The sequence below is a fragment of the Cololabis saira genome, chromosome 6 (assembly GCF_033807715.1).
Source record: "Cololabis saira isolate AMF1-May2022 chromosome 6, fColSai1.1, whole genome shotgun sequence".
Taxonomy (NCBI): Eukaryota; Metazoa; Chordata; class Actinopteri; order Beloniformes; family Belonidae; genus Cololabis; species Cololabis saira.
The window spans coordinates 43,643,826-43,715,914 of record NC_084592.1 but is presented as its reverse complement, the minus strand read 5'-3'; the positions used below and the strand labels follow the sequence as shown (position 1 = coordinate 43,715,914).

The following is a 72,089-nucleotide window of genomic DNA, read 5'->3' as shown; positions in this document are numbered from 1 at the left end:
TTCCATATGAATGAGCCTGCTGAGCATGCGCAGCGGCTTCCTGCAGCCTGTTTGGCGTCAGAATGAATGAAGACGCATGATGAAACCTGTCCAGCCACCGTGCCACTGAATTTCACGGAGACTGAGATGGAGATGTTGTGGATGAGGCAGGAAAACCACATTATTTGGTGGTCACAGTAAAAGTAGAAAAAGTATATAAATAGTATAAAATAAAGCGTGTGAGTGGCAGCACGTCGTTGCTGCGCTAAACGACGTGAGTGCCACTGGGGACAGGGGGGACATGTCCCTCCCACTTTTCAAAATCATGTTTCTATCCCCCCCACTTTTTACAGTTTAAAAACTAACGGTAGGCTCAGCCTGTAATTGCAAATCATCAAGACACTCTGTGCGAAAGCAGCCCCGCTTCCCCTCCTCTCCTCCCCTCTCCCCTCAGTGCTGCTCAAGGCTGATTTATGGTTCCGCATCACACCAACGCAGAGCCTACGCCGTAGGTGCGCGTCGCCGCGTACCCTACGGCGTAGGCTCTGCGTCGTTTTAACGCGGAACCATAATTTAGGCTTACACCCGCGCGTAAAGGTTTCACGCGCACGTAAAACTCATTATATATATAAAAAAAAAATCTGAGTCCCTTTAGGGGCTCCGTAGAGTGGCCGACACTCATTTGTTCTGTCCTCAGTCACTCTACGGTGTGAAGAGGAGGTTCCCGGCGTGTCCTGCACCGCGGCTGCAGCAGCACCAGAGTCCTGACTGACGCTGAGCTTCACACACAGAGGGACACGATCAGCGCTATTATATTATAAGTCTGATATGTGATGACAGTAAGAGTATGACATGAATCTGGCTTCATTTCACCACCTCACCGCCTGCGTCGCCAGTTCCCCATGTCTTAAGTAAGTTCCTACAGGGTTGCCGTAGGGATACGCAGATTTTTCGGTTAGTTTTTTCTTTTTAAATCCCAACCTTTGCGTAGAAGGTGGCTGCTCATCTTTCAAGCCCTGTTTTGTGCGCAAGCAAGCTTTATAAATGAGGCCCCAGGTCCTGATCCCGGTTTCTTCTCTCCTAAAGGAGAGTTTTTCTTGACCCTGTTTGACTCTAAGGTTTTTCTCCCACTAGGGGAGTTTTTACTTGCTGTTGTTGATGGAATAATTGATCGGGGGTCATGTTCTGGGCCTCTGGAAAGATGCTAGCGATAACTTGTGTTTTAATAGACGCTATTTAAATAAGATTGAGCTGAATTGAATCATTTGGTTTCTGATTTGATTGTTGTTGAACCACAATCGAAAAACAACGTTTGGTTTTCATCAGTCAACATTCATTAAATTATTATTTATTATCACATTTATCAGTTTCCTGTCATTTTAGTGGCGAATTGCAGGTTTAAGGATACCACTTATACACTTATAAAAGCCTTTACCTCCAACATGATGCACAGACTTGACTTGACTTGAGAGAGTCATTCCTTTTCTTCAGGTGTAGTTCGTATTTGCTTCATACCAAGTTGCAGGCTTGAGTTTATTCAATCAAACGTGAGACAGACTCTCAGACCGGGACAGAAATCAAATCATGATGGCTCTGTTGAAGTCCGTCTTTAAAGGCCACACGAGGAGGCTGAAAGACGACACTAATGGAGGGTGGCGACAATCGTCGTTATCAACATGATGGATGTCTGGCTGAAGCCAGATGAAGGCACTAATGTTTCCCCCACAGAATCACGCTGATGTCTCAACCCTGTAACGGCCCTGTAACCAGTACTGGAGTTGAGGGGGGATGAGATAAAAACGCCTGAAATAAAAAGGGTCAAAATCCCCTGAAATAAAAAGGGTCCAAATCATCCCCCTGTAAAACTGCCATCCCCCCTTTCCATCCCTTATGTCATTTCATCAATGAATGTGGTTTTACTGTTATTTCAACATTTAGAGTCATCACCAGAAAAATAACTTATTTGACAATTTTCACCTGTTTCAAGTAAATTTTCACTTGAAATAAGTAGAAAAATCTGCCAGTGGGACAAGATTTATCTTCTCATTACAAGCAAAAAAATCTTGTTCCACTGGCGGATTTTTCTACTTATTTTAAGTGAAAATCTACTTGAAACAGGTGAAAATTGTTGATTTTCCAGTGACGAGTCTTGTTTTAAGTGTAATGAGATTTCTTTAATAAAATGAGACATTTTAACTAGAAATAAGACAAATATTTTCGTTAAGATTTTGAGTTTTTGCAGTGATCCATTTTACTTATCCTGTGAAATCCATTATTCCTTCAGTTAAATTTGTTGAAATTTCATGAATTAGTAGACTAAAGTATTCTGCAAATTATGTTTAAAGCTCATAAAAAAACTTTACCAATCAACATTCAGAAAAGATTTGAAAAAAGAAAAAGCAAGTATAACTTAAAAGGAACAGAGATTTTAAAAAAACCAAGATTCAGGACTAATTTGATGGAACGTTGTGTTTCTGTGAAAGGAATCAATTTATGGAACAATCTGAATAAAGAAAACAAAGAATCCAAATCAAACATTACATTCAAAAGAACAATTAAAGCCTGTACGTTAACGAAAAATGTTGAGTTTGATTGACATACCCCTAGGCGGTGGTAATTTTATTTTAATGTTATTTTAATTGTATTTTATTTTAGTTGTTTTTATTCACTTAGTTGTTGTTTTTTTATTATTATTTTTAATTTATGTTAATTGCTAAAGGGGCAGATCAGATAAGATTCTTCCTCTTTCTGCTCCCTTTTCATTCACAAGTTAGGAACATTTGTGTTTGTATTTGTATGGAATTGTTTTGTTTTTTGAATGAAATAAAGAATAAAATGAAATGAATGAAAAGGACAGAGTCATATTCATAAGTCCAGAAAAGTGTTTTTTATTGTTGTTTTGATGTATTTGATGTAAGCCCAGTGGATATTTAAAGCTTACAGAAGGCTGCATTTAACTGCTGCTATGTCATTCCTGCAGTATTTCTGCAGGTGTTTTGGTCACTGCTATTATTTGTAATATATTATATTATTTGTAATCAGCACAAATTATCTGTCCCCATATGATAAAATCCACCATCCCCCCTGATTTTATTTTACAACTCGAGTACTGCCTGTAACACATGTAATACCGCTCACTTCATGGGATTTTTAATTTTTCCTGAGCAAAGAGTAATTTAATAACACAGATACAAACCCGAGACAACTGCTCCTACTCGCTTTATTTAATTTATCTTCACATTTTGCTCTTAATGACCAGTTTCATTGGATGTTCCGTTTTACGGCTCCCTTACGCAACATTTGGACACGTGAGAGACCACAGGAAGTCTTCAGATCTTCTGTTTCCGGCCATCTGACCCCTGAAACCACAAGGTCAAACATCTTAATTTCAACAATTAGCTTACTCAGATGGTTCAAAGCTCTCAAAGTTCAGAATTCTCTTTGAAGATTGCTTCGCTAAAGCTGGACTCTTCCACGTTTACTGGCTAATGTTGCGTCTATTTGACAAAAAACTATTCAGATACTTTGTATTGATACTCTTGTAGAATGAGATTCAACTTTTCGTAGAAGATTACACTGTAACTATCTTGTTTTTCTTTTATTTGCCAAGAAACAAAACCCCTTTTTTTTTTACTGTTCTTGCTCAGTGGAGGCACTGGTGTCCCCCAAGGCTGGATCCTCAGCCCTCCTCCATTTGTTCTCTCACATTATTACATTGAATGAATGAATGAATGAATGAATGAATGAATGAATGAATGAATGAATGAATGAAAGCTTTATTCCGAACATGAGAAAACATAAAATAAGGCTGCGTCCCAATTGACCCCCTCGCCGTCGTTTTCTTCACTACCCCTAACTTTTGCACGTTCCCGTGAAGGTAGTGGTGTCCCAATTCCTCTTTTCACCTAGGGGGAGGGGGCATAACGAGGGCGAGGCGCTGAGAATAGCCCCTACGGATCGAGTGATTTCAGATGCTGACTTCACGAGCGAGGGGCTATGAAAATTTCCAAGAATGCTTTTCGGCGTCATTTGCGGACTGAATCCAAATAAAAAACATGGCGGACATTTCTTAGTGAATAAATCAATATTTTGAGTTAGTTTCTGCATAAAAATGCGTTTTGATTACATTTCTAGCGACAAATGTATATTTTACTTTCATAATATTCACTCAGTGAATGTACATAATCCCTTTTTCATCCGTTGTTCGCGAAACATCGCGCTGGAGTAAAGGCTGTTAAATTACGCCGTTGGCTACGTAACCTACGCCGTAGGCTCTGCGTCAATTTGACTCGCCGACCGAAGGCAAACAGGCAGACTCGTCTCAGATTGTGACCAAGGGAGCAAGCATTTTTTTTGTGAGAAATAGAGAGAAATAATCCTGTGACTCGTCAGATTTGTTTTGGATGTTTCAGATATAATAGTTTTCAGAAACCACAAAGTAATCCAGCTGTTATCTGGGTAATTTACACACTTTCAGATAAAGTTGCCGAAGATCACGCCAGAATAAAGGGATTTATGGTTCCGCGTTACACCAACGCAGAGCCTACGGCGTAGGTTACGTACCCTACGCCGTAGGCTCTGCGTCGATTTAACGCGGACCCATAAGCTCCGGAGCCGGCAGACAGAAATCTCGAAATTTCGGAGCAAACAACTGTAGCTACAACTGTTAGATTTCATCTATTAAACCAACATTTATCTTCCTAAAGGATTTATTTCAGCCAGCGTAATTCTCAAAAGGGGTGCAGGTTTCTCTCCCGGGACGACGGCGCTGGGTTGTCCCAGCGATCACGTCTGTACTCCAGCTGCTGCTGCTGCTGCTGCTGCTCCCCGGGGCCGGCGGCTCTTCTCATCTCCGAAAACGTCGAGTCAAATTTCTTAACAGGCGTTATTTGGATAAACTGAGCCCAGGTTGGGGATCTTTTTTTTTTTTTTTTTTTTAAGATTTTTTTGGGCTCTAGTGGCCCTTTATTGAAGATGCAGATATGAAAGGGGTAGAGAGTGAGAATGGGGACGACATGCAGCAAAGGTGCGCAAAGGTGCGCAGCGGTCGCAGGCGAACCTGCGACCGCTGCAGGAGGAGGACTGTAGCCTCAGTATATGAACCGCTGCTTAACCCACTGCGCCACCGAGCGGCCCAAGGTTGGGGATCTTAACGGTTACTTTTACGCCTGAAAAAAGTGGCATATTAACAGCGCTACAGCGGAAATTAAAACAGCTTTTTTCTCTCAGCTTCCTGATCAGGGTAAGGATGAAAATGAGGGGGAGTACGAGAAATGGGACAGGCACCTGGGCCAAGTGCCCTAAAATCTCCCCCTTCTTTTTTAGGGGATAGGGAAGAAAGAAGGGCGAGTGAAGAAAAGAAGGGCGAGTGAAGGGGAATTGGGATTGGGCCTAACACATAAGTCAAAATAGTCAAAACAACAAAAGAAATATATGCTTATTTAATCCTACCCCTTCTCCCTTCTCAGAAATTACTATCCTCAGTTGATTTCAGTATCATATTACATATTTACATTACATATGTACACATTTACAACATTCAACTCAGTTTAACTCTGCGTCCTTATTTTCAGTTTAATTCAAATCAATTTTATTTATATAGCGTCTATTACATCAGACGTTGTCTCTAGTTGCAAGATCCCTGGACTTATGGAGAAGGGCGGAGCTCGATCACGGCCCAGAAGTCTTCACTCGTGGATATAAACGTGTCCAGGACGGACATCAAGACGGTTTTATGGTAGATTCCTCCTGCCGTGTCTCCTGTTGAGATCAATAAACAGCCGTGAGGTCATCAGTTATGTATCAGTACACATTTCTTGGAACTATTGCCAATGAAAGGTTGAGCTGAGTCAATGTTGTTTGTACAAAAAGCTAATTAGCATCTGCACTTTTATTGGAAGCCTCTTGGTTTCAATGTTTTACTCTTAATTAATTGAAACAGTTTCTTAATTTTTCTTTTATTTGTTGCCTCAGTCCAACCCCGCTCACACAAGCCGGCCTCTTTTTTTTAATAGATGTTATATTGCTGCCATCTGCTCACAGATTCAATTTGCTAAAATGCAGAAATAAAGTGACTTAAAATAAAAAGTAATTGGTCCCTGCTGCCACTGGCGCCTTAAACAAGTCATTCCGGTGTGTTTTTTTCACTTGTTGTTTTTATGTGGTTTGTATGTGTTTCTGCTGGCTGGACAACAACAACAACCCCCCCCCCCCCCCCAGGGACAATAAAGGTACAGTAGCTACGAGTTTAACAGAGCAGGTGTCAATCATCTGTTTTCTCAGCAGTGGCTAAACTGCAGGGGACTAATCTAATCTAATCTAATTAAATTCTCCAAAAACACTTGAATAATTGAGTAATGATTTATCTGAACTCATGTTTGGGGTTGGGGGGGCATTTTCCTCTTGTCCCCAGTGAACTTTACGCCCTTGGCCGTACAGTATGTCTCGCTAGCGCTACCTTTGGAAAGATGGAAAAGGTTTCTTGATTGCCTTCATTCAATTTGAGTCAGTTTTAGCTTTCGATTCCATCAATCTGACCTGTGAGTGTCAGCATCGTCCAAATCAAAGTAAAGTTAGTGGATTATGTGATAAAATAGCTTGTTCCGTTCTTCATGACCTTTTGGGTTTTGTAACTTTGCTCAACACAGGGGGCCTTATTCATTTGCAAAAGTTAAAAAATTCCAGAGAGCCTCTGACCACCTCAGTCAGTGCGTTTACATGGGAAGTTTAATTCCTCTTTAATTCAGAATTAAAATTAAATCCGATTTAAAATGAGTAAAAATTAACATGTAAACACCTAATTTCATTCGTTGATGAAATTTCTTACAATATATCGAATATCGTAGATATCGTGTACATATCGCCACAGTATTGAATCGTATCGTGCCTACTCATCACCATCATTCTTCTTGTAGTTTGTTGTGCCGGTCTGTGCCCTCCTTTTCTCTTCTGCGCGTCTGAAGGCCAGAGCTTCAGGAGCTGCATGCTGGCTTGCGGTCCCCTCCTCTGACCACCTCAGTCAGTGCGTCTACATGGGAAGTTTAATTCCTCTTTAATTCAGAATTAAAATGAAATCCGATTTAAAATGAGTAAAAATTAACATGTAAACACCTAATTCCGAATGAAAATGGCTGTTACGAATTAAACTTAATTCCGAAGTAAGTGGCTGGTTTATTCCGATTTAAAAACCGAATAAAATAATTCTGCGATCATGTATCCACTCATTCCACTTTAAATTAATTCCGGTCTTTCTTTCTGCTCGTTCCCTCCCCCGTCTGTCTCCATGATCTTATATTCCGCGCTGGGCTTGTTTTCCAAACAAAGTTTCAAGATGGCAGCACGCAGTAAACGCTGGTCAAGAGCAGAGACCATTTATTTAATAAATAGCTTGGAGGACCTGGAAATAATTAAAAGAACAGATGGTCCGCAGTATTTACAATACCTGATAGTGCCTTATGTTCCTGGCAGAGCTCTCCGCTCTCAGAGTGCAGGTTTACTCGTAGTTCCTAGAGTATCTAAATGTAGATTTGGAGGGCGGGCATTCTGCTATCAGGCACCATTACTATGGAACCAACTTCCAATCTGGGTTAAGGAGGCTGACACCACCTCCACCTTTAAAACTAAACTTAAAACCTTTCTGTTTAGTAAAGCCTATAGTTAGTGTTTAGTAAACCTCTAGCTGGTGTTGGTAAATCTCTAGGTAGTGTAAACTCTAGTGTGTTAGAGTCAGTAGTCATAGTTGCAGCTATAGAACAAGACTATAATAGTTAGGGTGCGTCCCAATACTCCCCCTCGCCCTCCTTTTCTTCCCTAACCCTAACTTTTGCGCGTTCCCGTGAAGGTAGTGGTGTCCCAATTCCTCTTTTCACCTAGGGGGAGGGGGCATAACGAGGGCTAGGGGCTGAGAATAGCCCCTTCAAATCGAGGGATTTCAGATGCTGACTTGGCGAGCGAGGGGGTATGAAAAAAAGAGGCTCTGCGTCGATTTGACTCGCCGACCGAAGGCAAACAGGCAGACTGGTCTCAGAGAAATAGAGAGAAATAATCCTGTGACTCGTCAGATTTGTTTTGGATGTTTCTGATATAATAGTCTTCAGAAACCACAAAGTAATCCAGCTGTTATCTGGGTAATTTACACACTTTCAGATAAAGTTGCGGAAGATCACGCCAGAATAAAGGGATTTATGGTTCCGCGTTACACCAACGCAGATCCTACGCCGTAGGCTCTGCGTCGATTTAACGCGGACCCAAGCTCCGGACCCGGCAGACAGAAATCTCTAAATTTCGGAGCAAATTTCTTAACAGGCGTAGCTACAACTGTTAGATTTAATCTATTAAACCAACATATTCCTAAATGATTTATTTCAGCCGGCGTGATTCTCAACAGAGCTGCGTCCCGGGAGAGAGTGTCTCTCCCGGGGCTGACGGAGCAGCCTGCCCGGCGGACACGTCTCTTCTCGGGCTGTGAGCTGAGGCTGCTCCCCGGGGCCGGCGGCTCTTCTCATCTCCGAAAACATCGGGTCAAATTTCTTAACAGGCGTTATTTGGATAAACTGAGCCCCGGTTGGGGATCTTAAGGTTACCATTATACCTGAAAAAATATTAAAACTTAATAAAGTGCCATATTAACAGCGCTACAGCTGAAATTAAAACAGCTTTTGGCTCTCTGCTTCCTGATCAGGGAAGGGATGAAAACGAGGGGTAGGGGGAGAATTGGGACAGGCACCTGGGCCAAGTGCCCTAGATCTGAAGTGCCCTAAAATCTCCCCCTTCTTTTTTAGGGCTTAGTGAAGAAAAGAAGTGCGAGTGGAGAAAAGAAGGGCGAGTGAAGGAGAATTGGGATTGGGCCTTAGTCTCAAATATAGCTTGGTGGTAGATATGCTGCTAGTGGCTTATGCTGCAGGGGGGCACCGACATGATCCATTGGGCGGTGCCTCTCACCCTTCTTCTCCTCTCCTTTTCCCTTCCTCTCTTCTCCATTTCCATTTTTATTTATTATAAATATCTCATAGCTATCGTTTTTGTCCATCATTCCTGTAGTTTCTTTTGCCGGCCCCCCTTTTTTCTCTTTTGTGCATGTTTGCAGGCCGGAGCCTCGGGAGCTGCGTTCTGGCCTGCGGTCCCGGACCCCCCCCATTCCCGGTCATCCCGTTGCTGCTTCCACCTGCCTACGTGGATGTCTGCTGTGTGCTGCTGACGCCCCCCCCCCCTCTGATCATCCTGTCGCTGCTTCCGCCTGCCTGCGTCTCTGGAAAGCGTCTAGAGACAACATCTGTTGTATTAGACGCTATATAAATAAAATTGAATTGAACTGAATTGAATTGATGGCAAGAAACATTAAAATTGTGAGCTTTTCAAAGTTGTAGCGGCTAAGTTGTTTTTTCTTCCGGTAGACGTAACTTCCGGTCCGCCCCCCTATCAATCATCAGGTGTCAATCGTCTGTTTTCTCGGCAGTGGCTAAACAGCAGGGGACTAATCTAATCTAATTAAATTCTCCCAAAACACTTGAATAATTGAGTAATGATTTATCTTAACTCATGTTTAGGGTGGGGGGGGGCATGTCCCTCTTGTCCCCAGTGAACTTTACGCCCTTGGCCGCCCTCGCTGGCAACCATAGGGGGAAAAAACTAATGAAAAAGTAAACAAATCAAGCGCTACCTTTGGAAAGATGGAAAAGGTTTCTTGATTGCCTTCATTCAATTTGAGTCAGTTTTAGCTTTCGATTCCATCAATCTGACCTGAGAGTGTCAGCATCGTCCAAATCAAAGTAAAGTTAGTGGATTATGTGATAAAATAGCTTGTTCCGTTCTTCATGACCTTTTGGGTTTTGTAAAGGCTTCCAGGAAACTTTGCTCGACACAGGGGGCCTTATTCATTTGTAAAAGATTCCAGAGAGCCTGAAATGAACTTTGGTAAAAAAAATGTATTTTGAACATATAACACTCAAACAGGGAACCTTCACATGATTTCACTCCGGGACCGGATCTAGACTAAGGGGTGGCCTGAGGTCTCGGCAGGGTGGCCTGGGATAACAGCAGCGCAGTATGAGGACATTCTAATGTCTAACTTATTTTTGATGCTCCTTAGAGGCTTTTGGGGAACGTCTTTGAATGAGGTTGCACTGGTGAACCCCTAGGTAGGGTACCAGGACCACTGAAGAAAAGAAATACCATTCTGAGAAAAAAGTCTGACTTTAATCTTGGAATGATATGTTTTTTTTCTGTCTACAGTCGCCCTCCCCTACGACGGAGTATTAGGGCCAAACTAAGACAAAAAAAAAAAATTGGAAATTACGAGAATAAAGTCATAATATTATGAGAATAAAGTCATAAAATTACAAAATAAAGTCATAATGTTGCGAGAATAAAGTCGTAATATTACAAGAATAGTCGTAATATTACGAGAATAAAGTTGTAACATTACAAGAATAATGTCGTAATATTATGAGAATAAAGTCGTAATATTATGAGAATAAAGTCGTAATATTACGAGAATAATGTCGTAATATTATGAGAATAAAGTCGTAACATTACGAGAATAGTCGTAATATTACGAGAATAAAGTGGTAATTTATGAGAACTCTAACAGGAAGAGCTTCTTCTCCCTGTGTTAAAATGAGGAATATTGAGCATCTTGTGAAGTTATATTTTGGTATCGGTTTCACAAATAAGGAAATACTTCATCTTTTGGCATATCAGCATCAAATTATTATCAGTATAAGGACTTTAAAACGATTGTGCAAACGACTGCGTCTATTTCGAAGAAGGAACCACACAGACTTTTCCAGAAGAGGAAAATCTTTCTGATCGTCCTCATTGTTTCCTGAGAAACAACAAAACCTCTTTGAATGGCAGCAGATGGAAACACCGATACTTGCAGTCAACCAACTATAGTATACTATACTATACTACCGGTATACTATACTATACTATACCAGACAGCTCCTCTTCCACAAAAGACGTATGTGCTCTTCCTGTTAGAGTTGTCATGAATTACAACTTTATTCTCGTAATATTACGACTTTATTCTCATAATATAACGAATTTATTCTCATAATACTACGACTTTATTCTCATAATATTACGACTTTATTCTCGTAAATTACGACTTTATTCTCGTGATATTATGACTTTATTCTCATAATATTACGACTTTATTCTCGTAATATTACGACTTTATTCTCATAATATTACGACTTTATTCTCGTAATATTACAACTTTATTCTCATAATATTACAACTTTATTCTCGTAATATTACAACTTTATTCTCATAATATTACGACTTTATTCTCATATTATTATGACTTTATTCTCGTAATATTACGACTTTATTCTCATAATATTACGACTTTATTCTCATATTATTATGACTTTATTCTCATAATTTCCCTTTTTTTTGTCTTAGTTTGGCCCTAATACTCCATCGTACTCCCCACATCTGAACCTCCTGAATTTTCCTCCATTCTCTCTTCTTCATTCCTATCCCTTTCTTCTTCTTGCTTCTCCTGGTCATTCCTTCCATTTTTTGTTAAAATAACTTGTAACATTTCTGTTTTCAAGCATTCTGCTGCAGAGGATGAAGCACTCAGACCTCACCCGGTAACAAAGAATTCTCTTTTCTGATTGGCTGATAGGTTTGTAACTCAAGACGACCTGCTGCCCTGAGCTGTATGAGCGCACAGCCACTGCCTTTGACTCGTGAGATGGGTTGTTTGAATTTCTGTTTCTGAAGTTAATGATTTCTCAACGTGAGTAATACTCAGACGCCACATGTGAGCGTGTAAACTTGTTGAAATGCGCATGTGTCACGCTGAGTGCGTGAGACTCAAGAGCCCTGCAATACGCCAACAATTCAGACACAACAACCCGTTTTGACTAGCGATTAACAGACATACTGAAGAGTCACCTTTGGCAGTTGGTTCCTGGTTGAAATGTAATTTGGTTAAATACTTGGCTTGCGCCCCCCCTATCTCTGCCCCCCTGTAGATCCGCCCCAGGCTACTAACCTCAGCAGCCAGCATCAAAACATAACTGCAAGATGTTATTTGTCAGAAGTTAAAGCAGCACTATGTAACTTTTCCACCTTGATATAATATTTCATCATCATCATTGTGATGGTACATCAACTTCCAGCAGGTTTAATGAACCTCTGTCATGGTCTGAGGGGTCTGTATCGCCTTCACTGGCACTATGTAACTTTGAGGAGCATGGTAGGAACCCTGCCACACTAAAAAACTACACATTTTTACGGCTTTGACTGCTTTACGGCATACGTCACTTCCCCCTCCTTCCTGATTCGTAGTCGAGACGAAAATGGGCGGGGCGTGGAGCGCAGAGCTCAGGTTGGTGGTGAGCTAAACGCAGAGCTGGTATCATGGCCGAAGCAGCGAAAAATCAGAAGAAAATAAAAGTTTTATCGGAGGAGGCGAAAAAAAGAAAGCTGGAGAGTAACAAGCTAAATGCCCGGTGGAGAATAAACATTGGCCCGTTGTCGTGCCAAAAAGTGATTGCGTGCCAGAATCTGATTTGTGGCCGCGGGAGCGCGCACAGCAGCCCGTTTAAACGTCAGATTTTCAGATTATGAAGCTCAAAAATGAGATCATATTTAGGCAGAAACAACTTTTCATTAACTGTATTTGACCTTCAATACATTTTTGGCAGGTGAAAATGCCTATTTTGTGTTGAACTGCATGGGAAATGCAGTTCTTTCTGGTAAAGCACTACCGCTTTTGTCCAAAGGAGCCGCCAAACTCAACAAAAGCTGAAAGTTACATTGTGCTGCTTTAAGCCAATAATGACAACGGTCCATTTATTTCTGAGACCTGTGATAGAAATATAAAGAATTTCCTTTAAACACAGAACAAAACAAAAAAAAACCCAGTGGAGCGGATGGTGCTCGAACCATATGGGTCTTTGTCACATATTCAAAGAAGAACACTAAAATGAACAGTTAACACAAATTCACTGATGTCAGAAACAAACCTAGTGTCCAGAAGAATAGTTTTAAAAAGAGACAGTTCTGCACAGTTTAAACCGAATTTAACATCAAACCCTCCTCTAAACTGAGGACGATAAATCACCAACAGTATTAACTTATTCAGCCTGTTCAGCTTTATCTAAAAACACAACTTGAGCTATAGCGGGAAAAAAGAAAACTTTCAGATTGAGGGTTTTACTGGTGACTCACAAATAACTGACCTCAGTCATCACGACGAGTTAACGCTGTCGCTATCAGGCAACGGCTAAAAAGCTGAAACAGCTGACACTGTTAAAGGTCACAGACACCTTCAGCCATTTAAGCATATTTTTAGACGACTAGACAGCCACACCAGACATGTTAGTAGTCCCGTAAGGAGAACTTAAGTGGTACTAACACGGTGCCTTGTATGTACACATTTGTCTGCAGAGTTACATTTTTAGGATTTTATAATTAAGTCCTTAGATTTACTCGCTCCTCAGGGAAAGTACTTTCCCTTTTGATCTCTGTTGGGGAAAAAGAACAACAAAAACATGTCAAATATTAAATTTCACCCATATAAACAACAGTTCTTCACATTAAAAGTTTAACAAAAACATGAAGCCCAAATTGTCGTCACCGTTGTTTGAAAGAAAACAACATACAGGACTGTCTCAGAAATTAGAATATTGTGATAAAGTTCTTTATTTTCTGTAATGCAATTAAAAAAACAAAAAATCCATACATTCTGGATTCATTACAAATCAACTGAAATATTGCAAGCCTTTTATTATTTTAATATTGCTGATTATGGTTTACAGTTTAAGATTAAGATTCCTAGAATATTCTAATTTTTTGAGATAGGATATTTGAGTTTTCTTAAGCTGTAAGCCATGATCAGCAATATTAAAATAATAAAAGGCTTGCAATATTTCAGTTGATTTGTAATGAATCCAGAATGTATGACATTTTTGCATTACAGAAAATAAAGGACTTTATCACAATATTCTAATTTTCTGAGACAGTCCTGTAATGGGAGTGGGAAGCGCAAGAGAGAAATCTTATGACTGTTACAGGTAAAGCCTGGAGAAAGACACAAACGAGGAGGAGGAGGGCTCGGAGAGACTATGGAGTCAGATCAGAACCAGCACCCGTCTGAGGTGAGCTTGGAGAATGAGCAAGTGCTTTTTCTGGGACTTTTAGGCCCTGTCCCAATACTCCCACTACCCCTACTTTTCAGCCCTACCCCTACATTTTGCACTTTCCAGTGAGGGTAGTGGTGTCCCAATTCCTCTTTCCACCTAGTGGTAGTGAAGAAGTGAAGTGTAGTGGCTATGAATCTGTCCCTACGGATCGAGGGTTTTGCGATCCTCACTCGCTGACCTAGGGACCAAAGAATTTCCCAGAATGCTTTTCGTCGTCATTTGCGGACTGAATCAAAAAAAAAAAACATGGCGGACATTTCTTATTTTTTAGTGAATAAAATCAATATTTTGAGTTAGTTTCTGCATAAAAATGCGTTTTGATTACATTTCTAGCGAGAAATATATATTTTACTTTCATAATATTCACTCAGTGAATGTATATAATCACTCGTTTGCCCGTTGTTGCGAAGTCTTTTTCAAACCTCGCCAGAATAAAGGCTGATTTATGGTCCCGCGTTACACCAACGCAGAGCCTACGCCGTAGGTTACGCGGCGACGCACCGTACGCCGTAGGCTCTGCGTCGATTTAACGCGGAACCATAAATCAGCTCGGATCTTAACGGTTACTTTTACGCCTTAAAAAATATTACAACTTAATAAAGTGGCATATTAACAGCGCTACAGCTGAAATTAAAACAGCTTTTGGCTCTCAGCTTCCTGATTTTAGGGGTGGTGCTGAAAGTAGGAGTAGTGGGAGTATTGGGACAGACCTGGGAAGATTTCAAGTGCCCTAAAATCTGTGGCTTCTTTTTTAGGGGTAGTGGTAGAAAGTAGGGGGTGTATTGGGATTGGCCCTTAAGTACCTCCAAAGCTCACTTGAAGCCGGATTTATACCTCCGCCTTGCAGCTACACATCTAGGCTACGCACAACGTCTACGCCGTCTCTGCTGTTTATACTTCTGCGTTATTGTTTGCGTCACTCTGTAATTCCACCAGCAGCCGTTAGGTGGCAGCGTAGTTTCTTATTTATTTCCTGGATGTTGCTCAAACATAACAAGGTGCAAATAAAGTATAAGTTATGCGAGTCGGAGTTGATAAATGTTGAGCATCAGTCGTTTTCGCAGACGTTGCAGGAAGCTATCGTTCTCCCTGAGGGAGAAGAATTAGTGGTGGGAAACACAGAACAAATCTACCACTTACATTTCAACGCAATGCGTAGCTACATTTGGAGAGAGGTGCACGTTGAGCTACAGTCACGGGTTCAGACCTACGCCATACCTTTGATGCAGGAGTAGAAATCAGGCCTGAGGAAAAATAAAACCAGGAAACCTCAGACATACGAGCAAGTCCAACTCAGCAAGGCAAGTTTATTTGTATAGCACAATTCTACACAAGGTAATTCAAAGTGCTTTACATCAACATTAAAAGCGGCAAGACACAATTACAGTAAATAACAAATAAAATGAAATAAAATGATAAGAAAAGAGTAAAATAATAAAAAGCACAAGTTGTTAAAAAGTAAGGGCAGTAGAGTACAGCAGGTACATCTCATTCTTACAATGGCGGAATTATGTTTCTATACGGTCAAAACATACAAAGACCGGGTCAAATACAGGATTACAAAAGTAATCTGTAACAATTCGTACAGTGAATTAAACCAATTTGACAATTCTACGACACAATGCCTGTTCCAGGTCTTATTTCACACAACTGACGAGAATTATGTTTCTATACGGTCAAAACGTACAAAGACCGGGTCAAATACAGTTTTACAAAAGTAATCTGTGCCGATTCATGCGGTGAATCAAACCAATTTGACAATTCTACGTCACAATGCCTGCATTCAGGCCTTTTCCATCACTAGTGTAACTTTGCGCGGTTTTCAAAAATCGCAAGTATTTAATTTAAGAGTATGCTTAAAAAACAAATAAAATTAAATAAAACGATAAGAAAAAAGGTAAAAAAAAAGGTAAAAGTCCAACTCAGCAACATCCACAATGTCTCTCCAAAACACCACAAAGTTCACAATGCAGACAGTCAAAAAGGAATTAGTTGCCAAGAGCTTGTATGGCTCATGCATAAGGGCAGGAGCGGCTAATAGACGGGCACCAGCATCCAAGATTTGGTCCAAGGCTTTAAAGTAAGAAGGGGAAAGCCTTGGTGATCTATGGAATACTGAAAATGGAGAATAGACCTATGAGAAACAGGGGAATCCTGGGAGCCAGACATGAACTGAACCATCACAAGGGCCGACTTAAACCGGGCAAACACTGTGTGATATTTTAAATTGTTTGATTCAGCCCCATCTCAAACTGCAAGACTAGATCGCTGAGTTCAAAAGTTCACAGGCCACGATTTATGTTCTCACACTGTACGACCCGATGCTCTGATGCTCCGTCTGCTCACACTATACGATCATAATCCTCCCGTCGGACTTCTGAGTACTGGAATTCGAGGCCGGTTTTGGGGCAGGGGTGGGCTGTGTCCACCCAAACGTGCGTCCTGCCCACCCGATCAAAGGTTATGGAGATCCTTTATTTTTTTATAATTTTATTTTTTTATATATATAAAAAATATCACAGAATATCTGTACCGTTTCTGATTGGGTCGGCACTGCGCATCATTTTTAGACACAATGAACGCATACCCCAAAAGTTGTGTCTTGGTGGAGGGACCCGGCGTCCCAGCAAAATGAGAACAACAGATAAGAGAAGTGTTCCGAACAGCAGACAGCACACACTGAAGGCTGATTTATGGTTCCGCGTTACACCAACGCAGAGCCTACGCCGTAGGTTACGGCGTAGGTTACGCGGCGCCGCGCCCTGTACGGAGCGGGTCGCCGCGTACCCTACGTCTTTTTTTTCTGCTATTAAAACATGATTTGTAATGTGAATTTGCAACACTTTAAACTACAAATAATAGTTTTTGACGTGACATCAGAGATTGCGCATGCTCTCTGCGAAAGGAAAAGGCAAATCGGGTCGTAGCACGACCAGGATTTCAAACACGTTTGATTTTCTTGCGAGCACACGATTTGTGATCGGGAGCTCGTCGTGAGGTGTTACTCTCTCGTTGTGAGGTGTTAATCTCTCGTCGTTACCCCACGTTTACTGCACGAGGCACGAGCAACGATTGGGTCGAAATCCGGCCCGATCCAAAAAATAGTCGCACAACTGGAAAATCGGCTCAAGACGAGCCGATAATCACACAGTGTCTGCCCGGTTTAAGGGAAGCTGCTCCGGATAACAGCCACGTACGGCATAACGGCCACTTCTTCAAACCTCCACCTCTGCTTTGGTGCCAACTTTCCCACAACTCCCTCAACGCCGGCGTGCAGAGCAGAGAATCCTCTCTGGGTGCAAGCTGGCTGCTATAGACGCACCAGGGATGGGAGGGAAACGAGGCAAGTCCAGGACGACCAACGCAGTGGAAAGGCTGGAAAGGCGGCAGAGGTATATTTTCTCCAAATTGTTGGTGATTGAAACATTTAGTTTTGTAATACTGTATTTGACCCGGTCTTTGTAGGTTTTGACCGTATAGAAACGTAATTCTTGCCATTGTAAGAATGAGATGTACCTGCTGTACTCTACTGCCCTGACTTTTTAACAAATTGTGCTTTTTATTATTTTACTTAATTTCTTATCATTTTATTTGTTATTTACTGTTTAATTGTGTCTTGCCGCTTTTAATGTTGATGTAAAGCACTTTCAATTACCTTGTGTTGAATTATGCTCTACAAATAAACTTACCTTGCCAAACTTGCCATTTAGTTCTCAAAATGACAGAACTGCTTCACATTGTGATCAAATTAGAAAATCTTTCATTTCTGTCTGGAAAGCAAAGATCCCAGTGTACTTTTTGTTTGTTATTATATTACCGAGGATGTGAGTAGATTTTACTTGGATTACTTGGATTTTACTCTGGCTTCTTGGTACCCGTGGCGTCTTCCGCCTACACAACGCTCTGCATTCATGAGAAGTCTCTCGCACATCCTTTGCAATTACCCTCTATAGTAAATAGATAAAAGTGATAAATAAAGTGAACTAACCCTACAGTGTTTGGCTTTGTAGCCGCGCCAACGGCTGCTTTAGAGGATGACATAACGGGACCAGCTGACTGGGTTTAGCAGAGGGATTGACGCTGCTCCCAACTAGCCGTGTAGAAGATGGGACTGATGAATCACATCACTTCAGCATTCCTATCCGCGGCTGTAACCAGAACAAACCCCACAACGCTCTGCTGCTCTGCAGCTCTCCGTCGACCGGGAGCTCTGAAGTCCTTCCAAACAGCTGTTATAGGCTCAAAGGTCCGTTGTGGTTACGGCATCGTATTTGTGGTTTTGGGCCGGCAGGTCGTTGGTCCCGAGCATCCGGGGCTTCTGAATCAGCTTCCTGACTCATCCACTCTGGGAAGATGCTGACTCGCAGAACGGAAACTTTCTTTTATATAATTTGCAAAGCAAGTTTATTTGTATAGCACGGGGGTCTTCAACCCAAAATGTTGAAAGAGCCGTATTGAACCAAAAACACAAAAAACAAATATGTCTGGAGCCGCAAAAAATGAAAAGTCTTAGAATGAAGGCAACACATGCTGCATGTATCTATAGTAGTAATAACTGGGGGAAGATGTTTTTTATCATTATGCACTTCGAGAAAAAAGTCAAAATGTTGAGAAAAAAGTCGAAATGTCGAGAAAAAAGTCAACATTTCGTGAAAAAAGTAAATGTTGAGAAAAAAGTCAAAATGTCGAGATTAATGTTGAAGTACAATCGTGAGAAAAAAGTCGAAATGTTGAGGAAAAAGTCAAAATTTCGAGATTAAAAAGGAAAGGAAAAAGGAAGGAAAAAAAGAAGAAAAAAGAGGAAAAAAAGAAAAAAAGAAGAAAAAAAGGAAAAAAAATTGTCAAACATTTTTGAAAAAGCTCCAGGAGCCACTAGGGCGGCGCTAAAGAGCCGCATGCGGCTCCGGAGCCGCGGGTTGCCGACCCCTGGTATAGCACAATTCAACACAAGCTAATTCAAAGTTCAAACGAGACAAAAGACAAAAAGACTAAACCATAGAGAAAGAAAAATGAAAAAAAAAAAAAATATATATATATATATATATATATATATATATATATATATATATATATATATATATATATATATATATATATATATATATATATATATATATATATATATATATATATACATGCCACTCAATAAAGGGTGAAGACCCTGCATAGACATCAGGCAAATCGTCATAAAATGCAGTGCCCTTAGCCCTACCATAATAGGTCCACGACAGATCTATAAAAATCCATATTATAGCAAAACATTCATGTCAAACTCAACATTTAGGCCCTTAGGGTAAAGAGAGTCCAATGTGTGTATCCAAAAGAGCTCCCTTCGACATCTTTTTTTCGAGTCTTTTTGTCTTTTGTCTAGTTGTTGTTGTCAGCATATGGTTCTTGTGCAATGTTACTGTTACTTGTACTCTATTGCTTTGTAGAGAGAACTACATTTCCTGCTTTTGAACTACATTTCCCATCTTGGTGGGAGTGGTGGAGCACAGGTGCTGCTGATTTCCTTGAGGAACCACATAAGATTGTTCATTGAACTCATGTGCTGACTATTACCCTGATGAAGGTCTTCTGACCGAAAGCTTGGTTGATTTATTAAAGATACTTGCATTGATCCAAGTGTGCAGATCCTCTTTTTTACATACGGTAGTTTACACATGGTTTTCTGGCACCTTGGCATATTTTGGTCGTGAGTGCGGTGACTGGCCCCTGGTTAATAATCCAACCTACTGAAAATGAATGCATGAATACGTTTTTCCATGTCTTGTTTAAACAGAAACCCCTTAATTTTAGCAATGTTTTTCAAGTGGTATTAGGCAGATTTAGTGATAAACTTTAGACTTCAGGTGAGTAAATAAGATGTGTTTCTCTTTAAAAAAAAACAAACGTAAACTTTATACTCTCTGACGGAGTCTGACAGTACGGTGCTCATAACTGACAAGATTTAACAGCGCTTCTGTTGAAAAAAACGAATCAATGAATAAATCAAATTAATAAAAAACAAAACAACAAAAGAAATCACCAATTGTGTTTTAATGTGGTTTATTCTGCTATCATAATTTGCAGGAGGGGTCCCGGTCTCTCATCCCAGCGCACATGGGCCTGCTATCATACTGCTGCTCTGATACTTCATCCATTACCAGGAAAGTTTGTGTAAAAGTATGAATGAAAGTAGTATAAAACAGAGAGTAGAGTATAAAACAATGACTGACCCACTATTGAAGAATGGATTGATACTGTCTGCGAAATTTACATCATGGAAAAGTTGACAATTACCCTCAGAATACAAAAAGAAAGATATTCTATGGGATTTGGTCTAAATGGACTGAGTTCATGAAGCCTGTAAGATCTGACTTCATTTGAATCTGTGTTTTTTGTGACGACCTGCTCTCTACACCTGATACCACTCTAATACTGTACTTTATTTCTTTTTATTTTTCTTGCGAAGCTGTGACGATAACGAGAAAGAAAAAGAGCTCCCCAAGTTCTGTTGTTCTTGTCTCTCCAGTGTTAGCGTCGCTCCATTGGTTACCCGTAAAATTCAGAATCCAATTTGAAATTTTATACTATACTTTATACTTGCGTATAAAGCCCAAAATGGCTTAGCTCCGCATTATTTGCAAGACCTGATAGTGCCTTATGTTCCTGGCAGACGTCTCCGTTCTCGGAATGCAGGTTTACTCGTAGTTCCTAGAGTATCCAAATGTAGATTTGGAGGGCGGGCGTTCTGCTATCAGGCACCATTACTTTGGAACCAACTTCCAATCTGGGTTAAGGAGGCTGACACCACCTCCACTTTTAAAACTAAACTAAACCTTTCTGTTTAGTAAAGCCTATAGTTAGTGTTTAGTAAACCTCTAACTGGTGTTGGTAAATCTCTAAGGTAGTGTAAACTCTAGTGTGTTAGAGTCGCTCCTGTAGTTTCTTGTGCTGGACCCCCTTTTTCTTCTCTTTTTTCTCTTTTGTACATGGTGCAGTATCCTCTGTCTGAATGCACAACACCGGATCCTGCAGTGTGGGAGTGAGGGGGGCAGGGTAACGGCCCGGGCAGGCGGGGGAGAGGTTTGTCCGTCAAGACTCCTCTCCCTGGCCCTGCCCCTTCGCAACCTTTCCCCGACCCTGCACCCCAACCTGGGACTTGCTGATTGGGCCGGAGCTTCGGGAGCTGGGGGGACCGCGTGCTGTTGACGTCCCCGACCTCCCAGTCTGGCCCTCGGCAGGAGGGTCCCCCCTTATGATCCTGGTCCTGCTCAAGGTTTCTTCCTCCTAAAGGGGAGTTTTTCTTGCCACTGTTTGGCTTAAGGTTTTTCTCCCACTAGGGGAGTTTTTACCTGCCATTGTTTATGTAATAATTGCTCGGGGTTTATGTTCTGGGTCTCTGGAAAGCGTCTAGAGACAACTTTTGTTGTATTAGACGCTATATAAATAAAATTGAATTGAATTGAATTGAATTGAATTGTTCATGTTACACAAACTTATTTAAAATCTTGGAAAGGCATTATGATCAAAGACACTTGGACTTTTGTTTTTTTCTGGGTTTTTTTTTTGGATCCACCTTTTCCCAATTTCATTGAGTACAGGTGGTTGAACTTTGGAGAAAGACATTGCAATGGTCCAAGGAGTGAATGTAAATATGGAAACAATTGCTTTTTCAAATAAACAGAAAATTAAAAAAGAAAAAAAACAAAAAAACAACGACTGAACCTGTTTATCGGTTCTGTACCGGTCCGTTTCTGGTGTCTGCTGCAGTGTTGAGCGACTGGGAGCAAACGTGCACCAATAAGCATTTATATGCATTTGACCCGGAGTTTAACTCGCTGATTATGGACTTACTGCACGCCATTTAAGATGAAAGGCGGAGGAAAGACTGGAGATCAGAGGTTTGACCTTCTGGCACCAGAATAATAAAAAAACTCACTTAGCTTATAGAAAAAAAGAAAACATTAGAGTGTTTTTACTGTCTGTTTGTGAAAGGATATAATGGGTTTGACAGGGTGGACCTGCAGACGGTCGTCAGCTGCCACCACACCCCCCATCGCCAGATCTCCTGGATCCGTATCCTCGGAGCCCCGGCCAGGTCGCCGCTGCCAGACTAGTCACCGCCTCAGCTGTCTTTGTTTGCACGGACAATTTTAGTAAGATAAATGGAGCCAGGGACTAAAAGGCCAGCTTGTAACACAATCAGCGAGACTGCAGGGAACGGGGGGGCTGGAGAACAAACCGCGTTTGCAAACGAGACAAGACAAATGAATAAAAACAAGATGCAAATCATCTCTCTATTATTCTAAACCACGAATAAACTCGAATAAAATACATCAAATGTGTGACCTTACTTCTCTTTTGTGCTGCATCGAGTTTAAACTTTGCAAGGAAACAAAATACATATATTTATAGAAGAACTGAACAAAACCTATTTATATGAAATGGAAATGTTCTGTTTCTCTATATCCAGGTTTCATGATGATTCCTCTTTAGGGAACGTCCTGCTGGATCCAGCAAGACGAGGCCAAACCTTCTGCACTTATTATAAAAACATCTGTAGTAGAAGATGGAAAACCAGCACCAGATCAGATCACACACCCATCCATCCATCCATTTATCATCCATCCATTTATCATCCATCCATCTATCATCCATCCATTTATCATCCATCCATTTATCATCCATCCATCTATGCATCCATCCATCTATGCATCCATTTATGCATCCATCCATTTATGCATCCATCCATCTATTATCCATCTATGCATCCATCCATTTATCATCCATCCATCTATTATCCATCTATGCATCCATCCATTTATCATCCATCCATCTATCATCCATCCATCTATTATCCATCCATTTATCATCCATCCATCTATGCATCCATCCATCTATGCATCCATTTATGCATCCATCCATTTATGCATCCATCCATCTATTATCCATCTATGCATCCATCCATTTATCATCCATCCATTTATCATCCATCCATCTATCATCCATCCATCTATTATCCATCCATGTATCATCCATCCATCTATGCATCCATCCATCTATGCATCCATCCATCATGCATCCATCCATTTATGCATCCATCCATCTATGTATCCATCCATCTATGCATCCATCCATCTATGTATCCATCCATCTATGCATCCATCCATTTATGCATCCATCCATCTATCATCCATCCATTTATCATCCATCCATTTATGCATCCATCCATTTATGCATCCATCCATTTATGCATCCATCCATCTATCATCCATCCATTTATGCATCCATCCATCTATCATCCATCCATTTATGCATCCATCCATCTATCATCCATCCATTTATGCATCCATCCATTTATGCATCCATCCATCTATCATCCATCCATCTATCATCCATCCATCTATCATCCATCCATTTATCATCTATCTATCTATCTATCTATCTATCTATCTATCTATCTATCTATCTATCTATCTATCTATCTATCTATCTATCTATCTATCTATCTATCTATCTATCTATCTATCTATCTATCTATCTATTTCATTTTATTGTAAAGCATGTCGTGACTGAAGTCCGTAATCGTTGCTCCGTAGATTTATGACTAATGTGTTTCAGCAAACACTCAAGTAACGACAGATAAAAAAGAGTAAAATGTGAAGTTTCGACAAACGAGCAGCAAGAACAAAAGAGAAAAGAGGAGCTTCATCATCTAAATAAAGTGCTGGATCAGTGCTGGGGTGGGAACATCCCACCAATCTCTGCAGGGATTTAGACGTCTGGGAACACAACACCGGCCCGAAGGACTGAGTCAAATTTAGACCGAGGCAGCGGCACCAGGTGAGGAGGGAGGAAAAATGAGTTCAGGGGCCTTTGGATCGTCCTCAAAATCCAGTTTCGGTTGACCAAGCGGACGCCAGAGTCGTGAAAGGAGCAAAAGTTTCAGATATTCAAACCCTGCATCTGTTTATTTTGGTCACATTTCTACGGAAGAGTATTAGGGCCAGGCAGGAGAAAAAAAAAAATAATGGAGAATAAGATTTTTTTTTCATTCATTTTTTTTCATTATGCACAAAAAGTCAATATTTCGTGAATAAAGTCGAAATGTTGAGAAAAAAGGCAAAATTTCGACTTTATTCACGAAATTTCTATTTTTTTCTCGAAATTGTATTTCAACATTAATCTCGACATTTCAACTTTTTTCTCGAAGTGCACAATAAAAAAAAATCTTCCACTCAATTTTTTTCCCTCTTGCATGGCCCTAATACTCTTCTGTACATTTCTGTTGATTTTGAGTCTTGTGATAAAATTTGAACTGTCACGTCTTATGGTAAGGTGTGGACCCAAACGCAGGAGAGCAGGAGGCGGGAGGCAGGAGTCGGCAAAACAGATCCCAGATGTCCCCCATGACCTACCACCCAGGGCGGGTGGAGGGGGCCTGGAGGAGGGCCCAGGCCAACACACGGCCAACGTTCCGGGGGACGTCCTGGGGACTGGGCAGACCGGCGAGACAGTTCCGGGGGTCGTCCACGAGGCCTAGGCGTGGGGCGTGACATGGGGACTCTTGGCGTGACATGGGAACTTGGCGTGACATGGGAACTAGGATACGTGGAGCTGGCTGAGGGGAAGCCCGGGTCTGGGGCGCCGGCTGCGGGGGTACCCGGGTCCGGGGCGCTCGCTGCAGGAGTACCCGGGTCCGGGGAGCTGGCTGCGGGGGTACCCGGGTCCGGGGCGCTCGCTGCAGGAGTACCCGGGTCCGGGGAGCTGGCTGCGGGGGTACCCGGGTCCGGGGCGCTGGCTGCGGGGGGTCCGGGACCATCACCGGAGCAGGGGCTGATGCGTCCGGGACCACCACCGACGACGCGCCCGAGACCACCGCCGGAACAGCGGCTAGCTGGGGCTGACGTCGACGCCGTCGCTCCAGAGCCTGGATGCTCCGGGGCCCTCCCCGAGCCAGCCGTATTCCCCAGAAGGGGGACTTCCCCTTGAGCCACCTCCTGTTTTCCCAGAGGGATATCCATTCTCCCGTTGGGTCCATGCTGGTCGGACCGTTCTGTCACGTCTTGGGGTAAGGTGTGGACCCAAACGCAGGAGAGCAGGAGGCGGGAGGCAGGAGTCGGCAAAAAACTGGATTTATTACAACTAAGGTAAAAACAAAGCGCTGCAGAGCAGGATCAAAACAAACTAAACAGGGATCAAAAACTTGGAGTAGGAAAGAACGTGGCAGGAAACATGGGGAACAAAACAGTACGGTCCGACCGGGAACAAGGGAATGACAAGACCAGATATACTCAGGCGATAACGAGACACGACGAGACACAGGTGCCGACAATCAGAGCAGATGGGACACAGGCGGAGCAAAACAGAAACTGAAAGACTGGGGGGGAATGTCAAACCCTGACATGAACCTTTCTTTCTGCCTGTTTGTGTCTTTCCTCCCCTCTCTTTCTCTCTCTCTTCATCATCGCCAAATCAAATGATGGTTAAGGTGAATGTGGCAACTCAGTAAAGCCAATATGAGGAGGTTTTGGGAGCTATGAATAATCATCCCAGTCTCTGACCACATGAGAGCTCCTCACATCATTCATTAGCGCAAACAAGATCCTGATATATCCACTCATTTCTGTTTATTTGCTGAGTCCATCAAAAGATCACATGCCGACAGCTGATCTCATTTTCTACCGCAAATCATAACGGACACGCACACACATGCACAAATCTCTCAGCAATTATGGGAAATGAAATTGTCAGGGGCCGTTAAGGGAGCGTCGTGAATCAGAGCGAGGCTTCACTTCCACTGTGAAAACATGACTTTGGGCCTAATCTTCTGTGACTCGCACTGAAAACATTTCACACGTCCATCCTGATCTCATCAGTTTGATGACACGAGCTGTTGCCTTTTTTTTCTCCCCCCCTAACATGAATAATCAGCGGCCTGCTGGCAGCTGCCTCGTGTTGAGGAAGCCAACAAACAAACGTCTCGGTTCAAAAACCGAGCCAAGACTACGGCCGACTTCTGCTGTGCAGCAGAGGTGTCAAGTAATGAAGTACAAATACTTTGTTAACTTACTTAAGTAGAAATTTTGGTTATCTATACTTCCCTGGAGTAATTATTTTTCAGACGACTTTTTACTTTTACTCCTTACATTTTCACGCAATTATCTGTACTTTTTACTCCTTACATTTTAAAAACAGCTTCGTTACTCTATTTCAGGGGTCGGCAACCCGCGGCTCTAGAGCCGCATGCGGCTCTTTAACGCCGCCCTAGTGGCTCCTGGAGCTTTTTCCAAAATGTTTGACCTTTTTTTTTTCTTTTTTTTCTTTTTTTCTTTTATTTTCTTCTTTTTTCCTTTTTTCTTTTTCTTGTTTTTTTTTCCTTTTTATCCTTTTTTTCTCCCTTTCACCTTTCTTTTTTAATCTCGACATTTCAACTTTTTTCTCGACATTTCGACTTTTTTCTCAACTTTTTTCTCGAGATTTTACTTCAACATTAATTTTCGACATTTTGACTTTTTTTCTCGACATTTCGACTTTTTTCTCAACATTTCGACTTTTTTTCGACATTTTGACTTTTTTCTCGATGTGCATAATGAAAAAAAAATCTTCCCCCAGTTATAACTAATATAGAAACATGCAGCATGTGTTGTCTTCATTCTAAGGCTTATACAAGACTTTTCATTTTTTGCGGCTCCAGACATTTGTTTTTTGTGTTTTTGGTCCAAGATGGCTCTTTAACATTTTGGGTTGCCGACCGCTGCTCTATTTCATTTCGACCTTTAAATAAAAACTATCCAGTTAAATTGCTCCATCCGGATAGAGTGAATTTGGTTGTGGTTGTTTCAGATGTTCTTGTCCAGTTTTGTTCTTACATCCGTTCCCTCAGATTCCTGCAACTAAACTTGGATGTACATTCCAATAAAGGTTAGGATAAATGATAACATGCCTCTGAAGTTTGACTTTTTGCACCATTACAATACTTATAGGCAACTAGTCATCATATCTCCTGCTCTCTGAAACACATGTTAATGCTCAATAGTACACATATATGGTTCTTTAATATATTTGTATTATACTAAGATACATTCATTTTCAATGGCTTTTGTCCTTAATGGCTTTTTTCCCCCTTACATTACTTTTACTTTTATACTTTAAGTAGTTTTGAAACCAGTACTTTTATACTTTTACTTGAGTAAAAAACCTGAGTTGATACTTCAACTTCTACAGGAGTATTTTTAAACTCTAGTATCTATACTTCTACCTGAGTAATGAATGTGAATACTTTTGACACTTCTGCTGTGCAGTTGCTGCCCTTTTCCCCAAAGTGGGACTTATTCTATCCGTCTTCGCCCGCCGGCTCTAACGGCTCCTCCGGGGCCTCCGTTATGACGCCGCAAACGTTCTTGGGAGTCTTTCTCCCGGGATCCATTTCCCTTCAGTTTGACACCAAGTTCCTCCGGAGGATGATATCGCATCTTGGACGGCGCTGGGAAATTCCAGTCCAATTGGTTGCCGTGGCATTAACGATTAACGGCCTGTGCTGGTGACGATGGCCGGGGGGGGAGCGGGGGCGCCCTGCCAGGCTTGACCTTTTCCACACGGCTGTATTTGCGGCCGGGTTTTAGCGTCGTGATAGACGGACAGCTGCAGGTTTATCCCCCCCTGGCCGAGGCGGACGGATGGCTCGGCCCCGGGGACCGCCGGACGGATCGGGGGGAGAGGGGGGCGCTGTCCCAGCTGGGTTTAAAACAAACACAGGGCGAGGACTGACGGAGAGCAGGGACTGTCTTGGGCATCATTTCAACTGGGTATTAAACAGATTCGTCCCTTGAGGTATTAATTATACCACATGTCTGAAATTAAGTCCTCTGAATGGGAATGATTGTGTCCCACGCCTGGGTTAGAAAACTAATTGGCTCAGGCCTATTACAAGCAGAGTAATCAAATAAAATCCTCTCCCCAGTCTTATCATCCCAAACTAGTACAACATCTGATTCTGTCTTACAAACTATCATCTGACTCTAATTTGATCTTGAGTACTAGTCAGGATGACACGGCGTTCTGCAGGCTGGTTTTTCGTAGGAATGCCGCTGCGCACTCAGACATTAAAGACTTCCAAGTTTTGATTTCAATTATTTCAAACATTATCGACAGAAATAAGGCATTGTTTTAATCTTGGTATTAAAGCTCTTGTTCTCTGCTTTAAGTTTAAACAGGCACCAAACGAGAGAGATAGATTGTATCCTGCAGACAAAACAACAAGCGCAGATCCTCTGTGTGGAGGATGGAGCTCTGGGGGATTTCAGAAGCAAACGTTCACTAATAATAGACGTGATAAGGAATGCCGCTGCGTCGGACATTAAAGAAATTTTGTGAATAAAGTTGAAATGTTGAGAAAAAAGTCGAAAAGTCGAGATTAATGTTGAAGTAGAATTTCGAGAAAAAAGTTGAAATGTTGAGAAAAAAGTCGAAATGTCGAGGAAAAAGTCGAAATGTCGAGGAAAAAGTAGAAATGTCGGGAAAAAAGTCAATATTTTGTGAATAAAGTCGAAATGTTGAGGAAAAAAGTCGAAATGTTGGGAAAAAAGTAGAAATGTCGAGATTAATGTTGAAGTAGAATTTCGAAAAAAAAGTCGAAATGTGGAGAAAAAAGGCGAAATTTCGACTTTTTTCTCGAAGTGCACAATAAAAAAAATCTTCCACTCTCATTTTTTTTCCTCTTGCATGGCCCTAATACTCTTCTGTACATTTCTGTTGATTTTGAGTCTTGTGATAAAATTTGAACCTTTCTTTCTGTCTGTTTGTGTCTTTCCTCCCCTCTCTTTCTCTCTCTCTTCATCATCGCCAAATCAAATGACGGTTAAGGTGAATGTGGCAGCTCAATAAAGCCAATATGAGGAGGTTTTGGGAGCTATGAATACTAGTCAGGATGACACGGCGTTCTGCGGGCTGGTTTTTGACTTCCAAGACCAAGACTTCCAAGACTTCCAAGTTTTGATTTAAATTATTTCAAACATTATCGACAGAAATAAGGCATTGTTTTAATCTTGGTATTAAAGCTCTTGTTCTCTGCTTTAAGTTTAAACAGGCACCAAACAAGAGAGATAGATGTATCCTGCAGACAGAATCTGGACTCCCAAACAACAACCGTGTGGAGGATGGAGCTCTGGGGGATTTCAGAAGCAAACGTTCACTAATAATAGACATCAAAGAACTCTGTTAAAAGATGCATGTATGTATGAGCTCCTCTGCGATGTTGGAAAAGGTGGAAAGTAGAGTAATATTCACAGGACTGTGAGGAAACAGGTCATCCCTTCTTACCTGCCACCCTTTCCTCAAGTAAACACAAAAACACACGACTCAAAACCCGAATAAACCAAAAACATCCTGATAACATGTCAGTGAACTCCCTCTTATCTTTAATAACATTAGAATATAACATTGTCAACATTATAGGACTTAATAAAGTGTGTTATTACATCAGATGTTTACCCAATAATGCACAGGACTGTCTCAGAAAATTAGAATATTGTGATTTTCTGTAATGCAATTACAAAAACAAAAATGTCATACATTCTGGATTCATTACAAATCAACTGAAATATTGCAAGCCTTTTATTATTGTAATATTGCTGATCATGGCTTACAGCTTAAAAAAACTCAAATATCCTATCTCAAAAAATTAGAATATTCTGGGAATCTTAATCTTAAACTGTAATTGTTTGTTTTTTTAATTGCATTACAGAAAATAAAGAACTTTATCACAATATTCTAATTTTCTGAGACAGTCCTGTAGATGAATTAAAGGAGGCGAAACAGTTGAGGGCTAAACTCTCCCTCTAGTCGGTTACACAAATATGTTCAGCCATATTTGTGATTAATTTGTTACATATATATCGCTGGTGTGTGAATGTTGCAGGAATGTCCCGGTGGGGGTGGGACAGATGTTTTTCCATCTCCGTAATTACTCAAAGATCAGGAACATCCTTTCCCAGAGTGATGCTGAAAAAACTAATTCATGCGTTTGTATTGTCTAGATTAGATTACTGTAATGTATTATTAGCAGGATGTCCATATTAATTCTCTGAATGTCCTCCAGCTGATCCAGAATGCTGACAGGAATCAGCAGGAGAGACCACGTTTCTCCCTCCATCGGCTCCAGGTATCAGTCACGTGTACGTAGAACTCTCAAGTCTCCAGTCAACGCATCATTAATACTAATAGAGGGAATGCATTGACGTCACTTTCCCCACTGGACCAGCCCCTTTACTCACACTGAGTGGCAAAAATGGCTGCAACTAGTGGAGAAGACGGGATAAGTAAGTAAGTAAGTAAAGTTTATTTATATAGCACCTTTCACAGATATAAAATCACAAAGTGCTTTACATTAAAAGAAGACACACAAATTAAAAGAGAAGAGAGAAGAACGGAAGAGTATTAGGGCCAGGCAGGAGAAAAATAAAAATAATATTTTAGAGGAGGAAGATTTTTTTTTCATTATGCACTTCGAGAAAAAAGTCGAAATGTTGAGAAAAAAGTTGAAATGTCGAGAAAAAAGTCGAAATGTCGAGAAAAAAGTCGAAATGTTGAGAAAAAAGTAGAAAAGTCGAGTTAATGTTGATATAGAATTTCGAGAAAAAAGTCGAAATGTTGAGAAAAAAGTCAAAATGTCGAGAAAAAAGTCGAAATGTCGAGAAAAAAGTTAATATTTTGTGAATAAAGTCGAAATGTTGAGAAAAAAGTTGAAATGTTGAGAAAAAAGTAGAAAAGTCGAGTTAATGTTGATATAGAATTTCGAGAAAAAAGTCGAAATGTTGAGAAAAAAGTCAAAATGTCGAGAAAAAAGTCGAAATGTTGAGAAAAAAGTCGAAATGACGAGAAAAAAGTCGAAATGTTGAGAAAAAAGTCAAAATGACGAGAAAAAAGTCGAAATGTCGAGAAAAAAGTTAATATTTCGTGAATAAAGTTGAAATGTTGAGAAAAAAGTAGAAAAGTCGAGTTAATGTTGAAGTAGAATTTCGAGAAAAAAGTCGAAATGTTGAGAAAAAAGTCAAAATGTCGAGAAAAAAGTCAAAATGTCGAGAAAAAAGTTAATATTTCGTGAATAAAATTGAAATGTGGAGAAAAAAGGCGAAATTTCGACTTTATTCACGAAATTTCTACTTTTTTCTCGAAATTGTATTTCAACATTAATCTCGACATTCCGACTTTTTTCTCGAAGTGCACAATAAAAAAAAATCTTCCACTCTCAATTTTTTTTTCATTTTTTGCGGCTCCAGACATATTTGTTTTTGTGTTTTTGGTCCAATACGGCTCTTTTGGGTTGCCGACCCCTGTCCTACTCCACCTTCACCACCGCGTGAATTTCCACGTCCAGACAGGAGCTCAGGACGACGGAAACATCACAGATAAACACCAAACTGCCCTTCTCTTCACCGAGCGTCCCAGACACGTCAGCTCCTCCTGAAACAGCAGCTTCCTGTCTCTGTGTTGATGAGCGTAACATTTGTGAGTAATGAGGTTAACATGGAATGTGTTGAGAAGCCTTCAATCGGATTATTTGGTTGACAAACTGGCGACACCTCCAATGAGCTAATAAGCACAGCGCCGATTAACGAGTACGAGTCCAAATAAACATCCCAGTTCAGTCTAATTATAATCCAGCCATATTTGTGATTAATGCTTTTTTAAATGATCCATGTAAAGGTTTTTCAGTCCAGTTCATTATAGTTGTAATCACGCTGCACGACACAAACAAACAGGACACACAGCTTGAACTCAGGAATTATAAAACCAAAAGGAGCAAATGCAGTAAGCTAAATAAGTTAATTTAAAACTAGAGCACATGGGATGGATGATTGGAACAACGCCAGACTTTATGATGACTTTAGTGGTTAAATCCAGCAGCAAACATGCAAACATCTGTCCAATTAGACATTGACTACGTTTACATGCACTCTATAACCCTTTTAAAACCCGAATATTGGCAATAACCCGAATTTGCACGGCCATGTAAACACTTTGAATAACCCGAATTTGCTCATATTCCGGTTTTTAAAAACCCGAATATGAGCCCTGGGTTACTCCTTTTAAAACCCGAATATTGGGTCATGTAAACGCCAAACAGAATATCCCCATCAAACGGAACATGAATTTGTTTTCTGCACATGCTCTGTTCACAAGGAATCCTGGTCTTTTGAGTCCAGGAAGTTCTTCTAAACCAGCCTTTCTCGACCGGGGTGTCGCGGCACCCTGGGGTGTCGTCTGACTGCTTCAGGGGTGTCGTCAAAAAATGACCTATTCTGACATTTCATATATAAATACCGTATTTTCGCGACCATTCGGCGCACTGTGTGGAAAGGCGCACCCTCAGTTTTGTGTAATTTCTGTATTTAAAACACACACACGGCACACCGACCGTAAAGGCGCCGTCTACACACACTTACGACACACACGCGCACCGCGGAACACACACACAAGCACACAAGTGTGCGTATTTAAAAATAGAGCGGGAGTAAAACTTTGTTTGATTGTACTTTATTTCCGTTTTTACATTAATCAAACCCATCGAAGTCTCATCCTCTGTTTCTGCATTAAAGAGCTCTGCTAAATCAGCTGTGCCAGTCCCAATTTCCTCGCTTTCAGAGTCACTTTCCGTGCCGTGCGGCGCCTCGGAAATGCCGGCTTTTGCGAAAGCTCGCAAAATAGTCCCAGCAGACACGTTAGCCCACGCATCTACAATCTATCTGCAAACTGTGGCATATCTTGCTCGGCGCTGCCTTCCACTCTTGGTGAAACTGTTCCCCCTCAGTCCTCCATCGCTCCCACACCGCTGCAGCCTTAAGGCTGATTTATGGTTCTGCGTTACACCAACCTACGCCGTAAGGTTCGGGTTATTGCCAATATTCCGGTTAGAAAAGGGTTATTGATGCATGGAAACACAGTCACTGTTTCCATGCATCAATAACCCTTTTCTAACCGGAATATTAGCAATAACCCAAATTTGCACGGCCATGTAAACACCAATAACCCCTTTGAATAACCGGAATTTGCTCATATTCCGGTTTTTAAAAACCCGAATATGACCCGTGTTACTCCTTTTCAACCTGAATATTGGGTCATGTAAACGCCTAACAGCATTTCCCCATCAAAAGGAACATGAATTTGTTTTCTGTGCATGTTCTTTTTGGAAGGAATCCGGATCTTTTGAGTCCAGGAAGTTCTTATAAACATGGAGAAACGCCAGGTGTTGCACATTAAAAATTACTCGTAACGACGTTGAACACTAAACTTATTTTCTCGTTTGTTGTTCTTCTTATTCCTCACTCTTCTTATTTCTTCATTTTCACTTACGTCCTCTTCGTCTTCTTCTTCTCCTCTCACGTAAAAAACACCGGTACATCAGCAAAAATAGTCCCCGGTAATTCACTTCCGTTGTGGCTTTTTTATTTGCGTCGCTTTTTTTTTTTATATTTGCAGCGTTTCTTAAATTTTCATCAATGGCGGGTCTCGGCCACCGTACAGATATCCCAAATCATTAATTCAGGAATCATTAATCACCATGTAAACAGGGATAACCCTGTTTGGAGTAATGCATGGAAACAGATTATTCCCAATGTTTCAGTAACCGGAATATTAGCAATAACCCGAATTTTGACTGCATGGAAACGTAGTCACTGACATCACTCAGGTTTTCTGAAGAGTCCTTTTGGAGTGTCTTTTTCTTTGTTTCCAAGGCGCCACGTTGGCTCGCCTCAGTGTCGCTAGCAGAACCAGGGACCCAAGGCCTCGGCTCCTCGTAGTTTCTGAGATATTCTGTCCAGAACTGAACCGATGGTCAGGAAACCCAGGAAACGAGGTGGTATTTACCGCGTGTAAACACGTGTAACCACAACAAGACCCTCAGAGGGGATTTGCCCACTTTTCAGAGGCACCTCACTTCTCATGGCGCGCCACAAATAGAGCGCTTGAGTCACGGCAGAGCCGCGCTGACGCAGACCGGCCTCTGCAGAGTGTCCAGTGACCGGTCGGGCCCACCGGGTCGGGGCCCCGGCCTCGGGACGATGGAGGAGGCTGCAGATGCAGAGAATGCCGTCGGGGCCCCGACTCAAAATATTACCAGGAATATTTGTCTTATTTCTAGTTAAAATGTCTCATTTTTAGTCAAAGAATCTCATTACACTTAAAACAAGAGTCATTACCAGAAAAATAACTTGTTATTTGACATTTTTCACCTGTTTCAAGTAAATTTTCACTTGAAATAAGTAGAAAAATCTGCCAGTGGGACAAGATTAACAATAACATGTACAACAACTAGATGTGCAATAATCATATGTGCAATATCCATGCAATACCTGTCTACCTCACACTCATTTTACCTGCTTTTTTGCACTGTTTTTCTTTCCTTTGCACCATTTTTTTTATCTTATATTTTTTATCTTTTTATCTCCACTCCAATGTATATACTGTCCATATTTTGTAATTATTTATATCTTTTACTTTTTTACCTTTTTACCCTCTCCCCCGCATGCGTGTGTGAGTGTGTGTATCTTATCTTATCTTATTTATCTGATTACTCATTACAAGTAAAAAAAATCTTGTTCCACTGGCAGATTTTTCTATTTATTTTAAGAGAAAATCTACTTGAAACAGGTGAAAATTGTTGTTTTTTCCAGTGATGAGTCTTGTTTTAAGTGTATTGGGATTTTTTTTTACTAAAAATGATACATTTTAACTAGAAATAAGACAAATACTCTTCTTGAGAAGAGTGGGGTTCGGACAGATGAAACACATGAACGGAGTCACTTCACTTCACTTCACTTTATTAATTTGTCCCTTGAAGGGCGATTAGGTTTGCTGCAGGTATAAACATTCAGCACATATTCATCATACAGCTATGTTCAGACATAAAAACATACATGATGCGAGCAGAGAAAAACTACATCAGATGCACCGAGCTCACAGCCCACAGAACAAGGAGGGAGAAGCAATAAAAAGAGAGACGACCGATCAGCATAAATAGTTTTAAATAAATTTCAACAGCACAGGTGGCAGCATGGACCAGGTTCTAAACCATAATCACCTCCTCTTCTCTGCAGCGTTCAAAGCCTCAATGGTGAAAGAGAGGCACAAAGGAACATTTGTATCTATTTTTTGTCACTGGCGGAAAAGTTAATGCGAAGGCCAGAGGGAAGAAGCTTATATTCCTGGTTAAGAGGGTGAGGATCGTCCCTGCAAATGGATTTAGCTTCCTTAACCCTTGTGTGGTCTTTGGGTCAAGGGAGGGTGAAGGGAGAAAAGAAGGAATGAAGGAAGGGAGAAAAGATGGAAGGAAGGAAGGAAAGAGAAAAGAAGGAAAGAAGGAAGGAAGTAGGAAAGGGAGTAAGGAAGGGAGAAAAGATGGAAGGGAGGAAAGAAGGAAAGAATGAAGGAAGTAGGAAAGGGAGTAAGGAAGGGAGAAAAGATGGAAGGAAGGAAAGGAGGGAGAAAAGGAAAGAAGGGAGGGAGGAAGGAAATAAGGGAGAAAAGGAAAGAAAGAAGGGAGGGAAGAAGGAAGGAATGGAGAAAATAAGGAAAGAAGGAAGGAAAAGCAAAGAAGGTAATAAAGGAACAAATGACGAAAGGGAGGTAGGAAGAAAAAGGAGTAAAGGAAGGTTAAAAAGGAGGAAAAGAGGAAGGAAGAAGGAAGGAGAGAGCATAGCAGGAGGAAAGAAGGATAGAAGAATTGGGTCATTTTGACCCGAAGACAGCACCAGGGTTAAGCACCTGAGAATTAAAAATTTCGTCAAGACGGCCCGGCTCGGAGGGCCGGCCCCCGTCAATTGGATGGCCGGTGGGGGAGCGTGGGCGTCCTTTCAGGGCCGGCACTCCCCGCCTCACGGTTTTAACAGCAAAGTAGACACTGCACATTCAACATTTAATAAATACATTTAACAAGGATACTCAGTTCTGGAGGGGGGGTCATTGTCAGTATGATACCTTGTCCTCCCCCTCCCTGTTTTTATTGCATTAATCACATGCACTCAACACCAGGGTTGGGAGGGGGGCCCACATCACCCGCGTTCCCTCGCCGGCCTGGGATAGGTGGGTCGGGATACCCGGGCCTGGCGGGGCTCGCCACGCAGCCTGGGGTGCCTTCTGGAGGTGCTGGACCCCCCCGGGGAGGGGGAAACGCTGCGTGATTGTGCGTCTGCCGGTGAGAATGCGGTATGGAAGGGTCCTGCCATGGAGGATTTGGGCCTCCATCGGCAGGACAACAAAATTTAATAATTTATTAATATTATGTCATACAAAGATGGTTATTAATATTATCATTATTATTATTTGTATTATTATTATTATTATTATTATTATTATTATTATTATTATTATTATTATTATTATTATTATTATTATTATTATTATTATTGTGATAGTATATCATATTATTATTAGTATAGATAAGAAGAAATTTGCCTTGCCTTACGTATGCATACACATACACACACACATAGCCACAAAGACATGTACACACACACACACGCATGATCATATACATACACGCACACACACACACACACACACATAGACATACACACTGGCTTGTTCACCTGCATGCTTGCTCTGTAGTTTTTAGGGTTAAGCAGTGGATGTCACCCCCCCCAAAAAAAAATAAATAAATAAATAAATTTCGTCCAGAGTCTCACGGGTCTCTGACCTCGCTGCTTTGTTTCCATCGTTTCTAAAAACTCCAGGAAAGCTGTTTGAGCTGGTGTGAAGTTGTTCCAGGGATGAAACCTGACGTTTCTGGAGAAGAGGAAGCAGCAGTGGGGGGGGGGTTAGATAGGAATGCTAGTCTACAGAGAGGTAAAAACATTTGAAAAGTGAAGTTTTTTTGAAAAACGAAAGTGAGTAAACTGGTGAACGAGGGAGTGACCTTAAAAGGCCACATGCCGGTGACGAGGTGAGCGAGTGAAAAGGGGCTTCGGGGTTATCTCTGTGAGGCGCTGGGGTATTTATAGATCATCTCAAAAAAAGAATCCCTCCACCCTCACCCTCATCCCCCTGCTGCCCCCACTCCCCCCACGGCCACTCCTCCATCGTCAATTAGCCGGCGGTGGGTGGAGTAATGCAATCAGCAGTGACTTCAGCCCGTCCGGAGCCGGAGCTTCAGTCTGCTCAGACTCGGCTCCGGCGCTGCTGCTCCGATCAGACGGGAAGGTAAGACTCCACCTCTGTCCCTCCACCTGTCCAACGCTGCCTCTTCCTCCCTTCACCCTTGTCTTCCGTTCTCAGGGACACTCCGGCATCCTCCCATCCTCCATCCTCCCATCCTCCCATCCTCCCGCCCGCCTCATCATCCTCCTCTCCTCCACCTGCACACCACGCAAAAAAATCTTGTTCCACTGGCAGATTTTTCTACTTATTTTAAGTGAAAATCTACTTGAAACAGGTGAAAATTGTTGTTTTTTTCCACTGATGAGTCTTGTTTTAAGTGTAATGAGATTTTTTTACTAAAATGAGACATTTTAACTAGAAATAAGACAAATATTCATGTTAAGATTTTGTTAATTGTTAAAAAAAGATGTTTTTCTGATTATTAGAGGAGGTTGAAACCTCTTTAAAGGGGTGAAAAACACTCAAAATAGGCAAATAACCTTAATAAAACATCTGCAGATGGAATTTTTCTCTAATTGAATGCTTCCTTCAAAAGGTGAAAGTGAAAATATTCATATAAAAACAACTTTGGAGCGAGTGCAGATGGATATTAAGACGTGAAGCTGCGTGACACTTTGACACTTGCCGTTGAAATGCCCCCGGTTGAGCGGGTTTCCCGCCTGGGGGGCATCAAAGACCCCGGAGCTGTCAAGCAGCTGTGCGGAAAGCTGGAGGTTTTATTTGTGGCGGTTCAGATTATCCTCCTTTTTATTTTTAGGAGTCGGATAAATCCTTATATAAGCCAGGTGATTCAGAGACAATGAGGGAATGTGGGAGGGAGGAGGAGGGAGGGGAAAGAGCTGACGGGATTTAAAGTTTCATTTTCAGCCAGAGCAGAGCTGGTAGAGTAGCCAAAAATTGTACTCAAGTAAAAGTACTGTTACTTCAGAATATTATGACTCAAGTAGAAGTAAAAAGTAGTCATCCAAATAATTACTTGAGTAAAAGTAAAAAAGTACTTGGTGAAAAAACTACTCAAGTACTGAGTAACTGTTGAGTAACGTCTGATTTATTTTTTTAACACAACCATTCAAACAGACAAAAGTACAAAATAATCATCTTCAGGGAAATTAAATCAATAAAATAATAAAATTAAAATTATTATTAAAATTAATAAAAAATAGCTTAAATTAAAATCTTAAAGTAAATTCAAGTACGGTACTTTAATAAATAATTAAAAAAAAATAATAATAACAGAATAAAAAAATACAAAAGTACAAAATAATCATCTTCAGGCAAATTAAATCAATAAAATAAATTTAAAAAAAGCTTAAATTAAAATAATCTTAAAGTAAATTCAAGTACTTGAATAAATAATAACAGAATAACAGAATAAAAAAATAAATTAAGCACAAGTAGCACAAAATGTCAAGCTTTTGTACTTTTCTTTTTTAACCAGGCAGAACTAGAACAAACATGAACTCATAGAAACTCTGTGTGTGTTTGAGTCTGTGTAAATGTGACAAAACATGCAAAAACAAACATTTTTCCCAAAGAATCACCCAGTGATGTCATGAGATTGACGCGTACGCGGATAAAAGGGATAAAAGAAAAGTAACAGCTCAACGTGGCCTAATGTAGCGGAGTAAGAGAAACAGTTTCTTCTTCACAAATCTACTCAAGTAAAAGTACAAAGTATAGTGATTCAAAACTACTCCGAAAAGTACAAAATGTCCCAAAACTTACTCAAGTAAATGTAATGGAGTAAATGTAACTCCCACCTCTGGTAAGAACTGATCACAAGTGGATCGATGGAAACGAGACGCAGAAGGAATAACAGAGAGTTGGGACAGGTGATCACATTTCCCCCCCTAGCTTTTGTTATTTAATCTCCCCGTGCACCGAGACCCCGGGATGACTCGTCTCCTTGGCCCCCGGGACGGTGGGGGGGGATCTAAATGTAGACGGGATAACAGAGGGCTTTGCGGCCCGACCGCAGGCAGCTGCTGATTGTGAGCCACGATTACGGCCTGAACCCGCTCACCAAGCAGGACTGATAGGAGTTATTTATACCCGATCTCCGGCGGGCCCTCGTGACCCGGAGGGACAGCACGGGAGAGGAGGAGAGCCGGGTTGTCGGTCCGCATCCCCAGGAAGGTTTCAGGGAGTGGATAAAGTCAACCTGAGACCTGAAACCTGAGATTCAAATGTCAAGAATCGATTAGATTCTTAAGATTCAGAATCGATTATCAAGATTCGATTCGATTCCAATGTCGACCCGCGGCTCTAGAGCAGCATGCGGCTCTTTAGCGCCGCCCTAGTGGCTCCTGGAGCTTTTTCAAAAATGTTTGACCTTTTTTCTTCTTTCTTTCTTTCCTTTTTTCTCTTTTTTTCCGTTTGACCTTTTTTCTTCTTTCTTTCTTTCCTTTTTTCTCTTTTTTTCCTTTTTTTCTTCTTTTTATCTTTCCTTTTTTTTCTATTTTTTTCCTTTTTTTTCTTTTTTTTCTTATTTTTTCTTTTTTTTCTTCTTTTTTCCTTTTTTCTCTATTTTTCTTCCTTTTTCCTTTCCTTTTTAATCTCGACATTTTGACTTTTTTCATCATTGCATTACAACTTTTGGTATTTTTTTGTTTATGGCCAAAAAAGGAATGTTTTGTTGGACAGGAAAATAACTAGTGCCATGTTTTTGCCTTTAAATATGTACCGTATGTTAAAAGTATGAAAACATTAAAGTTTTCAGTTAGAATTGCATAAATTGTTTATATATTTTTTTTCATTTTTTATCTTTTTTTTTCCTTTTTCTTTTTTTTCTTCTTTTTTTCCTTTTTTCTCTTTTTTCTTCCTTTTTCCTTTCCTTTTTAATCTCAACATTTCGACTTTTTTTTCAACATTTCGACTTTTTTCTCGAAGTGCATAATGAAAAAATCTTCCCCCAGTTCTAACTAATATAGAAACATGCAGCATGTGTTGTCTTCATTCTAAGACTTATACTTTCTAAGACTTTTCATTTTTTGCGGCTCCAGACACATTTGTTTTTTGTGTTTTGGTTCAATATGGCTCTTTCAACATTTTGGGTTGCCGACCCCTGCACTAGTGTTATCAAAACTGTTGTTTGAGCTGTTACATGAATTATATGGCTGTAGTTCTGCAACATAGTAATACTAGTATTATATTGAGATTCAACAGCAAGTATTGGCAACTAATGATGCTGTAAGGACCAATCAGCTCCCAGAATGCTGATAGAACTGCTTTCAGAAACATTGTATGGGGCAAAATTATCAAAGAGATCCAGGGAGGAAACAGAGACGCATGAAATCGGTTTTATTTTTTCCCACATTCCGTTTTAATTTTTTCCATTTTCGGTCTTTTTCAGTTTTTAATTTGTGAGAATTTGTTTTTTTTAGCATTTTATGCAAATGTAACCCCAAGACAGTACAGGACTGTCTCAGAAAATTGGAATATTGTGATTTTCTGTAATGCAATTACAAAAACAAAAATGTCATACATTCTGGATTCATTACAAATCAACTGAAATATTGCAAGCCTTTTATTATTTTAATATTGCTGTTCATGGCTTACAGCTTAAGAAAACTCAAATATCCTATCTCAAAAAATTAGAATATTCTGGGAATCGTAATCTTAAATATTTCAGTTGATTTGTAATTAATCCAGAATGTATGACATTTTTGTTTTTTTAATTGCATTACAGAAACTAAAGAACTTCATCACATTATTCTAATTTTCTGAGACAGTCCTGTATATAAAGTAATGAAATATAAACAATGTATGCAATTATAACTGAAAACTTTAATGTTTTCATACTTTTAACATACATATTTAAAGGCAAAAACATGGCACTAGTTATTTTTCTGTCCAACAAAACATTCCTTTTTTGGGCATAAACAAAAAAATACCAAAAGTTGTAATGCAATGATGTAAAAAAAAAAAAATAATTAAAAAAATCGATCTTTAGACATACAAATCGATTTTTAGGAATCAATATGAGAATCGATGTAGAATCTGAAAATCTATTTTTTTCTTTTTTCATTTTATCTGATTGTCCTCTCTCGTGTCCCTGCAGGTGAGTGAACCTGCATCATCATGACTGAACGTTACGACTGCCACTACTGCAAGGAGTCCCTGTTCGGGAAGAAGTACGTGCTGCGGGAGGAGAACCCGTACTGCGTCAAGTGCTACGAGAGCCTGTACTCCAACACCTGCGAGGACTGCAAGAAGCCCATCGGCTGCAGCACCAGAGTAAGAACATCCAGCACCGCAACACCACACACTGGGCAGAAGCTTTTCATAGTGTTTGAGAGTAAATATGAGTTAACCCTTGTGCTGTCTTTGGGTCAAGGGAGGGTGAAGGGAGAAGAGAAAGAATGAAGGAAGGGAGAAAAGATGGAAGGAAGGAAAGAAGGAAGTAAGGAAGAAAGTAGGAAAGGGAGTAAGGAAGGGAGAAAAGATGGAAGGAAGGGAGAAAGGAGAAAAGAAGGAAAGAAGGAAGGAAGTAGGAAAGGGAGTAAGGAAGGGAGAAAAGATGGAAGGGAGGAAAGAAGGGAGAAAAGATGGAAGGAAGGAAGGAAGTAGGAAAGGGAGTAAGGAAGGGAGAAAAGATGGAAGGAAGGAAAGAAGGAAGTAAGGAAGAGAGGAGAAAAGAAGGAAGGAAGTAGGAAAGGGAGTAAGGAAGGGAGAAAAGATGGAAGGGAGGGAGAAAGGAAGGTAAGAAGGGAGAAAAGGTGGAAGGAAGTAAGGAAGAAAGGAAGGAAGTAGGAAAGGGAGTAAGGAAGGGAGAAAAGATGGAAGGAAGGGAGAAAGGAGAAAAGAAGGAAAGAAGGAAGGAAGTAGGAAAGGGAGTAAGGAAGGGAGAAAAGATGGAAGGGAGGAAAGAAGGGAGAAAAGATGGAAGGAAGGAAAGAAGGAAAGAAGGGAGAAAAGAAAAAAAGGGAGGGAGGAAGGAAACAATGGAGAAAAGGAAATAAAGAAGGAAGGAAAAGCAAAGAAGGTAATAAAGGAACGAATGACGAAAGGGAGGTAGGAAGAAAAAGGAGTAAAGGAGGGTAAAAAAGGAGGAAAAGAGGAAAGGAAGAAGGAAGGAGAGAGCAGGAGGAAAGAAGGATAGAAGAATTGGGTCATTTTGACCCAAAGACAGTACAAGGGTTAAGAGGTGGATGCAGATTTTTGTTACCAAAAGCGATAAAAGAAGTTAAAAGAAGATGTATTTCTTTTAAAGGCTGTGGAATAGTGTTAATCTCAAAATTAAGCAATGTACTTCCTTTGCTATGTTCAATCATCATGTGCATTTATATTTGGGAGTTATGGCTGTAATTGAAAAAAAGGGGAAAAGAGATACAGGACTGTCTCAGAAAATTAGAATATTGTGATTTTCTGTAATGCAATTACAAAAACAAAAATGTCATACATTCTGGATTCATTACAAATCAACAGAAATATTGCAAGCCTTTTATTATTCTAATATTGCTGATCATGGTTTACAGCTTAAGAAAACTCAACTATCCTATCTAAAAAAATTAGAATATTCTGGGAATCTTAATCTTAAACTGTAAACCATAATCAGCAATATTAAAATAATAAAAGGCTTGCAATATTTCAGTTGATTTGTAATGAATCCAGAATGTATGACATTTTAGTTTTTTTAATTGCATTACAGAAAATAAAGAACTTTATCACAATATTCAAATTTTCTGAGACAGTCCTGTATGTTTGTTTTTTTGTTCTTTTTTTTTCTTCATACTTGACACCATGTATTGTGTAGCTTAAGTTGTATAGTAGAGCATTAATAAGCTCTGCTTCTGCCTGAGCCTTTTTCAGTCAAATTGTAAAACTTGTCTCTTCCCTGTTGCCTTGAAAAGTATATATGACTGAAATAAACCTAAACTAAGTAGCACATGACCCCCCCACCGCGGTGTTTCCCTGCTCTAACCGTAAACCCCCCCTGATCCTGCAGGATCTGTCCTACAAGGACCGGCACTGGCATGAGGATTGCTTCAAGTGCTTCCAGTGCAAGTGCTCCCTGGTGGACAAGCCCTTCTCCACCAAGGACGAGCAGCTGCTCTGCACCGAGTGCTACTCCAACGAGTATTCCTCCAAGTGCCACGAGTGCAAGGCCACCATCATGCCAGGTAGGAAGTACTGAGACTTGATGCCTCCATCATCCGTTAATTAAACTCCAAGTTCCTCCCAGCAGGGAATCTTCATGCAAATGCAGAGGTGTATAGTAACGAAGTAGATGGACTTTGTTACACTACTTAAGTACCGTATTTTCTGGACTATAAGCCGCTAGTTTTTTCATAGGTTTTCAACCGTGCAGCTTATACAAAGGTGCGGCTATTCTGTGGATTTTTCTTCCACCACTCGGGGCGCTCTAACCGGAATTAGAATCAACACTAAGGCCCCGTTTACACATAGCCGGGTATTTACAAAAACTGATATTTCCCCCTCTACGTTTTGAAAAATTCCATCGTTTACACAAGATCGTTTTCAAAATCTCTTAGTTCACACGAACCCGCATAAATATGCTGTTAAGGTGCTATGAGCAGCCAAACCTGCAGGGGTCAGTGTAACGAGAACATAAAGTCATGCTAGCCAATCAGAATCCTGGAAAAAAACGTCAACAAATGACACGTGTGAAGCCTGAATAATATGGTTCCGCGTTAAATCGACGGCGTAGCCTACGTACGGTGCGCGTCGCCGCGTAGCCTACGCCGTAGGTTCTGCGTTAGTGTAACGCGGAACCATAAATCAGCCTTGACTGCCAGTTACTTTTAAGTGTGACTTTAGAATATAAAACAGGTAAAATACAAGAAAATATTGACGGTGGCCAAACAAATTGTAAACACAGGTCGCACACATGACGCTGGTGACGTTTCTGTCTCATAATGTGATGTTCAGAAGACTAAATGTCTGTTTTCCTCTGTTTAGACGCAAACGTGAAAACTGAGTTTTTGAAAAACTCCACTTTGGCCGGAGTTTTCAGAAATGATCGTTTTTGTTGACTTTGAGCTTCGTTTTCGTGTAAACGAACGACCAAAACGCATGAAAACGCCACCGTTTTTGTTCCGTGTAAACGGGGCCTAAGACAAAATAAATGCAAAGAAGAATACGCTACTTCTTCTTTAGCAGATAGAAGTAGGTAGAAGCAGATTTAAAACAGATAAATAGATAATAAATACCGGTTATTTTCTCTTGGTTCTGTCCCATTTTAATCAGCAAAGTTGCTGCCGTGTTAAAAGACACTGTTAGGAAAGATCTATTTAGGTACAAACATGTACATCATTTACAGTTCAAAATCCTTCTGTACATGTAGTAAATATCTAATCTAACAACATCAATATCTGCAGGTTGCATATCTTTTTTTTTTTAAATAGAGCAGATGCGGCTTGTATATCTTTTTTTTAATTATTTTTTTTAAAATAGAGCGGATGCGGCTTATATGCAGGTCGGCTTATAGTCCAGAAAATACGGTAGTTTTTTTTGAGGATTTGTACTTTAGGCAAGGCAAGTTTATTTGTAGAGCTCAATTCAACACAAGTTAATTCAAAGTGCTTTACATCAACATTAAAAGCGGCAAGACACAATTAAAACATAAATAACAAATAAAATGATAAGAAAAGAGGTTAAATAATAAAAAGCACAAGTTGTTACAAAGTAAGGGCAGTAGAGTACAGCAGGTACATCACATTCTTAAAAAGGCAAGAATTACGTTTCTATACGGTCAAAACGTACAAAGACCGGGTCAAATACAGTATTACAAAAGTAATCTGTAACAATTGGTACGGTGAATTAAACCAATTTAACAATTCTATGCCACAATGCCTGTTTCCAGGTCTTATTTCTCACATCTGACGAGAATTACGTTTCTATACGGTCAAAACCTACAAAGACCGGGTCAAATACAGTATTAGAAAGTTTACTTGCATTTTTTTTTTAATCAGGACTTTTACTTTTACTTCACTACATTTAAAAGTTAAAAATTATACTTTTACTTCGTTACTTTGACATTTGCCACTTTGTTTACTTGTTACAAATTAAAATAATCAAAGAATTATATTTTGCAAGAAAGACAGTTTATTTTTGGTGTTTTATTCTATACCACATTTCATTCACCTGAAAGTAAAATAAAAAAAACAATGGAAGGATAATTTTTGGTTGTGTTGCTTCTTTTAATGCGTACTATAAAATACTTGTACTTTTACTTTTGATACCTGAGTATATTTTTTCACACGGTACTTTTGATACTTAAGTACATTTAATATGAGCTACTTTAAGACTTTTACTCAGGTAATTTTCTTATGGGTGACTTGAACTTTTACCAAAGTCTTTTTCAGTTGTTGTATTTCTACTTTTGCTTAGTTACTTTTTTCAAGTACTTTATACACCTCTGTGCAAATGCATCATAACCTTTAACCTGTTTTAAAAAAAACAGGCTCTGGAGCCCGAATCGACTTCACAAAATTACTCTGATTTGCATTTGTGAAACTATTTCATCACTTAATTTACAACCAGGCCAGCTCACCGTAGCTTTTTTTGCACTGTTTTTCTTTCTTTCCCGTACTGCACTACTTTTTTTATCTTTCATTCCAATGTATATACTGTTCATATTTTATAATTATAATTAGTTTTTGCCCTTTCCCTGCATGTGTTTACTGCTGCTGCACAAAGCAAATTTCCCCAATGAGGCAGAAATAAAGGAAAATCTAATCTAATCTAATCTAATTTAAACACGGAACATTACATAACATGTACTACTAGTTGTTTTTTTAACCTTTATTTACCCAGACAAGCAATTTAAGAACAAATTCTTATTTACAAATGCAGTCTGAACAAAGAGCATAAGGGGAAGGGGAGTGCTAGAAATAAAAACTAGTAAAACTATAATCTATCTGGCTGCACAAATTTGATTAATCTCCTTAAAATGAGCATTATTTAGATTAGATCAATTAATCAGCATTATTTAATGCTTTGTTTGGATTTTATTGCACATTAAAAGGCTGCAGAGACTAAATTTACCACCAATGGAAATGATGCTCCTGACCACGCCACCTGGCCACGCCCCCGGATATCCTGGTCACGCCCCCGGATCTACTGGCCACGCCCCCTGTCTCATGCACCACTTAATTTCATAATAAAATCATTAAATGTCTCGTTCAGCTTTAGACCAGTCAGATGATTGATTTGGAAAAGTATGAAGTCTGGAGTTAAACTCTCGTAAAAAAGGGTCACGTTTTTTGCTTCAATAAAGATAATGGATCATAACAGAAAGGAATTATTGGTTAATCATATAAATACTCATTTCCTCCACATATTTGTAGTTTTTTGTTTTTTTGTGACCAAATGTTTTTATTTATATTTCATTTTTTAAATTATAAATTATGATGATGACTTATATTATTGAATTATAAACGGTGGCATCCACAATGATGTCAAACAAAATTTTTCTTTGATGCCTTTTTTCATATTTAACCCCAAAATCCAATTTGGAGGCCATGAGTATCAAAACTTTGTTTCATTTAGAAGGAATTTCTATGTTAATTGTTAAAAAAAATATGTTTTTCTGATTATTAGAGGAGGTTGAAACCTCTTTAAAGGGGTGAAAAACACTCAAAATAGCAAATAACCTTATTAAAACATCTGGAGTTAAACTCTCGTAAAAAAGGGTCACGTTTTTTGCTTCAATGAAGATAATGGATCATAACAGAAAGGAATTATTGGTTAATCATATAAATACTAATTTCCTTCACATATTTGTAGTTTTTTTTGTTATCAAATGTTTTTATTTATATTTCATTTTTTAAATTATAAATTATTATGATGATGTATATTATTAAATTATAAACGGTGGCATCCACAAATATGTCAAACAAACATACTGTACATATTTTCACCCCCTTCCAAACCCCCCCCCCTCGGACCTAAGCATTCGATGAAAACAATTAATAATTAATAAAAAGAAAAAACAGGAAAAAAAAGAAAATAAAACAATAAAAAACTAACTAACTAACAAAAAGGCAAAGGACAATAATATCAAAAACTGGACAAGCATAGCTGCAACAAGGTCGTCTATATCAATTTTAAATACATCTTTCGAGTTTGGACTTAATTTGATCTGCTGCCATAAACCAAAATAAAATATTTTGTTGTTTTGCATTATGGATTGGGGCTGTAGATATTTCTAAATAGATAATATCAAGAAAAGTCAAATACCAATGGGAGATGTTAAGCGTATGGTGGTTTCCATCTTACTGCAATTATCTTTTTTGCTGCTGTTAGGCCAGCAAGCAAAATTCGTTTTTGACATAGTGAAGCATTAATTGTGGATCAATTATTTCAAATAAGTGTTTGAGGATTTACTGGAATATTCTGTGCTGTTAGTTTGTAGTTTTTTGTTTCAGACTCTCGTGATTTGGTTCTGGTTCCTTTATTTAACCCGTTTTCCCCCCTCACTTCCTCCCGAAGGCTCCAGGAAGATGGAGCACAAGGGGAACAGCTGGCACGAGACCTGCTTCACCTGCCACCGCTGCCAGCAGCCCATCGGCACCAAGAGCTTCATCCCCAAGGACAACCACAACTTCTGCGTGCCCTGCTACGAGAAGCAGTTCGCCATGCAGTGCGTGCACTGCAAGAAGGTGAGACCCCCACAAAAACACTGTGACCTCAGGCCTCCGTGAGGCCGGAGAGTAAAGTAGGAGGCAAGATTATTTGTATAGAGCAGGGGTCGGCAACCCGCGGCTCTAGAGCCGCATGCGGCTCTTTAGCGCCGCCCTAGTGGCTCTGGAGCTTTTTCAAAATGTTTTCTTCTTTTTTTCTTCTTTTTTTCCTTTTTTTCTCTTTTATTTCTTCTTTTTTTCTTTTTACTTTTTTTCTTCTTTTTTATCACTTTTTTCTTCTTTTTTCCTTTCCTTTTTAATCTCGACATTTCGACTTTTTTCTCGAAATTTTGATTTTTTTCTCGATATTTTTACTTTTTTCTCAACATTCCGACTTTTTTCTCGAGATTTAAACTTTTTTCTCGACATTTCCACTTTTTTCTCGAAGTGCATGCATGCAGCATGTATTGCCTTCATACAAGACTTTTCATTTTTTGCGGCTCCAGAAATATTAGTTTTTTGTGTTTTTGGTCCAATATGGCTCTTTCAACATTTTGGGTTGCCGACCCCTGGTCTAGAGTGTTTGCATTGACGTCACTTTCCCACTGGACCAGCCCCCTTACTTGCACTGAGTGGCAAAAACAGCTGCAACTAGTGGAGAAGACGAGATAACAGTCGATTATGGGCTTAAATTAGCATCAGTTGGACTTGCCAGTGACCCGTACAGTTACCCCAAGAACCAGTGGTCCATGGACATTAATCTTTGGTACAGTTACCAAGAACCAGTGGTCCATGGACATTAATATTTGGTACAGTTACCAAGAACCAGTGGTCCATGGACATTAATATTTGGTACAGTTACCAAGAACCAGTGGTCCATGGTCATTAATATTTGGTACAGTTACCCCAAGAACCAGTGGTCCATGGACATTAATCTTTGGCCACGAATCCAGTTTCCTGATATTTATATGTACTTAATTTCTACGCCGGGGAAATACACGAAGCAAAGCTTGAAGGCTTACAAAAGTCTTGACGCTTGGTCCGACTTCAAGGCAGGATTTGTTGTAGAAATTAAAGTGATGAGGACACCGAACTTTATGATTTGACCGTTTAACGTTAGCTACCCAAAAATCCAACATTACCTGATACAAAATGGGAACCACAAATCCACGTTTCGGTGTCTGGAATCCAGTTGTTTCTGTGAGAGTCCAGCAGGTACATCTCATTCTTACAAGGGCAAGAATTACGTTTCTACACGGTAAAACGTACAAAGACCGGGTCAAATACAGTATTACAACAGTAATCTGTAACAATTCGTGCGGTGAATCAGACCAATTTGACAATTCTACGTCACAATGCCTGCATTCAGGGCTCATCCATAATTTTGCGAGGTTTTCAAAGATCATAAGTATTTAATGTAAGAGTAACCTAGCTGTGACCTTTGCCCCCTGAAGCCCATCACCACCGGCGGCGTGACCTACCGCGACCAGCCGTGGCACAAGGACTGCTTCCTGTGCACCAGCTGCAAGCAGCAGCTGTCGGGCCAGCGCTTCACCTCCAGGGACGACTTCGCCTACTGCCTGAACTGCTTCTGCAACCTCTACGCCAAGAAGTGCGCATCCTGCACCACCCCCATCAGCGGTAGGCGCCGCCCGCCGGCCCCCGGGCCCCAACGTGAATGAATGAATGAATGAATGAATGAATGAATGAATGAATGAATGAATGGATGAATGAATGAATTAATTAATGAATTGAATGAATGAATGAATGGATGAATGAATGAATTAATTAATGAATTGAATGAATGAATGAATGAATGAATGAATGAATGAATGAATGAATTAATTAATTAATGAATGTTTATTTCGGCACATTTGTAACCAAAAGGGTGTAGGTAGAAGCAAGGCTTATATACAGGACTGTCTCAGAAAATTAGAATATTGTGATAAAGTTCTTTATTTTCTGTAATGCAATTAAAAAAAACAAAAATGTCATACATTCTGGATTCATTACAAATCAACTGAAATATTGCAAGCCTTTTATTATTTTAATATTGCTGATTATGGTTTACAGTTTAAGATTAAGATTCCCAGAATATTCTAATTTTTTGAGATAGGATATTTGAGTTTTCTTAAGCTGTAAGCCATGATCAGCAATATTAAAATAATAAAAGGCTTGTAATATTTCAGTTGATTTGTAATGAATCCAGAATGTATGACATTTTTGTTTTTGTAATTGCATTACAGAAAATCACAATATTCTAATTTTCTGAGACAGTCCTGTATACCCTTTTACTGGTACCTTACATTGGTTACAGAAAATACAAAAGAGCAAAGTTCAAGACTTTGAAATGAATTATCGGTAAACTCAAATATCCTATCATAGCAAAATAAAGAAAGGCACAGAGCTCAAAACCCAAAAATAACTTACATTTCCCATCATAGCAAAAATAAAAAGTAGTGCATTGCGCAAAACCAAACCAACCAAAATGACTCCAAAGAATTTGCCCCCAAACGTAGCGCAGATCTGTAACCGCTAGGCAGGGCCGCAGGGTGTGCGAAGCGTGCGACCGCACGGGGCCTCGCGCTATGGGCGTTTTTTTTTTTGGTTTTTTTTCAATTTTTTTTTTTTGTTTGTTTTTTCCCTTATAAATATCAACAGTCACGTTCCATTACAGACCTAAATGTGTACTAGTCTGTGCATATCAATAAATATATGTGCAATGATGCGCGTTCCTGTTGTTCAATACAACTGATCAGACCAAGCGCAGACACAAGCTGCTCTGATCCAGACGGTGGAGTTGGAACAAACTGTCACACAATGTCGAGAGAATGAGACAGAATCAGGAAATTTCCATCAGGGGATGAAAAAAGAAAAAAACTAAAGAAAATGGAAGAGTTTAATGCCTCTCTGAAAGGCTTGTTTGATAAATTTGTTACAAAAATCACCGATCCGACCAGGTCTCAAGCAGCCGTGGGGCCCCGCGTCGAGGCAAGCCCAGATGATGATGAGGCAGGGGAAGGTATCCAGTATTCTGCTAATTGGAGAGTTAAAATTGCGCATATACTGTAGACACCCGATCCGACCCGAAAAACCCCCAAAAAATTGCGCGCGCTCACTACGCTCACGCACGAGGGCCCCCCCCAGCCGTTTTTGTGGTTCCATTTATGGTTCTGCGTTAAATCCACGCACAACGTACGTGTGAAGGAAGGAAGGAAGGAAGGAAGGAAGGAAGGAAGGAAGGAAGGAAGGAAGGAAGGAAGGAAGGAAGGAAGGAAGGAAGGAAGGAAGGAAGGAAGGAAGGAAGGAAATGAGAAAGAAAGAAAGAAAGAAAGAAAGAAAGAAAGAAAGAAAGAAAGAAAGAAAGAAAGAAAGAAAGAAAGAAAGAAAGAAAGAAAGAAAGAAAGAAAGAAAGAAAGAAAGAAAGAAAGAAAAATTCCCGTTGATGACGTTTTTGTGGAACAAACATGGCGGATCTGAGAGCGAGGAGCTTGAGTCATCAATTCAATTGAATTGGTGTAGTTTAGTAGCATTTACTATTCTTTTAGAGCAGTGTTTTGGGGGCTCCAAAGACTGAATGTGGTGATAGATTTATAGTTAAAAAGATGGAGTTGAATTGGTATTTTATTTTATCGTCATTTTTATCGTTATCGGGATAAATGCCAGAAATTATCGTGATCATTTTTTGAGTCCATACCGCCCATCCCTATTAGCCGCCCTTCTCTCATCCCTGATTCTCGTCCGCAGGTCTGGGCGGGAGCAAGTACATCTCCTTCGAGGAGCGCCAGTGGCACAACGACTGCTTCAACTGCAAGAAGTGCTCCGTGTCCCTGGTGGGCCGCGGCTTCCTCACCGAGCGCGACGACATCCTCTGCCCCGAGTGCGGCAAGGACATCTGACCCGTCTGACCCGGCCGAGGACGGATACAGGAAATACTATCACAGCACAGAGTATAGCATCTATAGTAGTTTTAGGAAGTACTTTTATTTATGATATGGATTACAAGCTAATAATTAGAATCTATTTGATTTATTCAAGTTGCATGTAAACTCTTAATTCGTTACTAATACTGGGAGGTTATGAAACGGGGGGGTTGATACCGCAGAATATCCGCTAGGTTGACTTATGGCGCTTTTCCACTAGTACCGTATTTTCCGCACTATAAGGCTTTCTCAAAAACCGGCAGTGCGCCTTATAATGCAGTGCGCCTTATATATGATCATTACGGTAATTTCTGTTACTGTAGTCAGGGGGATTGTGGGTAATGTAGTTGGTGTCGCCAAAGTAACGGTGCTAAAAACGTCAGGAATCGTCACAGACGTTCAAGACAACAGCAGCAACGCAGACTCGCATAATGGCGACTTTGACGAGACGGAGAAAAGCTGGTTTTTATTTTGTTAATAAAGTTTGACATACGGTACTTTTCTTCTTGTTTTTTTTTTGCATTTGCTGTAGGATTTTGTAGCATTTCCTGTAGCGCATCTCCATCAGATAGATACGTAACTCAACCCCAGCCACTATAGTACGGTATTTTACCAGATATTTAGTGCGCCTTATAATGCGGTGCGCCTTATATATGGAAAAAAGTTTTAAAATGTATCATTTATTGAAGGTGCGTCTTATAGTGCGGAAAATACAGTACCTACTCGGCTCGACTCAACTCAGCCAAGTTTCTTTTCCACTACAATCCAGCATCTGGAGAAGTAGGAGGTTGGAGAAGCTGCTGTGACGTATTTGATTGTGTGATCTAAATGAAGAAGACAACAACACTAAGATGTAGAACCTGGAGGAGATGATAGATGTGCTGCTGGGTCTGTGGCTTGTGTTCCATATCAAGTTAAAAAATGAGAGTGAGAGAAGCTTCAAGCAGCAACGCTTTTGAATGTTTTTCAGTTTGTCTCAGCGCTGCTGAAAAGTCCGTTGGTAGCTGAGGAGCTATGAAGAGACAGAGCTCCTGGTAAATCTGGTCGTTCCTTATATCCGTCTAGATCTCTTTTTAATTCTCTCCTCAGCACCAGGTTTATGAACATCTGCACCTCAGAGTTGGATCACCAATCAGACTTCTGCTGCCGTTGCTGCTGGAATCAAATGAACAAGAATCTCCGTCAGAGTCTCTTTCTCTGATCTCACATCCTGACTCAGACGTCTGACTCCAACCCCCCGACCAATCGGTGGCCTGTAGTGTGATGACATCACAGCCCGACTCAGCCGCTTAGAACCTCGGCAGAATAGATGCAGAAAAAGTATCTACCGTATTTTCTGGACTATAAGCCGCACCTGAATATAAGCTGCATCCACTCTATTTAAAAAAAAAAGATATGCAAGCCGCATATATTTATGTTGTTAGATTAGATATTTACTACATGTACAGAACGATTTTGAACTGTAAATGATGTACATGTTTGTACCTAAATATATCCTTTTAACACGGCAGCAACTTTGCTGATTAAAACGGGACAGAGCCAAGAGAAAATAACCGGTATTTATTTATCTATTTATCTGTTTGAAATCTGCTTCTACTTCTATCTGCTAAAGAAGAAGTAGCGTATTCTTCTTTGCATTTATTTTGTCTTAGTTTTGATTAAAGCGCCCCGAGCGGTGGAAGAAAAATCCACAGAATAGCTGCACCTTTGTATAAGCTGCATGGTTGAAAACCTATGGAAAAAGTAGCAGCTTATAGTCCAGAAAATATGGTAAAATACGGTACTTGGAACGTTAGACCCCTAGTGGAAAAGCGCAAAACCAAGGCGAAGCGAGTCTAGTCGGGCTGAGTAGGTACTAGTGGAAAAGCTCCATTATTTGGTGGTGAATTAGGTCGAGTTCTTCTGCAAAAGGTTCAAAGTGACTTATGCTCCAAACGGAGAAAGAAAAATGTCGTTTTCTTACAGCAGCTACATCCTAAAGCAGGAATAGACGCGTCTACACCATCACACGGCGCTGTGGGGGGTCAGAGGTCGCGCCCCGCCGGATCATAACGCATGCCTGAGATGACTTTTGTTTTGCGCTCGCCAGTGATTCTCACCCGGGGGTCCGCGGACCCCTAGTGGTCCGTGGTGTATTTGCAAGGGGTCCGTGGGTCTGTGATAATTTCTTTTTTTTTTTTCTTAAAGATTCACTAACATTTATAGAAATAGATTATTTTACTCAAATGTGACTGAGACCTTTATCTAACTAAATGACCTTCTTTTTCTCTTTCAAAAGTGTATTTCATTGTATTTTAATAAGAAATCTTGAACCTGTTTGCGTTGTTGAAGTTATTGCACGACACTCTTGATACAAACTTAACACGATCTGCATCCTTTTCAAATTAAGAGCCTCCTAAGGTTTCAGTGGGGATACCTCATTCATTTCTTAAAAAATGCTTTTATTGTGGAATATATGCAGGAAGCTGTTGGGCTCATTAACTTGCAAAGTTAAAAATTGCAATAATGTTAGAAAAACTAAACAAAAAAGATTATAAGAACAGTAACACAAAGAAAAACAAAAGAAGTAGATGATGATGGCTCATATAAAAAAAAGACTGCTTGTTCTGGACGTACCGGACTCTGAGCCTCCGGTGAAGAAAAAGAAAACAGACATCAAAAAGAGACTTTATAAAGAAGGATATATCATGTTGGGATTTACAGCAGCTGATTCAGACCCTCAGAAACCTCCGTGCTTTTTATGTGGAGAGGTTTCTGTCAAACCGGACCATGAAACCAGTAAACAGAGTTAGGGTCAATCCCAATACACCCCCTACTTTCTACCACTAGCCCTAAAAAAGAAACCACAGATTTTAGGAGACTTGAAATCTTCCCAGGGGCCTGTCCCAATACTCCCACTACTCCTACTTTTCAGCACCACCCCTAAAATGTGCTTGCTACGTCACTGCGTGGTTTACGTTCGGGTACGTAAGCGACTGCGTAGTTACGTTTGCACAAACGTCACACCATATCAGGAAGCCCAGAGCTAAAAGCTGTTTTAATTTCAGCTGTAGTGCTGTTAATATGCCACTTTATTAAGTTTTAATATTTTTTCAGGCGTAAAAGTAACCGTTAAGATCCCCAACCTGGGCTCAGTTTATCCAAATAACGCCTGTTAAACTTAAACTTAAACTTTATTTATTTATATAGCACCAACTCATGCAGTGTAAATGCAACTCATGGTGCTTTACATACAAAATAAAATAACAATCAAAAGTACAATTTAAAACATCCCATACGACCCCACCCCCCAACCCCCCACACATACACACACCCTCACTCACACTCATACACATGTGCATACACTCACACGCCCACACACACACACACACACACACACACACACACACACACACACACACACACAGTAAATGGACTGGTGACATGGCTTAGCACTAACGATCCAGGTGAGGAAAACACTACCTATGGGTGGCCGTCCCCACCGAGAGGCTCCACCGACCACGACCACAGGGAGCATCGCCACAGAGACCCCCCCAACCCGGACAGACCGGGGCAGACCCCACACAGAAGGTGGAGTCCCCCCCCCCAGCTACCCAGGCCTGAGGGATCCCCATGACGACACCCCCATGGGCGGAGCAGGCACACCTCCCAGTGTGGACGACCCCCTTGAGGAAACACTGGAGCTAAAAACTAAAAGATTAAAAGAAAGTAAGAAATGCCTAAAAGTGTAAAATTTTAGAGAAATCTATACAAAACTTAAGATGAATAATAAATAACATAAAATACAAAGTCACTAAAATGGATTAAAGGTTTAAAGATAATCAAAAAGCTAAACAAGTAAATACAATAAATACAATAAATAGCTGAAAAGACTAGGTAAATGAGATCAGATAAAAGCCAAGCTAAAAAGGTGTGTCTTGAGCCTCCTTTTAAAAATATCAACGTTCTCTGCGGCCCTGAGGTTCTCTGGCAGGCTGTTCCATAAAGAGGGGCCATAATGGCTGAATGCAGCCTCACCGTGGGTTTTGGTCCCGGTTCGGGGAATGGTTAAAAGGCCGGTGCCAGAGGACCTCAGGGTCCGTGAGGGTTGATACGGTAAAAGCAGGTCAGATAAATAAGATGGCCCAAGACCGTTAAGACACTTAAAAACCAGTAAAAGAACCTTAAGATCGATCCTGAAGTGGACGGGGAGCCAATGCAGCGATTTTAAAACAGGTGTAATGTGCTCCCGCCCTTTGGTCCTCGTCAGCACGCGAGCGGCTGAATTCTGTAATAGTTGTAGGTTCTTAATACTCTTTTTAGGAAGACCAGAGAGCAGGGCATTACAATAATCTAAACGACATGAGATAAAAGCATGCATCAGCACCTCCGTGCTGGCCTGAGAGAGAAACGGGCGGACTCTGGCTATATTCTTAAGATGGTAAAAACCTATCTTCGTAATATTCTTTATGTGTGGAATAAAAGTGAGCTCAGAGTCAAAAATAACAATATAAAATAAAAATAAAAAATAACACCCAGGTTCTTTACACATTTCAAAGGTTTAAATCTTGTAGTTTTGGTAAAAGTTTCTCTCTCTGGCCTTCAGGACCAATAACTAAAACCTCTATTTTGTCCTGGTTGAGCTGTAGGAAATTATCTGCCATCCATGACTTAATATCTAAAATACAGTTAAAAAGGGCATCAAGTGGCCCTGTGTCATCAGGAGACACGGCGTTAAGAAATTTGATCCGATGTTTTCGGAGAAGAGCCGCCGGCTCGGAGCAGCAGCAGCAGCAGCAGCCGGAGTACAGATGTGATCACCAGGTCAACCTGCGCCGTCGTCCGGGGAGAAACCTGCAGCTCTGTGGAGAATTACCGCTGGCTGAAATAAATCATTTAGGAAGATAAATGTTGGTTTAATAGATGAAATCTAACAGTTGTAGCTACGCCTGTTAAGAAATTTGTTCAGAAAATTTCGGGATTTCTGCCTGCCGGCTCGGGAGCTGATTTATGGGTCCACGTTAAATCGACGCGGAGCCTACGGCGTAGGGTACGGCGTACGGCGCGCGTCGCCGCGTAACCTACGCCGTAGGCTCTGCGTTGGTGTAACGCGGAACCATAAATCAGCCTTTATTCTGGCGAGGTTTGAAAAAGACTTCACAACAACGGGCAAACTAGTGATTATGTACATTCACTGAGTGAATATTATGAAAGTAAAATATATATTTCTGGCTAGAAATGTAATCAAAACGTATTTTTATGCAGAAACTAACTCAAAATATTGATTTTATTCACTAAAAAATAAGAAATGTCCGGCATGTTTTTTTTTTTTGATTCAGTCCGCACATGACGACGAAAAGCATTCTGGGAAATTTTTCTGGCCCTAGTTCAACTAGTGAGGATCGGAAATCCCTCGATCCGTAGGGACAGATTCATAGCCACTACACTAGTTTTCTCCACTACCACTAAGTGAAAAGAGGAATTGGGACACCACTACCCTCACGGGAACAGGCAAAATTTAGGGGTAGGACTGAAAAGTAGGGGTAGAGGGGGGATTGGGACAGGGCCTTAGTTACATTCAGATATTTCAAACTCAGCATTCTTCTAATAAAAGTTTGTGTTATGAAATCATTTCGAGCTGAAAACTCAATAAGATGTAGGTCGTTTTTAAAAGTTCCGGCGAGTAGAAGATCCATGGAAGATGCAAAGTTTCCACCGATGTCGGATGTAAAGAGCGTGAAGTTCACTTCTCTCTCAGTGTTTCAGTCGACCGCCGTTTAATTGTGTTTCAACTGTAATTAAAATAAATGAAGACGAGTCGCTGGACTGACGTATTACTTTGTGTTTATTCTTAAAAAAAGCTGTTGGTACAAACACAATCAACCCAAACACGTGTTCCTGTGTGTTCGTGATGAACTTTGTCCTCGTAGATGATTCATCAACAGAAGTAATAACCCACCCACTTCATTTCATCCGTCTGAATTATTAAAGGGCGACATTCAAATATATGAATGCGAGTTTCCAACTTCACTTCCCGTTTCCTGGTGGAATTTCAAACAACTCTGAGTATTCATGTCCAGGTTATCGGCAAACAATCACGATAACGCACCAAACTAATGATCAAAAACCCTGAATAACTGGTGAGATGTGGTTAAAAAAACAAACACAACAACCCAGGTTTCAGATCCTAAAAAGATCCAAGACTATCCACGATTACTAAGTCCGTTTAGTGGTTTTTTTCTTCTTCTTAAAAACGACAAACATCTACAGTACGAAGGTGTGAGGAATCGTCTCGTGACACTTCATGCATCTCCGTCTTCAGGATTCGTCTCGACTCGTCCGTTTTACATCCGGCCGGTTATTCAAAACTCGACCGAACGGGTTGAACTTTAACTCAACTGTCGTTGGTATCAAGTTCCTGGATGAAGAACCAAACGGAGGATGAAGGTGATGGGAAGAGCACTTGACGGTCGTGGAGACGAGGAAGCCCCGAGTCTTCGGCGAGCGGGACGATCTCCTGAGCCGCGGTCGGCGGTTCGGTCGTGGTCAGAAACGCTCAGGTGGAACTCGATGAACGTCGACGCGTTTCTGGGAACCGTTGAGGTTTGGGAACCGTGACGAGGCTGGTGAGATCCGTCGGAGACGCGGAGAGAGGAGCGGGACCTGCCGGCCGGAGGCGGAGCTCCCGTCGGAGGTCGGGGGTCCGGGGTCACGGCCACGTCACGTGCTGGATCTTCTTCTTCACCTCCGGAGACTGGAGTGCACCCTGAACAAAAGATGGAAAAAAAAGGTGGCATTTATAATAAATAAACCCTGATCGTCCCCTGGGCGTAAATATCATAGACATGTATACGTAGATGCCCCATAGAGCTGCTGCGATACGTCAACGTCGCCGCCATATTGGATGTTCAAGACTGCGCTGTAAAATAAAGGCTGAAATATGGTTCTGCGTCAAAACGGCGCCGTGCCTACGGCGTGTGGTTTTCGTCCACGCAGAACACACGCCGTCACTTGCGCCGTCACTGACGCGTACCTCCCGAAAATTGTAACAACGCATCGAGGCAACGCAGACCACATGCAGACCTAGGGGACTGTGATTGGTTCGCTCGGTAGCAACGCATTTCCGGTTTCCGGTTTGAAGCAGTCGTGAACTTTCAGTGCCCTTTTCTTCGTGTATGTGTGATTTTTTTTTGTTTTTGTTTTTTGCAAAATAGTTGTCTTTATCTTTGATTTACTGTGACCGGAAAAAGTCGGATAAATCATTCAGAAAAAGATCGCTAACTAGCGGCCGCGGGGGGTACTGCACCGCGACGAAATGGAGTGACGGAGAAGTCCGAAGGTTCACGACGGCGTCACAGCTGCGGCGTGTGCTCTGCGTTGGTGTGGCGCAGAAGCTTAATTCAGCCTTAATACAAGTAAATTGACTTATTTTCATAAAGCGCCGTTCTACAAACAAATGTACGTTTTACGTCTCATTTATTCATTCACACACGCACTAATATACTTGGGAAACAGTTAGGCACCAAATATAATATATTTAATTTTCTCAGATGGCAAAAATAAGAACTTTATTGATCCCACATAGGAGTAATTCATGTTATATCAGCTCACAAAAAATAAAGAAAAATCACAAAAATAAGAAAAATAGAGAAACATATTTTCTCATCAACAAAGCATATTTTACATAAACATATTAAAAAAATGTCAAGTAACAAATAACATTTAAACCATTTTTCAGGTTTTTTCAGTTATTTTATTGTCTGAAAAATGGTTCAAATGTTATTTTGTTATTTGAAAAATTTTAAATTTCTTTTGTTGATGAGAAAATATGTTTCTCTATTTTTCTTATTTTTGTGAGGGGGGATATATATTGTATTTCGGCACTACCTAGTTCTCTATAGCTGATATAACATGAATTACTCCTATGTGGGATCAATAAAGTTCTTATTTTTGCCATCTCAGAAATTAAATATATTATATTTGGTGCCTAACTGTTTCACAAGTATATTAGTGCATGTGTGAATGAATAAATGAGACGTAAAACGTACATTTCTTTGTAGAAAGATGCTTTATGAAAATAAGTCCATTTACTTGTATTAGTTTACTTGAACATCCAATATGGCGGCGACGTTGACGTACGGCTCAGCGCTCGATGGGGCGTCTACGTATATATGTCTATGGTAAATCTAACACCTAAAGCTCTTACCGAAGCGCTTTCTTCCCTCTTGAGGTTTCCCTTCTCGGCGCCGGGATGCGTGGACGAGGAAGAGGAGGACGAGGAGCTGCTGGAGAGTTTGCGGATGGGGTTGGACAGATCTGCCGCCGGAGGAGGTTTCAACCTCTCCGTCGGCGCGCTCCTTCCCTCCACTTTCTTCACTTTCAGCGGAGCGGAGAGAGACGAGCTCCCGTCGAACACGATCAGGGGCCGTTTCCTGCCGTGGTCGTTGCTGGAGCTGAAAATCATCACCATAATTCATCACAGTTCAGCTCATTTAGGAGTTTATGTTTATAAAGAATTACATGAACGTGAAGAACTACATGTGGCTTTATGAGACTTTCAACTCATCTATGTTGAGTTTATACAGCTGTTTTGAGACGAGGATGAGAGTAAGTAAATAGGATAAAGTAAGTAAAATAAAATGTATTTATATAGCACCTTTCACAGACAACGGAATGTCACAAGGTGCTTCACAAAAAATAAAACAACATCAAACGATGAAAACAAGACAATAAAGATAAAAAACTCCTCCTCCTCACAAGAGAACAATTAACCACCAATGCAGACCTGTCAAGTCTCCCGTTTTGGTCGTAATACCACTGTATTTTACCCCTCTTTCCCGTCGTCCTCCCATATTAGTTCTTACCCCATTTCATAATATAATAATTAGGGCTGCAGCTATCGAAAATTGCACGCGCGAGGGCCCGTTCATCAGTGTTTTCAGCTTTAATTCCCTTTTATGTTTTCATTTAGACTATTATAGGAATTACATACAGAGCTATGTGTCAACAAAGGTAGAACTATCAGATTCTGAGCTCATAATCATAGTTTTTATGTGATTGACAGTAGGATATTTTACCGTTCACGATAAACCGTCAAAAAAATTCCCCACGGTAAGAATTTGTATCTCACGGTAAAAACGATAAATTCCAGTTGATGATGTTTTTGTGTAAAACTGATTTATGGTTCTGTGTTAAATCCACGCAGAGCCTACGGCGTAGGGTACACGGCGAACCATAAATCAGCCTTAACAAACATGGCAGAAGGCGGATCTGAGAGCGAGGAGCTCGTTGTTAAACGAGGATCCAGCTCTGGAACTGGTTTGGATTTAAAAAGAGTGACGCGGAGCAAACATCATCTATTATATGCAGAGTCTGATAAAAAAACAGTGATTGCAAAGGATGGCAATACAAGTAATTTATTATATATTTTACATTATATATTATTATATAGCCCAGACCTGGGCAATTATTTTTTCCATGGGGCCACATGAGAAACAGAAAATATTGTGGAGGGCCGGGCCAAAAGGCATAACTCAATTCTGCATAATATTAATTGTATTTCTTTATAAAAAACGGTAAATAGTAGCAATTCATACAACACAAATGAGAGTTTGTACAGTGTACACACTGTTTGTACACCATAGACTGGTGTACAAAAACACAGATTAAAATTTTGACCTTTAGTGAAATATTCAGTTGTTTTTAAAGCTTTTAATTCTGATTTTCTTTCAACTCTTTCTCAAACAAGAAACCCTAAAGCCATTATGTCAAAAGTTAAACTCCAAATACGTTTTGTCAACAAAAGGATTTGATTTAACAATTTAAAAATAGCCTACATATGCAACACATGATGGCACCACTAACGCGATCAACACCTGCAACAAAATGCAACAAAACGCAAGATCAATTTTCTCAATTTTTCGAACCGTTGAGAAAAAAGTTGGACTCACTGGATGGATGTTATTTTGACTGCAGTTGCAGCATTGCGCCGCTATGGGGCGCTGTATCAACGACACAGCACCAGCAGAAGACGACGAAATCTCCAGAATTATTTTCCGTGTTTTTCCGCTATTTGTTGTATTAAAAATTGGCGTCCTGGTTTTCCCTGGCTGTTCAAACAGGTAAATATTGTTTCTTTTGCATCCAAGCATGTATTGTTTATTCGTCTTATATTCGGTATATATACAGTACTTTAAAAAGCGACCTGGCGACCAGGAGAAGCAAGAGTGCAGGTGAAACGGTGCAATTAACGTTACAGGCAGTTAAAAAGTAATAAATCATGTTACTGACAAGATGCAGCAATTTTGTCAGGGCTGAAAGTAGTGCACAAATATGCATGAAAGGTGATAGCGAGGGTCAGAGTGCAGGACGGGACGATTTGTGAGGCGAGGGTAACGTTAAGGCTGATTTATGGTTCCGCGTTGAATCCACGCAGAGCCTACGGCGTAGGGTACGCGCCAACGCGCACCTTACGCCGTAGGCTCTGCGTTGGTGTAACGCAGAGGCATAAATCAGTTTTCAGTCATTAGGCGCATATCAACGCGAAGCCAACGTGTACGTGATTTAAACATGACTTTTTATTCATCTTTACAGATCTTCTCAAAAACACAGAGTCAGTGGGTTTGACAAACGGTGGCTGAACCAATTTACCTGCTCAGGCAAACTGAGGAAGGTTTGGTCTGTTATTTATGCCAAAAACACTGTGACCCCCACGCAGCAGGACTATCACTATTTATGTCTGTATCAAAATAAATACAAAAATACTTAATGCATGAATTGTTTTGTTTAAGGTGAAGACACTTCTGCACAGCAGACTGAAGGAGAGGCACTGGGATGATGTTGTAAGGAGGCCATGATGGACCAGGACCATCGATGGATCAGACCAGACCAGGACCAGGACCAGGACCATCCATGGACCAGACCAGAAGGCATTGGACTAACAGGAGCATGAGGAGGAAATGGAAAAATAGGAGGCTGAAATGTTCTCTGTATGGTTGCGAGATTTGTCAGTAAAGAAACCCTACAAAAAGTCAAAATCTTACCAAGACTACTTGTCTTATATCCAGTCGAAAGGTTTTATTTCTAGTCCAAAAAAAATCATTACATTTAAAATAAGACAGTCACTTAAAAAGTAACTCGTTCTAGAAAACCATTTTCACTCATTTCAGTGAAGATCTTCTCTTGTTCCATTGGCAGTTTTTTTTTTACTTTTTATTTTTGGTAAGATTGAGTTCTTATATTTGTATTTATATTTTTATGTTAATAAAATAATGCTTTAACATAATTGTCATATTTTTTCACATCTAATTTTCATATAATTTACATTCTTTGTAAAATGGTTTCTTGGGAAAAAGGGGCAGATTAAATAAGATTCTTCTTTCTGCTCCCTTTCATTCAGAATTTAGGAAGGTTTGTGTTTATATTAAATTGTTTTATTTTATCAATTAATGAAATAAAAAATAAATAAATAAATACATGTTTAATTATATTAGAACTCCCAAAATAAAAAATATCTTGTAAAAAGTGTTTGCTTGAGCTAGTTGAAGTCATGGTATACCCGCACGCGTGTGATCAGGATGGTGCCACCTCTGCCTCAATTAAAGCCAGGAAAAACCCTGTTAATATAAATTTGATGTTATAATTATTTATTTTTACTTGTCATGATGACAGGTGAAGCAGCCTCCCCTGACCGCACGTCCTTGGTTATGATTAAGCAATAAAAAAGAGAAGTTGCCCTGCAAAAAATGTAATTTATTCAACAACAACAATGGTAAACAAAATGTGATGGTAGCTTTCTAAAGACATCACAATATTATCTTTGCTTCCCAAATATTAAGCAAGATACATCATAACAATTGTCACTGAACTGTGATTTTGAGAAAAATTAATTTGTAAATTTTGTACATTTGTAATCTAACCACCTCGTTTAGTGATTTTCAGTTCTTCTTGTTCAGTGAGAGAAATCTAGTCTCTGTTGGGCTTTAACGAGTGCATCAAAGTCAGGTTGAATGTCTGAGGTGGAGATGCGAAGCAAAGCTGAGAGATGATCTATACCTGGATTTGTTGAACTTCATTACTGAGAATGTTTGTTCACATAGGTAGGTAGAGCCAAAGAGAACCAACATCTTTTGAGCATGTCTCCTCATGTTTGGAAAGTTCTCCTCTTTGAGAGAAGAGTAAAAATCCACCAGTGATCCCGACTTAAAGTGCTCCGCCAGCACAGCATCAGACTGCAGGTCAATGAGTTCCATTTGAACATCACTGGGTGCATTATCCACACTGCAGGTCAAGGGAGAGGAAATCATGTGCATTTCATCCTCGATTTTTCTGAGATCTTCAAATCTCCTTGAAAACTCCTCATGCAGTGCTCCCAACATGGATGAATACCTGCAGAGGTGATCAGCTGATGGTGTGACTTCTTTCAGGGTTTGCATGTGAGTGAGACTGTTGCTATCCAGTTGGCTTGAAAGAAACTGCAACTTTCTCATGAACGCCTTCACCAAGCTGTTCATTTCATGAACAAAAAGGCCCTTGCCTTGCAGTTTGGTGTTCAGTTCATTCATCAGTGCAGTCACATCAACAGCAAATGCAAAATCTGCCATCCAGACGTCATCTGAGAGCTCTGGGATGTCTTTGTTTTTCTTTTCACAAAACTCTCGAATCTCTGCTTTCAGGTTCCAAACTCTTTTTAGCACTCTGCCAAGGCTAAGCCATCTGACTGTTGTGTGGTAGCCAATGTCACTATGTTCAGTCTCATGCTCCTCCAAAAGTGCAACGAACTGTCTGTGATTCAATGCTCGTGCCCTGATGAAGTTAACTATTTTAGTTACAACATCAATAACATGGTTAATTTTTAGCACTGACTTGCACAACACATGCTGATGTATAATACAATGCAAAAATACCAATTTGTGATCTGCGTCGATTTCAGTCACTTTATCTTGCATACGTTTCAAAAGTCCGACATTTTTCCCGGTCAGATTTGGACAACCGTCCGTTGTGACACCTGCCAGTATGTCCCATTTAAGTCCCAGTGTGTCCAAGCACGCATTTACCTCCGTGAACAGATCGCCCCCCGTCGTAGTCCCTTTCATTGGCCGCACTGCTGCCAGCTCCTCCGTAATCTTGAAGTCCGTTATCCCACGGACGAATACAAGTAACTGAGCTGTGTCACGGACATCACAGCTCTCATCCAAAGCCAAGGAGAAGAAGTCAAAACCTGCCACTTCACGTTGCAGCTGAAGCTCCAGATTCCCCGCAATGTCCTCGATCCTTCTGGTCACGGTTCGCCTGGACAGCGGGACTTGCTCAAATGCTTCTTTTTTTTCAGGGCATATAAGTGCTGCAGAGTCCACCAAGCATTCTTTCACAAACTCCCCCTCCGAGAATGGCTTACTGTTTTTAGCGATTTTGTGGGATATCACAAAGCTGGTCTTGGATGCTGCATCCCTGGATCATGGATGTAGCCCTGGATGCGTGAAGCTTGGTAAAAAAGCCCTGCTGCTTTTGTAGCTTAGCAAGCAAAGCTTCCGATGTCCGCGCCTTTTCAGCATCACTGAAGTTTTTATATTTCTCCGCGTGTTTCGTCTCGTAATGCCGACTCAAATTGTAATCTTTAAACACGGCGATCTGCTCTCCACAAACTAAACACACGGCTTTACCTCCGACTTCAGTAAATAAATACTTAGCAGTCCATGTTTTGTTGAAAATCCTGCATTCGGCATCCACCTTTCTTTTTTTAGCGCGAGCGGACATTTCTGCGGGCTGACACCTGCCAGTCTGTCCCTGTGAAGATGTGACCAGATGTCGCATGTAGGCTATCAATTTACATATATTGCGTCATTGTGTTCTGTACGTGAATGAAAAATGACCTTCAAAATAAAAGCAATGCAGCTTTAGCTCACTATGAGGTAAAATTAGAAAATATGTTTATTTTGTAATTTCCAAATAACCTTACGCGGGCCGGTCAGAGCCAATCAAAGGGCCGTATGTGGCCCGGGGGCCGTACAATGCCCAGGTCTGATATAGCCTATAACAGCTGCTGCTGAGGTCTCCACCAGAGTGGTGTAATAATTGGTGTAGTTTAGTAGCATTTAGTATCTTTTAGAGCAGTGTTTTGGCTCCAAAGACTGAATGTGGTGATAGATTTATAGTTACAAAGATGGAGTTGAATTGGTATTTTTTTTATCGTCATTTTTATCGTTATCGGGATAAATGCCAGAAATTATCGTGATACATTTTTTAGTCCATATCGCCCAGCCCTAACTGACAGGTAGATACTTTAGATTTCTTGTAAATCTGTCTTATAATTTAAGATCCTGGTGGTAAATGTCCCTTGTTTTTAAATTCAACCTTGACAGGTAAGCAGTGATGACGCGGCGGAGGGGGCGTTACCTCCCAGGCGCGTGTTCGCCGGCGGGGGCGCGCCTGCCGCGGCTCCCCTCCATCCTCCGGCCCCAGCGGTTGTGGGGTAGACTCCGCTGCGGCAGCGGCATGACGGTCCGCAGGTACAGCTGCGTGAGCCGGTCCCTGCTGCTCCCACACCCGCCGGTCGGGACGTTCCTCTGGTTGGAACAAAACAGCAACATAAACACCAACATTAGAGCGGAGTCCCGGCGTCAGACTGCACCTGCCGGACATGGAGGAGACCCAGGACTCACCTGGTTCAGCAGCAGCTCCAGGAAGCCCTGGGAGAGCAGCTCCGGGTGCAGTAGAACCTCCACATCTGCGGGAGCCGCGTCTCCATTCAGCCCCGCGGCCGCCATGCCGTCTCCCTGCTGCTCTTCTTCTGCTACTGCTGCTGCCGGAGCTGTAACGAGCTCACCCCGCTCAGCACCGCCCCCTGCCGGAGTAGAGGAAGAGAGGAGCTGCAGGACGGCGCTTTTACCTCAACGATCCTGCACAATATGGAGGATTTTTTGTGCCAAAATTAAATAGATAAATACATCATTAATTAATTAAAATGGGAATGAAATATATCATTAATTAATTAAAAGTGTCATTAATTAATTAAATACTGAAATAATAAATATATTGTTTTACTTAAAATTAATTGTATTTTAATTAATTAATGACATTTAATTCTAATTTTAATTAATTAGTGACAAATTTAATTAATTAATGATATATTTATTTCCCATTTTAATTAATTATTGATTATTTTATTTAATTTTGGCACAAAAAATCCTCCATAGCACAAGTGCCATGAAATAAATATATAAATAAATAAATATACCAATATGAAATAATTTGTCATGAAGTAAAAAAAGTTGTAATTTAAAAAATAAAGATTATATTAATTCATTTTTTATTTATTTCATAGTCATATTCATTTAAAAAAAAAAAATGTCATAACGTAGGTATTTATTTAATTTTGAATGAATCTATCTATCCATCCACCCATCCATCCATCCATCCATCCATCCATCCATCCATACATCCATCCATTCATCCATTCATCCATCCATCCCAAAGGTTAAAACAGAGATCTGGATCTGGATCTCATATGTTTTAGAAACTAGAATTGTATTAACATGAATATTTACACTTTATTTTTAATTCATAAACAACACTTTGTCAAAATCTCATTTCAAAAACCTTTTTTTTATTTTTCTGGTTCCATCTGCCAAGAAATTAGAATTAATTAATGTGAACATTTAAAACATCAAAATAACAGTTTGATCTCCTTGAATATTAACACTGAGATTCTTTTTTTTCTCTTAAAATATCTTCACGTAACTGCCGACAAACGGATTTCATCTATTTATCTGTTCCATAAAAATCCACATCTCTGCCACAACTTCTGTCAAGTTTATTTAAAACATATTTAAGGGGTTTAAATTCTCTCAAAAATTGAGAAAAACATCCTCCACTGTGTCTTCTGCGCTTTCTTTCTAAATTGAGATTTGCTTTATTTTACTGGCAAACTTTTATTTAGTTAATTTTTGGGCACATGATTTTTCTGCAGCTGCTATTTCAAAAATGTTCATTGTCAAGAATTAAGTTTCACATGTTTTGCAGTGAAGTTAAAAATAAAAACTAAGACAGCAGCATTACAAAAATACTCTCCTGACACATATTTTAGTAATTATCAGTTAAAGTTTGCATTGAAACATTTTATTTTAAAGTTTAAAATACATGTTCTCTCGTGGTCTTAACAAAACGCACAAAAATCACCTGCACATCATGAACAATTATGTGATTTTATATGATATGGTGTTTTATTGACCGAGAACAGAAATGTCGTGACACTTTATCAGCTAAACTTCCCTGTTAAGAGCAAACATCTTTAGTAAAAAACAGCTCGGATGTTTCAGCCTTTCATCATCACAAGCCAGCTACAAACAAATTGGATCCACATCTTCCTCGTTGGTGAGATTCGAAACATTCGGCCTTTTGTCCGCTGAGTCTTAAAATAATGCACATAACTCAGGGAGACATTTGGACTGACACGGTTAGCTCCGAACAGCTGAAACTGGTTAAGCATAATGTGGGGAAGAATCAGGAGGAAAAACTCTGTCTTCTGACGTCAGTGCAGTCAGATGAGAAGTAGCTGCAGCTCGCGGTTAAGTGATTTAGTTACAGCAGTTATACAACGCACAAACAAACATGAGCTCCAAATTAAGCAGGAGAGGTTGTTGCCATGTCAGCACATGCTGCTGCACGTGTTCAAGTCGCCGTTCCAAGTAAATGTGGTTTATATGCCCTTTTTTTAATAAAAAAACAAACAAAACATTAAAGCTGCAAGCAGCGATGAACGGGCCCTCGCACTCACGGCCCCCCATAAGCATATCAGAAATGACACCACCCACGACTTTCAAACCATCCAAAAGTTATAGCAGAAAATAGGGACAACCAATCAGAAGAAGGGGCAGGGCTAATTTTCACCAATTACGGTCAAGGACTCAATACCGAGTCCGATGACACCACCCACGTGTCTTTATCACAACCTGTTCAAAAGTTATGGCAGAGAAAAGTATTCTAGGGGGCGCTGTTGAGCCGTTAGGCCACGCCCATTAATGCAAACCATGAAATATCAAATTTATCGCCAGGCCTGGCTTGCATGCAAAATTTGGTGACTTTTGGGGAACTATCAAATATGGACCAATCAGATGAAGGGGACACGCGCTTTTTGGCGTCTAGCGTCGCCACGGTAACACTTTTGAAAGAGAAAAGTAATGCGCGTAGTCGCAAGATGAAGACGCACATTTTGATGTATAACACAACTGGGTGCACGTTACGGTTCGGGCCGTATTAACTGCCGAAAGAATAGCATAAATTGCGCCAAGGGGTAATTCAAAGTGGTTTACATTGACATTAAAAGCGGCAAGACATAATTAGACAGTAAATAACAAATAAGATTGAATAAGATGATAAGAAAAGAACTACGCATGGAGGCGACGCAGACCACACGCAGACGAGAGGGCTGTGATTGGTTCACTTGGTAGCAACGCATTTCCGGTATCCGGTTTGATGCAGTCGCGAACTTTCAGCGCTCTTTTCTTTGTGTATGTGTGATTTTTTTTTGTTTTGTTTTTTTGCACAATAGTTGTCCTTATTATCTATCTATCCATCCATCCATCCATCCATCCATCCATCCATCCATCCATCCATCCATCCATCCATCCATCCATCCATCCATCCATCCATCCATCCATCCATCCATCCGTCTTCACAGCTGAAAGCTTCTTAAATCATAGCATTAAGGAGGACAGACTGTCTAATTGTTGTTCTTGTATTAGTTGTAAATAAATGTGAGGATCTTGTTGCAGAATTACTGGCAAACTGTAATTTAGTTACTGATGAATGAAAAAAAAAGGTGATTCAGTTTCAAAAGGATTTTGTGGAAGATGGAAGTAATTTAACAATGAACAAAGAATGGCTAACTTTATTTCTGCTGAATGTTTATCTGTGGTGGGTGGGAGGAGAGGGAGGAATGGGAGGGGAGGGATGTTTCCACTGAAGGGCCACTGATTATGGGTGGGACGATACGGGTAACTCACGATTCAATACTGTGGCGATATGTGGCCCATGGTAACATCTACGATATTCGATATATTGTAAGAAATTTCATTAATGATATATCACGATATATGTGACTGAAAAAAAAATACCCATAAAAAGGAAAACGTCTGTAGTTATGCATTCATTCTGTTAGGAATCCTCCTCCTCTGGCTCAACCCCAGCTGCCACTAATTGCCAACCCAGGCATAAGAGGAGACCTGGGGCCTAATTTATAAAAGAGTGTGTAGGATTCATACTAAAAGTGCACGTAAACCCAAAAGCCGAAAATGGCGGGCGCAAGAAGAAATCCGGATTTATAAAACCCTGTGCACACACACTTGCACGCAATGTTCGCTTTATAGAGCACATTCCAGCTGGAAGGTTGCGCAGGTGAATTTGCCTCATATCCCGCCCTCTACACGCCCACTTCATACCATAAATGGGCAATGCAAAGTAGTATTTGCATATGAATGAGCTTGCTGAGCATGCGCAGCGGCTTCCTGCAGTCTCTGCTGCACGTCAGGATGAATGAGACGTGTCAACCCCTGTTCCTGTTCCTGCGGTAGCCCCTGGCATGCCTCGCTCTATTCCTGTTCTGGCGGGGTGGTCCCAGACGCCTCAGCCTCTGTTCCTGTTCCTGCGGTGGTCCTGGGCGCATCGGCCCCTGCTCCTGTTCCGGACACACCGCCCCATGTTTCCCTGCTGAGACCCGTGGGCTCGGGCGAGCTCAGCCCTCCGGCCGTCGCCCCGCCTCCCACCTGACTCATCGTTGGTCGCCCCGCCTGCTCCATTTCCCTGACGGTCCGGGTGGAACGCCGAGAGGCGTTCGTTGAGGCGGGGGGGGGGGGGGTACTGGTCGCACCTTAGCCAGTGCTGAGGACCCGGTGTCCCCCTCAGCCGGTGCAGAGTATCCTTAGTCCCCCGAAGCCGGTCCCTCGGATCCCCTCTGACCTGTCCGTTCAGTCCCGAGACTGTCCCCCCAACCCGTCTCGCCAGTCTGCCCGGCCCCGAGGACGGCCCCCTGAACTGTGAACTGTGTGTTGGCCTGGGCCCTCCTCCGGACCCCCTCCGCCCACCCTGGTTTTTTTTTTTTTTGTTCTTTAGGGACATCTGGGATCTGTCCCTTGGGGTTTCTGTCATGGTTGGTCCTCCAGCTTTCAGTGGTTTTCCACTCCACTCTCTCCTGCTCCCTCCATCTGCAGCCACGCCCACCTCATCACTCTCCCAGCTGCAGCTCCTCAGCAATCAGGACAGCATAAAAGCTCCTCACTCCTGCACTCTCACTGCCAGATCCTCACTATAATAATAATAATAATAATAATGATTGGATTTATATAGCGCCCTTCTAGGCACCCAGAGCGCTTTACAGAAATCATTATTCATTCATACACATTCTCTCCGGTGGTGGTAAACTACGTTGTAGCCACAGCTGCCCTGGGGCAGACTGACGGAAGCGTGGCTGCCATATCGCGCCTAACGGCCCCTCCGACCACCACCAACATTCATACACATTCAAACACATTCACACGAGGCAAGGTGGGTAAGGTGTCTTGCCCAAGGACACTACGACAGCAAACTGGGACAGAGCGGGATTCGAACCGCCGACCTTCCGATCATTGGACGACCCGCTCTACCACCTGAGCTACTGCCGCCCCTCACTCTGTTCTGCTCTTCGTTCCTGTTGAGGGTAATAAAGCAAACCAGACAAACTACCACGTGTACTGCATTTGAGTCCAAAACCTCACCCCGTAACAGTAGCCTATGTGGTATATATGTATATTTAGATATCTTTTGTTTTTTGTATAGAACTTAAATTAATTTAGCTTATAATGAAATAGAGTTTAGGGGGTATGATTTAATAAGTTTTTACTTCTTCCTACTCCTTTTCGAGCATGTTAATTACGAAGGATGAATGTTTTTATTATTTCTCATTTACATTTATTGATTATTGTTTTGTTTTCACTACTGTTTCATGTTCGTAATAACATTTCAATTCAATGTGTGTGTGTGTATGTGTGTGTGTATATATATATATATATATACACACACACACACACACACACACACACACAGGACTGTCTCAGAAAATTAGAATATTGTGATAAAGTTCCTTATTTTCTGTAAGGCAAAAATGTCATACATTCTGGATTCATTACAAATCAACTGAAATATTGCAAGCCTTTTATTATTTTAATATTGCTGATCATATCCTATCTCAAAAAATTAGAATATTCTGGGAATCTTAAACTGTAAACCATAATCAGCAATATTAAAATAATAAAAGGCTTGCAATATTTCAGTTGATTTGTAATGAA

General features: G+C 40.7%; 2 protein-coding genes across 3 annotated transcripts; one reads left to right on the top strand and one right to left on the bottom strand.

Moving 5' to 3' along the window:
* The first annotated feature begins 37,249 nt into the window (after nucleotides 1-37,249).
* On the top strand, nucleotides 37,250-54,108 carry LOC133446215 (four and a half LIM domains protein 2). Of its 2 annotated transcripts, XM_061724166.1 has the most exons (7): nucleotides 37,273-37,325; nucleotides 37,401-37,557; nucleotides 41,344-41,519; nucleotides 43,231-43,405; nucleotides 47,739-47,908; nucleotides 49,324-49,510; nucleotides 51,617-54,108. In XM_061724166.1, exons 3-7 carry the CDS (start codon nucleotides 41,364-41,366, stop codon nucleotides 51,766-51,768), a joined length of 840 nt encoding a protein of 279 aa, XP_061580150.1. In that variant the 5' UTR covers nucleotides 37,273-37,325; nucleotides 37,401-37,557; nucleotides 41,344-41,363; the 3' UTR covers nucleotides 51,769-54,108. The 2 variants fall into 2 exon arrangements, with proteins under 2 accessions (XP_061580152.1, XP_061580150.1); XM_061724168.1 differs by lacking the exon at nucleotides 37,401-37,557 and having other exon boundaries at nucleotides 37,250-37,325.
* Nucleotides 54,109-58,341: 4,233 nt separating this feature from the next.
* On the bottom strand, nucleotides 58,342-66,556 carry LOC133446575 (ashwin-like). Its single transcript, XM_061724629.1, has 4 exons — nucleotides 66,432-66,556; nucleotides 66,166-66,335; nucleotides 59,978-60,224; nucleotides 58,342-58,537 (listed from the first exon to the last, which is right to left on the bottom strand). The coding sequence occupies exons 1-4, from the start codon at nucleotides 66,534-66,536 to the stop codon at nucleotides 58,481-58,483; spliced, it is 579 nt and encodes a 192-aa protein (XP_061580613.1). The 5' UTR covers nucleotides 66,537-66,556; the 3' UTR covers nucleotides 58,342-58,480.
* Between the last annotated feature and the right edge of the window lie 5,533 nt (nucleotides 66,557-72,089).

What these genes read in the sequence shown, in the direction of transcription:
- LOC133446215 (XM_061724168.1), top strand. Translation starts at nt 41,364, where the DNA reads ATGACTGAACGTTACGACTGCCACTACTGCAAGGAGTCCCTGTTCGGG. An exon ending in CAAGGCCACCATCATGCCAG is followed by an intron (nt 43,406 to 47,738) that starts GTAGGAAGTACT and finishes TTCCTCCCGAAG; the next exon opens with GCTCCAGGAAGATGGAGCAC. An exon ending in AGTGCGTGCACTGCAAGAAG is followed by an intron (nt 47,909 to 49,323) that starts GTGAGACCCCCA and finishes TGCCCCCTGAAG; the next exon opens with CCCATCACCACCGGCGGCGT.
- LOC133446575 (XM_061724629.1), bottom strand. Translation starts at nt 66,536, where the DNA reads ATGGCGGCCGCGGGGCTGAATGGAGACGCGGCTCCCGCAGATGTGGAG. An exon ending in TGGAGCTGCTGCTGAACCAG is followed by an intron (nt 66,336 to 66,431) that starts GTGAGTCCTGGG and finishes TGTTCCAACCAG; the next exon opens with AGGAACGTCCCGACCGGCGG. An exon ending in GGCGAACACGCGCCTGGGAG is followed by an intron (nt 60,225 to 66,165) that starts GTAACGCCCCCT and finishes GATGATTTTCAG; the next exon opens with CTCCAGCAACGACCACGGCA.